The sequence below is a fragment of the Armigeres subalbatus genome, chromosome 3, assembly GCF_024139115.2.
Source record: "Armigeres subalbatus isolate Guangzhou_Male chromosome 3, GZ_Asu_2, whole genome shotgun sequence".
NCBI classification, from domain to species: Eukaryota; Metazoa; Arthropoda; class Insecta; order Diptera; family Culicidae; genus Armigeres; species Armigeres subalbatus.
In genome coordinates, this window is record NC_085141.1 from 195,556,283 (window position 1) to 195,622,632 (window position 66,350).

At 39.8% G+C, this 66,350-nt stretch overlaps 2 protein-coding genes and 2 long non-coding RNA genes across 4 annotated transcripts; 1 reads left to right on the plus strand and 3 right to left on the minus strand.

The window, feature by feature from the left end:
- Nucleotides 1-1,206: 1,206 nt before the first annotated feature.
- LOC134224545 (kinase suppressor of Ras 2) lies at nucleotides 1,207-33,278 on the minus strand. The gene is made up of 2 exons (XM_062703925.1): nucleotides 32,713-33,278; nucleotides 1,207-4,099 (listed from the first exon to the last, which is right to left on the minus strand). The coding sequence occupies exons 1-2, from the start codon at nucleotides 33,005-33,007 to the stop codon at nucleotides 1,554-1,556; spliced, it is 2,841 nt and encodes a 946-aa protein (XP_062559909.1). The 5' UTR covers nucleotides 33,008-33,278; the 3' UTR covers nucleotides 1,207-1,553.
- Nucleotides 33,279-33,906: 628 nt separating this feature from the next.
- LOC134223182 (uncharacterized) lies at nucleotides 33,907-39,198 on the minus strand. Its single transcript, XR_009982472.1, has 3 exons — nucleotides 38,861-39,198; nucleotides 38,083-38,522; nucleotides 33,907-34,176 (listed from the first exon to the last, which is right to left on the minus strand). It is a non-coding gene; the product is annotated as an uncharacterized LOC134223182 (long non-coding RNA).
- A 2,531-nt stretch (nucleotides 39,199-41,729) lies between these two features.
- LOC134224479 (uncharacterized) lies at nucleotides 41,730-43,067 on the minus strand. The gene is made up of 3 exons (XR_009982950.1): nucleotides 42,627-43,067; nucleotides 42,061-42,307; nucleotides 41,730-42,002 (listed from the first exon to the last, which is right to left on the minus strand). It is a non-coding gene; the product is annotated as an uncharacterized LOC134224479 (long non-coding RNA).
- A 1,491-nt stretch (nucleotides 43,068-44,558) lies between these two features.
- Nucleotides 44,559-59,258, plus strand: LOC134224551 (protein RCC2 homolog). The gene is made up of 7 exons (XM_062703939.1): nucleotides 44,559-44,724; nucleotides 55,381-55,711; nucleotides 56,798-56,873; nucleotides 57,205-57,707; nucleotides 57,770-57,864; nucleotides 57,926-58,190; nucleotides 58,905-59,258. The coding sequence occupies exons 2-7, from the start codon at nucleotides 55,391-55,393 to the stop codon at nucleotides 59,076-59,078; spliced, it is 1,434 nt and encodes a 477-aa protein (XP_062559923.1). The 5' UTR covers nucleotides 44,559-44,724; nucleotides 55,381-55,390; the 3' UTR covers nucleotides 59,079-59,258.
- The last annotated feature ends 7,092 nt before the right edge of the window (nucleotides 59,259-66,350 follow it).

Consider the following 66,350-nt stretch of genomic DNA (forward strand, 5'->3'; position numbering starts at 1 on the left):
CACTATTTGTGGTTTCGGTTATTCCTGCCGGATGGCACTCGGTAGGTATGAATCATTTGTTGGTTCGCTGTTGGGTTGAGTAACATTCATTTTGCAATCGTGTGTTCGGTTCGCTGATGGGTTAGGATTTCAAATCGGTGTGGTTCGTGTGAGTAAGTTTTCCCATAGCTACCTCTATGGAAGGCTCCTACATGCGAAAAGCACCCTTCTTCGGTGAAGACACTTGCCCCCGCCGTTCCTTAGGGTCAGCCGTTTTCCTGACCTTCGCCCGACTTTTGGCCGTATCCTTCTTCTTTGGTTGTACTGGCTTGGTACTAGTTCTTTTCTGATCGGCTTCCAACCCGACCTTACTGAGCTTAGGAGTTGCACCGGCGACGGCCATGCGTCTTCGGAGTTCTGCAGTTTGGCGTTCCGCCAGCTGTTTTTCCTTAGTTCCTGGCCTCCATAGCCTGTCTAACTGCCAACACCTTCTCCTCAGTAAGTAGGCGGATATTTCGTTCCTTACTGGGCTCCACTGGGGACCTCCTTTTCTGCTTTGCCTTTACAACGATGTTGCAGAGAGTCATCACAGTCATCTTCCGATCCCTGCTGTATTTCCCGTAGTTAACCAGAAAGGACATGATCACGTTCGAGATATTGGTGTTCAGCTCCATTTTCTGGCCTCCGCCCTCCTGGTGGCTGTTCATAGCCACGTTAATGACCTTGGTCAGAGTGGCGCCATGCATTTTGATCTCGACTGGCGTTTCCTTTACCTCACCCTGCTCATCTCTGTCGTCTAACCCTTGCCACCGTTAGGGCGCCCGATTAAGGCAACTGGCAAAATGATTCTCCTTGATGTCGGACGATCCACCTGCTTCACTTGATTTATTGTAGTGTCCAAGCGATTGGGTCCCGCCGCTTTCAGCTGTCGTCGAATCCCACTAAATTAGTCACCTTTGTGATCCCATGGTTATCTATGCTTGTCGAGGTAGAAGAATGGCCATGCGAGGGTCGACACTTGCGTGTTCTGAGCCAGATCAGCGCTAGTCAGGAATTATCATATGAGTCTACTCCCACCCAGTTGCCATTAAGTCATGCTTCGAGTTACCAACGGCAGGATATACTGTAAGAATCTGAAGGGGATCACAGCATCAAAAATGGCAAGCGAACAATACTGAAGAGATTTCCAAATGGAGCATCGGATATTTCGAATAAATATGTACAATATTTCTTAAATAATTTACGTAATTTATTTATTGTATAACCATATTACAATACTTTAATGTTACATTTTCGCAATAATTTACGATATACTATATGAGAAACAAATTATTTACAATTTATGGTTTCATTCGTATGCCTTTTAATAATGTGTTTTAAGAACTAGGATTTGGTTTGACTTCAAGATTTTTAAAGAAATTGTAGAAAGCTGTTTATTAGATTTTACACATGTTGCACTAATAAATACGAGTTTGCCCTTACGATAATAAAGTCTGCAGTGACTATAAAAACATTTAGACCTTATTTTAATATTTTTAAATGCGTCAACTTGCTGTTATCTAATACAATTTAATTTAAAAAACTGATTCAGCTGAGCGCGACAATTGTACTGGATGAGATGGCGATCGCGCGAGGCGTTTCTTAGGCAGCCGCTCAAGCTTGTCTAATAACTTGGCAAAGTCTGGCCTATCATCCGCTTGAAATGCCCAACAAATCATCAAAATATCTTTGACGTCACGCGAAGCTTGCAAATTGGCTAATGTTTGTTTCATACCCCGTCCAACCTGCCATATGATAGCCTCTGGAGGCTGTGACTTGAAAGGGAAATCACCACACAATAGTTCATACCAGACAGTACCGAAAGCGAAAACATCCGACGATTTCGAGAACGGCAAATCTTCGTCTACCGGACGATAGGAAGTGAGCTTGCACATTAATTCCGGGGCCAGGTAGCACAACCAACCGCTTGGAATGCCTAATCCTAGATCACAATACAACAATTTAGTAGCGCTAAAGAGGCCAAAATCAGTTATTATCACTTTTCCATTTTCTAGAAAGATGTTTTTAGTTTTAAGATCTTTATGAACGATGCCCCTGGCATGCAGATAACCCATTCCTTGTGATATTTGTTGGGCAACGATAGTAGTACGATTCAAATTGAACTTATCTTTGCGTATATGAATATGTGTGTACAGCGTGTTACCTTTACACAAAGAAGTGACAATAGCCAGCCTCGGAGGATTCATGCATGCTCCCATGAATAGAACTACATTTTCATGACGAGTCTTTTTGAACGTGGCAACTTCAAGTTTGAATGCCTCCAGAGTTTTATCATCTCCAACATAGCCTTCCTTCAGTAGCTTGACGGCAACATCTCCGTGCCATAGAGCGCGATGCACGGTGCCGAAACGACCGTTACCAATTTTTTCCAACAGTTTAAGATCGTCATAAGGAATGTCCCATTCTTTGAGAGAAAGACTATTTTGACGAGGCCAATTGTCGTTTTCCCTTTCTTCCGTTGAATCCAGTCTGACCGGAGTACGCTCCGAGGATGAATCGGTGCTTGCCGCACTTGTCGAGCCGGTTTTGTCACTATCATTGCTTTCATGTGACTCTGGCAATTTAGAAAGATGTACCCTAGGAATCTCCATACCAGGATGTCGGCTATTATTATTATTGATTGGGTGTGTTTCTAATGTTATTTCGTCCGGATCTACGGCAATGTTGAATGAATTATTTATCGATACTTCCGGAAAGTTGAATTGGGAATGTTTAGAAGCGGCAGGTGTTTGAGGTGGTAACGACAATAAAGCCGGACTCGAAGGGGATGAACTGTTGCAGCTTGAGCCACTGCTGTCTGGACCGCCATGGATCCCATGCAGCTGGGCACGGTTCCGATCTTTTGCGTACATAACGCGGCTACATAGGTTTGGCGAAACATTCGGAACCAGTGTGTCGGATTGCAAACTTTTCTTGAACTCATCCACGAGCTCTTGAGGTAATCCACAAGAAGGAGGTACATGTGATTTACAATCTTTATGGCAGCGATATTTACATTCCGTACATTTAAATCCGAAAAACATTTGCTTGTTACATAGGTCGCAGGTGCTTTTTGTAACTTTGAATTTTTTTGTGAAGCGATGTTGAATCATATGGCCCATGACACGTGTTATAATAGGCGTGCAGGGAGACTTAGGTGGTATGGACAAATTATGTAGATTAGATATAATGCTATCAGTTCCTTCAATAGCGTGATGGTGCTCGGGGGTAGGATCAGTGTGCAAACGGGTGCGAGCTCCCGACGTTGGAATGCTGCCGTTGCCAGTCGATACAGTCTGAGCGCACGTGGTTATGTCATTAGAATTCATCATGTTTTGATTAACGCTTTCTAATGTCTGCGCTGGATGGTTCGCCACAAATTGTAATTCGTGTGATCGGGATTTTGTCAGTGATATCATTTGATCGGTATTGGCATTAATCGAGCCTTGGACATGATTGATAAGATTGTTGTTTTGGGATAACTGATGTGTCTGCACTGTGGATGATTGATTTATAGCCGCTTGACGAATGTGAGTCTGATGTTTTTTCTTAGGCGGGGGTGTTGTCGGAAAGCTCTTCTTGGTCTGTCTTGGAAGAGTTGAGTTCGAAGGAGACGTAGGTGGTGACGGTGAAGGAGTGAGCGTACAAGTGGAGGCTTCTTCCGGAGAAATAGTTTTGTTTGGATGCAAAAGCCTATCTGATCCACTGTCAGATGGTGTAACGGTTTTGTTTATATCTACCGGACTGTGGACAACGCCATTAATGTGTCGATCGGTTTGTGATGATTTCTTGGCAGCTCGCGGTAGAGAGCGGCTTATCCTAGGAGAGCCACGGTAATGTGTTGAATGGCGATCCCACGAGTCCCAAAATAAATCTGTAGGTTCTTTTGAATCACCCGACTGTAGATATTCCCGACAGCGTCGAAGATTGCTCATGGCATGTATTAATCGGCGTAGTTCTTCGTCACGGGCGTTGATGTTGTTGAGTAGTATTTCACGCAGCTCGACGTCGTTCTTGTCGAGTAAAATTTCCAGTGAATTTACTTTTTGTATCACAGCGTTCAACGATGCAGAACTTAATCCTGAAAAGGGAAAAAATGAGAGGCAAATTAATAATTGAAGTGAATTGTTGATTCTCTGAAATAAATTCGAAATATGTAAATAAATCTCATCCTTGACCTTATACAAAGTGTTCAATCTTCTTCTTTATTGGCATTACATCCCCCACTGGGACATTGCCGTCTCGCTGCTTGGTGTTCAAACAGCACTTCCACAATTATAAACTGGTTTTAAAGCCAAGTTACCATTTTTACATTCGTACGAGGCTAACACAATGATGCTTTTATGAACAGGGAAGTCAAGAAAATTTCCTAGACCAGACAGGGAATCGAACTTAGCATGGTCTTGCTTTGTAGCCGCGCATTTTGCCGCTAGGCTAAGGAGGGCCCCAATAAAATGTCAAATAAAATAAACAAATTTCACAAAACTGGTTGTGGCTGAAAAACCAAAAAGTTCTACTGCAAACATTATTGAGTCGATATTTTTCACTGAGCAATTATTTAGGAGGCAATTTTAATAATTTTTTTTTTAAATATCGGTTATAGTATCGATAATATGAACCCGATATTTATCGATATTATCGAATATAACGTATTCTCGTAGGGGAACAGGACGATAATTTGCTAGTTTACCACTCAGTCCATATACTCATATTCTTACTGCACTACAATTTTTTCGCTAATAAACATTGTTATATAGGAGAACGGGAGCACGGGCAGCATGGACTATGTCCAAGGGCTTGACGATCCCTCCCCAGGCCATCTGCGAGTTGTGGGGCTTGCCTAGGATGTGGTGGGGTTTGACAGTGGGCCCTGTTAAACCTCTATAAAAAGCTGCATGTATCCGCAAGTAGGACCAACCAAAGCGACCGTGTGCCGCTCAAAGTCGCTAGGTTTCGCAGGTTGCGACAGGATGATCTACGATGAATTACATCCCCGCAACTTCGACGTCGTGGCGCTGCAGGAGATTTGCTGGACAGGACAGAAAGTGTGGAAAAGCGGGCATCGAGCGGCTACCTTCTACCAAAGCTGTGGCACCACCAACGAGCTGGGAACCGGCTTCATAGTGCTGGGTAAGATGCGCCAACGCGTGATTGGGTGGCAGCCAATCAACGCAAGGATGTGCAAGCTGAGGATTAAAGGCCGATTCTTCAACTATAGCATCATCAACGTGCACTGCCCACACGAAGGGAGACCCGACGACGAGAAAGAAGCGTTCTACGCACAGCTGGAGCAGACATACGATGGATGCCCACTGCGGGACGTTAAAATCGTCATCGGTGACATGAACGCACAGGTAGGAAGGGAGGAAATGTATAGACCGGTCATCGGACCGGATAGTCTGCACACCGTATCGAATGACAACGGCCAACGATGCATAAACTTCGCAGCCTCCCGCGGAATGGTAGTCCGAAGCACCTTCTTTCCCCGCAAAAATATCCACAAGGCCACATGGAGATCACCTAACCAAGAAACGGAAAACCAAATCGACCACGTTCTAATCGACGGTAAATTCTTCTCCGACATCACGAACGTCCGCACTTACCACAGTGCGAATATTGAATCCGACCACTACCTCGTTGCAGTATGTCTGCGCTCAAAACTCTCGACGGTGTACAACACGCGTCGAAGTCGGACGCCGCGGCTTAACATTGGGCGGCTGCAAGATGGTAGACTAGCCCAAGAATACGCGCAGCAGCTGGAAGTGGCACTTCCAACGGAAGAGCAGCTAGGCGCAGCGTCTCTTGAAGATGGCTGGAGAGATATTCGATCCGCCATTGGTAGCACCGCAACCGCTGCACTTGGCACGGTGCCCCCGGATCAGAGAAACGACTGGTATGACGGCGAATGTGAGCAGTTAGTGGAAGAGAAGAATGCAGCATGGGCGAGATTGCTGCAACACCGCACGAGGGCGAACGAGGCACGATATAAACAGGCGCGGAACAGACAAAACTCGATTTTCCGGAGGAAAAAGCGCCAGCAGGAAGATCGAGACCGTGAAGAAACGGAGCAACTGTACCGCGCTAATAACACACGAAAGTTCTATGAGAAGTTAAACCGTTCACGTAAGGGCCACGTGCCACAGCCTGATATGTGTAAGGACATAAACGGGAACCTTCTTACGAACGAGCGTGAGGTGATCCAAAGGTGGCGGCAGCACTACGAAGAACACCTGAATGGCGATGTGGCAGACGAAGATGGCGGTATGGTGATGGACCTGAGAGAACGCGCGCAGGACATAATTCTACTGGCTCCGGATCTCCAGGAAATCCAGGAGGAGATTGGCCGGCTGAAGAACAACAAAGCCCCTGGGGTTGACCAACTACCAGGAGAGCTATTTAAACACGGTGGTGAGGCACTGGCTAGAGCGCTGCACTGGGTCATTACCAAGATTTGGGAGGAGGAAGTTTTGCCGCAGGAGTGGATGGAAGGTGTCGTGTGTCCCATCTACAAAAAGGGCGATAAGCTGGATTGTAGCAACTACCGCGCAATCACATTGCTGAACGCCGCCTACAAGGTACTCTCCCAAATTTTATGCCGTCGACTAGCACCAACTGCAAGGGAGTTCGTGGGGCAGTACCAGGCGGGTTTTATGGGCGAACGCTCCACCACGGACCAGGTGTTCGCCATTCGCCAAGTACTGCAGAAATGCCGCGAAAACAACGTGCCCACACATCATCTATTCATCGACTTCAAAGCCGCATATGATACAATCGATCGGGACCAGCTATGGCAGCTAATGCACGAACAAGGTTTTCCGGATAAACTGACACGGTTGATCAAAGCGACGATGGATCGGGTGATGTGCGTAGTTCGAGTTTCAGGGGCATTCTCGAGTCCCTTCGAAACCCGCAGAGGGTTACGGCAAGGTGATGGTCTTTCGTGTTTGCTATTCAACATCGCTTTGGAAGGTGTAATACGAAGAGCAGGGATTAACACGAGTGGTACAATTTTCAATAAGTCCGTCCAGCTATTTGGTTTCGCCGACGACATAGAAATTATGGCACGTAACTTTGAGAAGATGGAGGAAGCCTACATCAGACTGAAGAGGGAAGCTAAGCGGATCGGACTAGTCATCAACACGTCGAAGACGAAGTACATGATAGGAAGAGGTTCAAGAGAAGACAATGTGAGCCACCCACCGCGAGTTTGCATCGGTGGTGACGAAATCGAGGTGGTAGAAGAATTTGTGTACTTGGGCTCACTGGTGACTGCCGAAAATGACACCAGCAGAGAAATTCGGAGACGCATAGTGGCTGGAAATCGTACGTACTTTGGACTCCGCAAGACGCTCCGATCAAATAGAGTTCGCCGCCGTACCAAACTGACAATCTACAAAACGCTAATTAGACCGGTAGTCCTCTACGGACACGAGACCTGGACGATGCTCGTGGAGGACCAACGCGCACTTGGAGTTTTCGAAAGGAAAGTGCTGCGTACCATCTATGGTGGGGTGCAGATGGCGGACGGTACGTGGAGGAGGCGAATGAACCACGAATTGCATCAGCTGTTGGGAGAACCATCCATCGTTCACACCGCGAAAATCGGACGACTGCGATGGGCCGGGCACGTAGCCAGAATGTCGGACAGTAACCCGGTGAAAATGGTTCTCGACAACGATCCGACGGGCACAAGAAGGCGAGGTGCGCAGCGGGCAAGGTGGATCGATCAGGTGGAAGATGACTTGCGGACCCTCCGTAGACTGCGTGGTTGGCGACGTGTAGCCATGGACCGAGCCGAATGGAGAAGACTCTTATATACCGCACAGGCCACTTCGGCCTTAGTCTGATTAAATAATAATAATAATGTGCAAGCTGAGGATAAAAGGCCGTTTCTTCAACTATAGCATCATCAACGTGCACTGCCCACACGAAGGGAGACCCGACGACGAGAAAGAAGCGTTCTACGCACAGCTGGAGCAGACATACGATGGATGCCCACTAAGGGACGTCAAAATCGTCATCGGTGACATGAACGCACAGGTAGGAAGGGAGGAAATGTATAGACCGGTCATCGGATAGTCTGCACACCGTATCGAATGACAACGGCCAACGATGCATAAACTTCGCAGCCTCCCGCGGAATGGTAGTCCGAAGCACCTTCTTTCCCCGCAAAAATATCCACAAAGCCACATGGAGATCACCTAACCAAGAAACGGAAAACCAAATCGACCACGTTCTAATCGACGGTAAATTCTTCTCCGACATCACGAACGTCCGCACATACCGCAGTGCGAATATTGAATCCGACCACTACCTCGTTGCAGTATGCCTACGCTCAAAACTCTCGACGGTGTACAACACGCGTCGAAGTCGGACGCCGCGGCTTAACATTGGGCGGCTACAAGACAGCAGTAGACTATCCCAAGAATACGCGCAGCAGCTGGAAGTGGCACTCCCAACGTTCGCCATTCGCCAAGTACTTCAGAAATGCCGCAAATACAAATACAAATGCCACACATCATCTATTCATCGACTTCAAAGCCGCATATGATACAATCGATCGGGAGCAGCTATGGCAGCTAATGCACGATCACGGTTTTCCGGATAAACTGACACGGTTGATCAAAGCGACGATAGATCGGGTGATGTTCGTAGTTCGAGTTTCAGGGGTATTCTCGAGTCTCGAGAGGGTTACGGCAAGGTGATGGTCTTTCGTGTCTGCTATTCAACATCGCTTTGGAAGGGGTAATACGAAGAGCAGGGATTAACACGAGTGGTAGGTAGAGGGTTACGGCAAGGTGATGGTCTTTCGTGTCTGCTATTCAACATCGCTTTGGAAGGGGTAATACGAAGAGCAGGGATTAACACGAGTGGTACAATTTTCAATATGTCCGTCCAGCTTTTCGGCTTCACCGACGACATAGATATTATGGCACGTAACTTTGAGAAGATGGAGGAAGCCTACATCAGACTGAAGAGGGAAGCTAAGCGGATCGGACTAGTCATTAACACGTCGAAGACAAAGTACATGATAGAAAGAGGTTCAAGAGAAGACAATGTGAACCACCCACCGCGAGTTTGCATCGGGGTGACGAAATCGAGGTGGTAGAAGAATTTGTGTACTTGGGCTCACTGGTGACTGCCGAAAATGATTCCAGCAGAGGAATTCGGAGACGCATAGTGGCTGGAAATCGTACGTACTTTGGACTCCGCAAGACGCTCCGATCAAATAGAGTTCGCCGCCGTACCAAACTGACAATCTACAAAACGCTCATTAGACCGGTAGTCCTCTAAGGATACGAGACCTGGACGATGCTCGTGGAGGACCAACGCGCACTGGGAGTTTTCGAAAGGAAGGTGCTGCGTACCATGTATGGTGGGGTGCAGATAGCGGACGGTACGTGGAGGTGGCGAATGAAAAACGAGTTGCATCAGCTGTTGGAAGAACCATCCATCGTTCACACCGCGAAAATCGGACGACTGCGGTGGGCCGGGCACGTAGCCAGAATGTCGGACAGTAACCCGGTGAAATGGTTCTCGACAACGATCCGACGGGCACAAGAAGGCGAGGTGCGCAGCGGGCAAGGTGGATCGATCAGGTGGAAGATGACTTGCGGACCCTCCGTAGACTGCGTGGTTGGCGACGTGTAGCCATGGACCGAGCCGAATGGAGAAGACTCTTATATACCGCACATGCTACTTCGGCCTTAGTCTGATTAAATAAATAAATAACTTTGAGAAGATGGAGGAAGCCTACATCAGACTGAAGAGGGAAGCTAAGCGGATCGGACTAGTCATTAACACGTCGAAGACAAAGTACATGATAGAAAGAGGTTCAAGAGAAGACAATGTGAACCACCCACCGCGAGTTTGCATCGGTGGTGACGAAATCGAGGTGGTAGAAGAATTTGTGTACTTGGGCTCACTGGTGACTGCCGAAAATGATACCAGCAGAGAAACTCGGAGACGCATAGTGGCTGGAAATCGTACGTACTTTGGACTCCGCAAGACGCTCCGATCGAATAGAGTTCGCCAACAGTAAAGCACATGTGGAGATTGGACAAATCAAGCATCCGAAAGATATTCAAACGCGACCTTTAAGTGGTCTTGGTGTGTAGGGGTTATAACGCCTATCTAGAGAGTAGGAGGTTGAGGGTTCGAGTCCCTCCACGACACGTGGATTCTTTTTCGCAAATTTCTTATCAATTTGTCCATTTCGAAACATGTGCTGTGCATATGCACAGCCAAGATATTAAACAAAAAAATGGTTTTCGTACGGCCGAGTTGCCGAATAATATGCAATTAACTTCATTTTCATTTTTTAACTCCAGCACCGTAAATATAACCAATTAATATTACGAGATTCTTTTGAAAAATCTGTTATATATTTTGAAAAGCTTCTAATTATCAAAAAAAAAAAGAAGAAAAACGTTTTGGAGTATCAGTTATTTTGAAATTAAATTTAGGTATTCAAAGTTTTATCTAGGTCATTTGATATGATTTGTTTCTTGAACTTCCGCTTCACAATTGCACAACTTTTAACATAAATTTGTGTAAGTTTGATACAAGTGTTCATTTTACCTGCATACATGCCATGTGACAAATAATCCATCCTATAACGATGCAAAGCAAAAAATTTACTATTTACGCCTGCAACATCTTTGTGAAGGTTGTCCTATTTGCCGCTATAGTTTGAACCAATGTAATGATATCATTATGAAGAGTTTATGACGGTGTTTTATAAAAGCAAAATTTTCCTGATCAAATTCCATGATGGCCATATTGAAAATGGAAAAGCATTTCGCAGTCAGTGAAATATATCACTGATATGCATGATTTAACGAAATTTTCACCGCTTATCATACTTTTTCCGATAAGTAATTTTATTAATTAATAGTTTGGGCAAAAATACTAATCGATTTAGTGGACGTCCTAGATGTTGTGGTAATCAATATTTTCGATTTATTTCCCTGAACTACGTTATAGGACCGGCGCGTGGTGTTCAACCTTATTTTTTCACAACATTTGACCATAAAATCGGAAGCGCACTTCTTTTCAATGGTACTGAATCGAAAAAACAACCTGAAATAAAATATTATTTTGTTGTCATCATCATAATTTTCATCAACAATTCATTTTGTTATTATTTTTCTGCAAAGATTTGTTTCTCGACGAAAGTAACTTAGACAAAACATATGCGAACGATTTTATTGTTGATCGAGTAACTCGGTACCAGTCGTACAGTTAGGACCCAGGTAAGAAAAGATATTTTAGTTACTAGATAAAGATTGTCGCTGTCGTCGCTGTCCGGAACATCTTTTGCTGGCGAGGATAGGGGAGCTAAATGTCAAAGAAGGAAAATCCATACGATTTGACAGGTATGTACCACACATGTTTCGGACAGCAGAACAAAGGGAACCGAAGCGACAATCTTTATCTAGTAACTAAAATATCTTTTCAGGTAAGCATTGGTGGTTGAAGCAAAGGTAATAGGTTGTAATAGTAAGATCCTCATGATGCTTATTAATTTTTGTGTCCATTCTCTCTAATTTATACTCTGTTGTCCAACATTTAAACAGATCTATCGCAGAAACAAAATACAACACAAAGAGAGAAGGTGTGATAGCAGAGGAAAATGAATAGACACGATATGCGGAGGTTTCACCGAACTGTCAATAGCGCGTGGCATTAGACTGCGCCGTGCCCGCCATTTATAATGATCGAGAGGGGAATTTGCTGATTGTCTGGTGGGAGGATCACTTCAAGGATTTGGTGAACGGTGCAAACGAAGATGTATAATTCTCAGGGTTTGCAGAAATCGCTCTCAATAGATAACGAACAACGATGAAAGAGAGGCAAAAACTGTTTCGAATCATAACAAGCCATGATAACAAATTTATTAAATTTGTATACAAGTGCGAAAAAAACAAAATCGGATAGGCAGCCCCCACAGAAAAATGGTTATTCTCGCGTGGTTTTCGCTCATTTCGTGTTGGTTACTACTGCACAGCTATTTAGAACAAATTGAAATGCATCATCAGAGCCAGTGCTCCCCGCATTTGGAGCTTTCTAAAAGAAATTTATCAAGAGGTATAGCCTCCCGAATCAGTTCTCTTTCATGACAGCTTGCGAAAAAAGTCTCTCGCGGTATGCTACATATTCTATATGTATACAGAGATGATAAGTGAGAGACTTGTTCATTATCTTTAGGATTCAATCCCTGATAATTCTATATAGATAAGCTATTAGACAACAGTGTCATTGGGCATTAAACAAATTTTGTACATTAAGGACAACAAGAAAACTAAACGAGTAAGGAAAAAAAAATACAAAACAATCTTAGGAATTATTAGGAGGAAAATAGAGAGGAAAAAACTTAATACTATATCACAGTGTTCACGCGGTCAATTCTTGCAGTAGAGGGTTTGCAAATGAGGAGCAGCTCGTGCGAAATTTCAACATCAGTCCCAGAAACCAATCTTCTATCATTTCGATTTCTGCAAGTTGGTGGACTTCCTCTGTTGGGTGAAAAGGTTCCAGGTTCAGCATCATCTTGAGCAGCCAGTTTTGCTTCACTTGGATTTTTTTCCGATGGGTACGAGCACAATCATGCCACGCAGAAAATCCATACGTGATGGATCGGGTGATGTGCGTAGTTCGAGTTTCAGGGGCATTCTCGAGTCCCTTCGAAACCCGCAGAGGGTTACGGCAAGGTGATGGTCTTTCGTGTTTGCTATTCAACATCGCTTTGGAAGGGGTAATACGAAGAGCAGGGATTAACACGAGTGGTACAATTTTCAATAAGTCCGTCCAGCTATTTGGTTTCGCCGACGACATAGAAATTATGGCACGTAACTTTGAGAAGATGGAGGAAGCCTACATCAGACTGAAGAGGGAAGCTAAGCGGATCGGACTAGTCATCAACACGTCGAAGACGAAGTACATGATAGGAAGAGGTTCAAGAGAAGACAATGTGAGCCACCCACCGCGAGTTTGCATCGGTGGTGACGAAATCGAGGTGGTAGAAGAATTTGTGTACTTGGGCTCACTGGTGACTGCCGAAAATGACACCAGCAGAGAAATTCGGAGACGCATAGTGGCTGGAAATCGTACGTACTTTGGACTCCGCAAGACGCTCCGATCAAATAGAGTTCGCCGCCGTACCAAACTGACAATCTACAAAACGCTAATTAGACCGGTAGTCCTCTACGGACACGAGACCTGGACGATGCTCGTGGAGGACCAACGCGCACTTGGAGTTTTCGAAAGGAAAGTGCTGCGTACCATCTATGGTGGGGTGCAGATGGCGGACGGTACGTGGAGGAGGCGAATGAACCACGAATTGCATCAGCTGTTGGGAGAACCATCCATCGTTCACACCGCGAAAATCGGACGACTGCGATGGGCCGGGCACGTAGCCAGAATGTCGGACAGTAACCCGGTGAAAATGGTTCTCGACAACGATCCGACGGGCACAAGAAGGCGAGGTGCGCAGCGGGCAAGGTGGATCGATCAGGTGGAAGATGACTTGCGGACCCTCCGTAGACTGCGTGGTTGGCGACGTGTAGCCATGGACCGAGCCGAATGGAGAAGACTCTTATATACCGCACAGGCCACTTCGGCCTTAGTCTGATTAAATAATAATAATAATGTGCAAGCTGAGGATAAAAGGCCGTTTCTTCAACTATAGCATCATCAACGTGCACTGCCTACACGAAGGAGACCCGACGACGAGAAAGAAGCCTTCTACGCACAGCTGGAGCAGACATACGATGGATGCCCACTAAGGGACGTCAAAATCGTCATCGGTGACATGAACGCACAGGTAGGAAGGGAGGAAATGTATAGACCGGTCATCGGATAGTCTGCACACCGTATCGAATGACAACGGCCAACGATGCATAAACTTCGCAGCCTCCCGCGGAATGGTAGTCCGAAGCACCTTCTTTCCCCGCAAAAATATCCACAAAGCCACATGGAGATCACCTAACCAAGAAACGGAAAACCAAATCGACCACGTTCTAATCGACGGTAAATTCTTCTCCGACATCACGAACGTCCGCACATACCGCAGTGCGAATATTGAATCCGACCACTACCTCGTTGCAGTATGCCTACGCTCAAAACTCTCGACGGTGTACAACACGCGTCGAAGTCGGACGCCGCGGCTTTACATTGGACGGCTACAAGACAGTAGACTAGTCCAAGAATACGCGCAGCAGCTGGAAGTGGCACTCCCAACGTTCGCCATTCGCCAAGTACTTCAGAAATGCCGCAAATACAAATACAAATGCCACACATCATCTATTCATCGACTTCAAAGCCGCATATGATACAATCGATCGGGACGAACTATGGCAGCTAATGCACGAAAACGGATTTCCGGATAAACTGATACGGTTGATCAAGGCGACGATAGATCGGGTGATGTTCGTAGTTCGAGTTTCAGGGGTATTCTCGAGTCTCGAGAGGGTTACGGCAAGGTGATGGTCTTTCGTGTCTGCTATTCAACATCGCTTTGGAAGGGGTAATACGAAGAGCAGGGATTAACACGAGTGGTAGGTAGAGGGTTACGGCAAGGTGATGGTCTTTCGTGTCTGCTATTCAACATCGCTTTGGAAGGGGTAATACGAAGAGCAGGGATTAACACGAGTGGTACAATTTTCAATATGTCCGTCCAGCTTTTTGGCTTCACCGACGACATAGATATTATGGCACGTAACTTTGAGAAGATGGAGGAAGCCTACATCAGACTGAAGAGGGAAGCTAAGTCGAAGACGAAGTACATGATAGGAAGAGGTTCAAGAGAAAACAATGTGAGCCACCCACCGCGAGTTTGCATTGATGGTGGCTAAATCGAGGTGGTAGAAGAATTTGTGTACTTTCGCTCATTGGTGACTGCCGAAAATGATTCCAGCAGAGGAATTCGAAAACGCATTGTGGCTGGAAACCGTACATACTTTGTACTCCGTTATACGCTCCGACCAAATAGAGTTCGCCACCGTACTAAATTGACGATCTACAAAATGCTGATTAGACCGATAGTCCTCTAAAGACACGAGACCTGGACGATGCTCGTCGGAGGACCACTTGGAGTTTTCGAAAGGAAAGTGCTGCGTACCATGTATGGTGGGGTGCAGATAGCGGACGGTACGTGGAGGAGGCGAATGAACCACGAGTTGCATGAGCTGCTGGGAGAACCATCCATAGTTCACAACGCGATAATCGGAAAACTGCGGTGGGCTGGGCAAGTAGCCAGAATGTCGGATAGTAACCCGGTGACCCGGTGAATATGGTTCTCGACAACGATCCGACGGGCACAAGAAGGCGAGGTGCGCAGCGGGCAAGGTGGATCGATCAGGTGGAAGATGACTTGCGGACCCTCCGTAGACTGCGTGGTTGGCGACGTGTAGCCATGGACTGTGCCGAATGGAGAAGACTCTTGTATACCGCACATGCTACTTCGGCCTTAGTCTGAATAAATAAATAAATAACTTTGAGAAAATGGAGGAAGCCTACATCAGACTGAAGAGGGAAGCTAAGCGGATCGGACTAGTCATTAACACGTCGAAGACAAAGTACATGATAGAAAGAGGTTCAAGAGAAGACAATGTGAACCACCCACCGCGAGTTTGCATCGGTGGTGACGAAATCGAGGTGGTAGAAGAATTTGTGTACTTGGGCTCACTGGTGACTGCCGAAAATGATACCAGCAGAGAAACTCGGAGACGCATAGTGGCTGGAAATCGTACGTACTTTGGACTCCGCAAGACGCTCCGATCGAATAGAGTTCGCCAACAGTAAAGCACATGTGGAGATTGGACAAATCAAGCATCCGAAAGATATTCAAACGCGACCTTTAAGTGGTCTTGGTGTGTAGGGGTTATAACGCCTATCTAGAGAGTAGGAGGTTGAGGGTTCGAGTCCCTCCACGACACGTGGATTCTTTTTCGCAAATTTCTTATCAATTTGTCCATTTCGAAACATGTGCTGTGCATATGCACAGCCAAGATATTAAACAAAAAAATGGTTTTCGTACGGCCGAGTTGCCGAATAATATGCAATTAACTTAATTTTCATTTTTTAACTCCAGCACCGTAAATATAACCAATTAATATTACGAGATTCTTTTGAAAAATCTGTTATATATTTTGAAAAGCTTCTAATTATCAAAAAAAGAAGAAAAACGTTTTGGAGTATCAATTATTTTGAAATTAAATTTAATTATTCAAAGTTTTATCTAGGGTAATACATATGGTTTGTTTATTGAACTACCGCTTCACAATTGCACAACTTTTATCGTAAATTTGTGTAAGTTTGATACAAGTGTTCATTTTACCTGCATACCTGCCATGTGATAAATAATCCATCCTATAACGATGCAAAGCAAAAATTTACTATTTACGCCTGCAACATCTTTGTGAAGGTTGTCCTATTTGCCGCTATAGTTTGAACCAATGTAATGATATCATTATGAAGAGTTTATGACGGTGTTTTATAAAAGCAAAATTTTCCTGATCAAATTCCATGATGGCCATATTGAAAATGGAAAAGCATTTCGCAGTCAGTGAAATATATCACTGATATGCATGATTTAACGAAATTTTCACCGCTTATCATACTTTTTCCGATAAGTAATTTTATTAATTAATAGTTTGGGCAAAAATACTAATCGATTTAGTGGACGTCCTAGATGTTGTGGTAATCAATATTTTCGATTTATTTCCCTGAACTACGTTATAGGACCGGCGCGTGGTGTTCAACCTTATTTTTTCACAACATTTGACCATAAAATCGGAAGCGCACTTCTTTTCAATGGTACTGAATCGAAAAACAACCTGAAATAAAATATTATTTTGTTGTCATCATCATAATTTTCATCAACAATTCATTTTGTTATTATTTTTCTGCAAAGATTTGTTTCTCGACGAAAGTAACTTAGACAAAACATATGCGAACGATTTTATTGTTGATCGAGTAACTCGGTACCAGTCGTACAGTTAGGACCCAGGTAAGAAAAGATATTTTAGTTACTAGATAAAGATTGTCGCTGTCGTCGCTGTCCGGAACATCTTTTGCTGGCGAGGATAGGGGAGCTAAATGTCAAAGAAGGAAAATCCATACGATTTGACAGGTATGTACCACACATGTTTCGGACAGCAGAACAAAGGGAACCGAAGCGACAATCTTTATCTAGTAACTAAAATATCTTTTCAGGTAAGCATTGGTGGTTGAAGCAAAGGTAATAGGTTGTAATAGTAAGATCCTCATGATGCTTATTAATTTTGTGTCCATTCTCTCTAATTTATACTCTGTTGTCCAACATTTAAACAGATCTATCGCAGAAACAAAATACAACATAAAGAGAGAAGGTGTGATAGCAGAGGAAAATGAATAGACACGATATGCGGAGGTTTCACCGAACTGTCAATAGCGCGTGGCATTAGACTGCGCCGTGCCCGCCATTTATAATGATCGAGAGGGAATTTGCTGATTGTCTGGTGGGAGGATCACTTCAAGGATTTGGTGAACGGTGCAAACGAAGATGTATAATTCTCAGGGTTTGCAGAAATCGCTCTCAATAGATAACGAACAACGATGAAAGAGAGGCAAAACTGTTTCGAATCATAACAAGCCATGATAACAAATTTATTAAATTTGTATACAAGTGCGAAAAAAACAAAATCGGATAGGCAGCCCCCACAGAAAAATGGTTATTCTCGCGTGGTTTTCGCTCATTTCGTGTTGGTTACTACTGCACAGCTATTTAGAACAAATTGAAATGCATCATCAGAGCCAGTGCTCCCCGCATTTGGAGCTTTCTAAAAGAAATTTATCAAGAGGTATAGCCTCCCGAATCAGTTCTCTTTCATGACAGCTTGCGAAAAAAGTCTCTCGCGGTATGCTACATATTCTATATGTATACAGAGATGATAAGTGAGAGACTTGTTCATTATCTTTAGGATTCAATCCCTGATAATTCTATATAGATAAGCTATTAGACAACAGTGTCATTGGGCATTAAACAAATTTTGTACATTAAGGACAACAAGAAAACTAAACGAGTAACGAAAAAAAAAATACAAAACAATCTTAGGAATTATTAGGAGGAAAATAGAGAGGAAAAAACTTAATACTATATCACAGTGTTCACGTGGTCAATTCTTGCAGTAGAGGGTTTGCAGATGAGGAGCAGCTCGTGCGAAATTTCGACATCAGTCCCAGAAACCAATCTTCTATCATTTCGATTTCTGCAAGTTGGTGGACTTCCTCTGTTGGGTGAAAAGGTTCCAGGTTCAGCATCATCTTGAGCAGCCAGTTTTGCTTCACTTGGATTTTTTTCCGATGGGTACGAGCACAATCATGCCACGCAGGTAATCCATACGTGATGGTAGGCCGAAAAACGGTTTTGTACAGCAATATTTTAGCCACTGGATCCAATCGTGAACGGCGACTTACGACCGGGTATAATGTTCTGGTTAGCTTATCGCACTTTTTGATGCATACCGAAACATGTTTTCCGAAGTTTAGCTTCTGATCCAGTGGTACTCCAAGATATGCCACATTCGATGACCAGGGAATATCAAGGCCCATACAGCTGGCCTGTTTATGTGGCAAGTTGGTTTCTTCTGCGGGCGAAGAAGATTGCCTGTGTCTTAAGCGGATTTACTTTTATTTTCCATTTCTGATGGTACTGTTGAATTCTTTCTTGCGCTTGTTGGATGCTTGTTCTTAGCATCATGATGGGTGGAAAGAAACCCGGTGTCATCAGCGAAAGAGTAGTACTGGACACCGTTAATTCTGGTGAAATCGGCAGTGAAGATATTGTACAACGTTGGGCTCAATATCGATCTTTGGGGTACCCCATAGGGAACACCTAAGGAGACAGAGAAGCAACCGTTCACTCTGACTTCAAATGTTCGATTTCTCAAGAAACTACGCACTAGTTTTGTAGTTTGGAAAGTCACCAAGGAGCATTTTGTGCAAAATTTCGTCTTGCCAAACCGAATCGTACGCTTTCTCGACGTCTCACCTCTTTCACCAAACGGACGATTTGATGACTTGTGACCTTGGCGGAACCTAAATTGATCACGCGGGATAATGTGAGTTGTTTTCAGGCGCTTTTCGATGCGCAACAGAATGATGCGCTCAAAGATTTTACTGATCGTCGGCAAAAGACAGATTGGCCTGTAGTTTGAAGGTGAGGTGGCATCTTTGTTTGGTTTAGGTAATGCGACAACTATTGCATGTTTCCACTTGGATGGCGAATAGTATAGCTTTAAACGCGCTGGAAGAATTTTGGCGACAAACACACAAGACCTTTCTTGGGGAGGTGCTTCAGTAAATAATTCCTTATGCTGTCGTGCCCTGGAGCTTTCTTTGTTTTCAGATTGCGGATGATTTTGCTAATGTCTTTTGGTCGCACCAACCAAGAGTAGTCGAGTTCAAGCAGAGGCTGGTCTATTTGATCGATGGATCTCATAACAGCTTCATACGTAATCCTATAATCGGCAATTTGGTTATTTTGAGCTAACGCAAAGCTCTCGGCAAGTAATTTTGCTTTTTCAGTTGGTGTAGCAAAACGAGTGTCTCCGCTACGTAAAGATGGACTCCCCATACATTTTTTAAACTAAATCTCTCAAAAGTACTCTTGAAAAATTGCCGAAAATGTCCCCAAAAACGTCAGAGGGTCGTTTTGCCCCGGGGGTGCATATTACCCCAGTTTCCCCTACCCGAAATATAGGCAATTAACTTTTGATTACTCCTTTCCTTCGTCGTCACCGAGTTGAACTGGCTGCTGAAGGAAGACTTGCGGTGGTTTGGCTTGGTCGCACTTGATGATGTGCGATTCAATTTGAGCGGATGTCCAGTCGTATAGTCTCTCGAATCGTACATACTTTACTTCTTGCTCGTCGAGTGGGAACTTTAGAAACGATGGCGATAATTTGACGATGGGAGCTAGAAAATTCAGCATATGCAGCTTTCAACGTTTTGGCTTCTGCATTTAGCTGAGGTTGGCCAAGTTTGGCATTCTTCACGGCATTGTAGATTCGGTTGACCTTCAACATTGTTGACGGAATTGTTTTATGCCGTTTGTTGAACAGCTGCATCACCCCATAACTACAACCATTGTATATTTTATTAACTGTGAGCCATCCAATCGAAATGTCGAACAATTAGGCTGTCCATCCGTCCAGCACGGCACCATACTAGATGTAAACAACTTCTCGTCTATCTTCAATTCTGGTAGCTTATTCATATGGCGAGAGACCATTTGTTATCTACGAAAACTATGGAGAGACGCCCACCTAAAATTGCAGTGGTGGATATGGTGGCGAGATAAGGAGACGCTGATAAGAGCGTGTTTACAAAGGCACCAGCGTTGTTAAATCGCCTGGAAATATATTCGCTCATCTCTTAATATAGGATCCCTAGTCTTACCGATGTATTGTCAAACTTTCCACCGCTCCTTCGTTGGCCTTACTATTATTCGTTTTTCGATTGCTGATCGTCTCTCCATTTTCGTTGCAGAGCTGAAATAATCTGTGTCATTGCTCTGTGAACGGAATTCCACACATTTTTATCAGCGCACATTCTCTCGACAATGTTGGCTGGATTTGTGACTGGACCACTAGAGACGAACGTTTCATTTCGAATTATAAAATTATGAAAGAACACATGTTCGGGTGTTTCCTCTCTGCCTATACACTCTGGGCATAAGGGCGACATTGTATGGCCGAACATATGGTGATACTTCCTTTAGCACCCATGCCAAGACAGGAACTGAGTCATGTGAAAGTTGACTGCACCATGAGTTCTCAATGCTGTTGCCAACTATACTTATCGTTTCGGTTCTTTTTCTGTTTCGAACACCTCTGACGCCTCCATCTACAAAGCATTCGCTATCCTCCTCTAGTAACAGGATAATTGCAATCATCTATGCTATCACGCATACAGCTTCCTGTGGAACACCTGATATAACTGATTTCTACTTTTGGCCGTCACTGGTATTGTACATAAGTGTCCGGTTTTCTTGATAACTTTGAGGCATTTTCACAGATAACTTCGAGTCAGCTCCCTTCAATTCGTGTAACGATTCAGCAATTGCTTACACTTTTGACGCTGACGATCATCGACTTGCTTTTTCTGAATCCAAATTGCATATTCGATAGTCCTTGTTCGCTCTCCATGAAAGTCGTCAGCCTGTTGAGGATGGATGTTCCATCATCCAAGCAATAAGCATTTCTATAACGACATCCTGAACATGTCGGGGTTCACCGCAATTGCTGCTTTCAGCGCTACATTGGGAATCCCATCTGGACCAAACAATTTCTTCGCCACCAAAAGCTTATCGTTAGTAATCGATCCTAACTTCATCTTCTTGGTAGTCTGGCGTTAGGGGGCCAAACAGTTGGGTTGCATTGCGGGAGTGACCCCTCGATTATAGCTTTCAGTTCTTTCGGACACATTTCGGAAGTGCTGGACCTCTAACTCTTGCCATACCGACTTTATATGCACCTCCCCATGGATCTGCATTTGCTTCTTGGCAAAGCTCCGTGAAACACTCTTTTTTTGCGCAAGTATATTTTTTTGTTCAAAGCCCCTTCCCTCGGATATTTGACCTTGATGCGATGGGTGTGCTTACGCTATTAGGATTGAGATCGTAGCCAGTCCTGTCGTTGTGGTATCAGATGTTGACTATTGTTAGCCTCACTCGCACAAATCATGCATTTTGCTGCCTTCTTACAGTCTCGCGAAATGTGGTCCGTTACAATTCCATGACAGATGACCGTATTCGAAGCATCCAAAGCACTGATGAATACTCAGCGGGCAAATCGACCAGCCTACTTTGATTTTGCCGATGGCCAGTGCTTTATTCGCTGCTTCTACTGGAAGCTTCGTCGTCGCTTTTTGCGTTCCCATAGGATCCCACCTCAACCGAACCGTCAAATCAATATCTCCCAGATCGCATTGCTCTCTTAAGGGTCGAACACAATGTTGCGTCATCGCAGACTTCAACTTCATCGCATATGGATCCGGCCATATGCGATGAAGTTGAAGTTTGCGTTGATGCAGCATTGTGTTCGCCCCATTAAGGCTGTAAGAAGATTGCCCTTTGTTGTGACTTCGTCCAAGTCTTTACATTGAACGAGTACTTCCGTACTCAATGCTCTCACCTTCACTTCGCTACCTAAGACTTCTTCAGTGAGCTCTTTGTAGCGAGAGTTCTTGATTTTCGAGCCTTCTTTGAGAACTCTCGTGTGCGCAGGACCTCCTGTACTCCCGAGCATAGCTTCTTAAGTTTCGGATCTGTTCACGTCGTTCTCGTCGCTTGTTTTCACAACAAGAACTTCGCCTCTCTTCTTCTCTAGGTCCTCTTCTCGGCCTAGTGTGCTGACTACTGATATCTGTACATTCGACTTTTTTTTTGTATTTTCTTGTTGCGCACCACTCGCCATGGGGTGTTTTTTCCTCCAGCTTATGTGCTTGTCAATGCTGCGCTAGTGTCAACAGGGATTTTATGTCCTTGAAAAAGGCACAATACACGTGTCCACATGTCGCACATGAGGCATATTTAGGGAGACCATATTAAATTTTTCCAAAGGAGGACAATTCACCCAAATTGAAGCGAAAAAGGAGGACATTTCGTTAAAAAGGAGGACACAAAAAATATCGATCGATTTTTTAATTTAAAAACAAGAGATCGTATATCAATGCGAATAAGTGCATAAAGTGGAGGCCATATACGTACACTTTGCGTGAACTCAAATAGAGGAATGTGCCTATATCGCCTCCACCTCGTACACTTATTCGCTAGCATATGCAAATTTGTTTTAGCTACATTTTCTTCTACTTTATTAGCATTACATCTCTATATGGAATATTTCCAACTGTCGTTTTATTCTGTATTAATCCCTTTCCAGTTATAAACTGCAAGCACCTTTTTTGTAATGGTAAGATTTTGGCTTCAACTATTTTTTAAATCAACAGTGTACAAATGTTGAATAGTATTATGCTTGCATTTTCAACGATATTTCACGGAATTTTAACAAGAAAAGCTCATCGCATATAATTCTGAACATTTGGCAATAGATATCTGACAGGACATTAGGTTCTATAAGAACTGAACACAAGATGCTTAGTAGATTAGCGGTGATTTTTTTTCTTGAGTGTCTTTGAGAAACCCAATTTAAGGCATGTAAATGAGAATGATATTGTTAACTGTATCACCAAGTTATTGACTGAAGAAATTCAAAACTGTTCTAATTTAGACTAATGAAACTCAACTTTCAGTTTAGTTCAGATTTCTATTCCATCCTAGGCATGGCATAGAAACTGCTCCTTGCCTCACATATTCAAGAAATGTACCGTGCTATGTGTTCCAAAGGCAACTCAATGTGTGTTTACTCGGAGAAAATTTTCAAAATGGGTGTCGACTCAAATTTGAGAATGAAATTCCCTGACTTTCCCTGACTTTCCAGTCCATTGCACGAAAAAATCCAGGTATGAAGGATGTGTGTTTTTTTTCAATTCCTAGAAGCATATAAAAATCTCTGCATCAGGGCTGGTAGCGATCATTGCTGCTCAAAATAGTGACTTTAGTGACCAACACTGGCGAAAAAAGGGACCAAATATTGACTTTCAGCTGCAGAAAAAGTGACCCAATAGTGACTTTTAATTTCATTTGCAGTGACAAAATGGACTTTATTTGAAGTTAATAAGGCCGATAATAATTATTTTCAAAAATTATGTCTCCCCCTAATATCTTTTGGTCGAAAATTTCAATTTGAAGGGATAATAAATTCCAAAAAAAGGATTGCCAAAACATTATTCAACAAATCCGATGAAAAGAAAATTGTGTGCTTATTTAATGGAATGTCTTCACTTTTCATGCACCATTTAATTCCATTACTTTGCGATCTTCACTAGTATACGTATTTCGACCTCAACAGTAAAGACGTCTTTAGTCTCTCAAGCCGAATCAAGTATGAGACACTGATCCAAGTTTACAAAGTGATGGAAATAAATGGAATAGTTCGTCTTATGACATGTGAAATCTAATAAGTTTGTTTTATTTGATTCTGTTTTATTTTTTTTTACTTTCCACCCCCTTCACCACTGGAAAAGCACAACTTTGAGGTAAGTCATACAGAATAATGTGCAATTATGGGTTCGAACTTATTCGGAAAATCTTCGCTTGTGTGTAAAAATAGCTCTTTTTTATAACAGAAATTTATATAATTAATTTTTAGACATAGATTTAATTCGACTCACATAGTTTATTAATCTGAAACCCAAGAATAATTTCAAAACCTAATGAATTTTCTCAGGACTTCAAGAAGCATAAACAAAAAGTTCGAGCTACCAACCAACAAATCCACGATTTTTCTCGATGGAATATCCAAATTTTATGCAGTTTCAAATGTTTAAATTGTCATTGTTGAGTCCTGACCTCCATTCAGCAACACATGCCTACTACGATCTTCTACACATTCATACGATATTAGACTTAAGACTATACAATATACTTAAGTATACGTGTTCAAATATATGAAATTCCATCTATCATATATTGTCTCAACTCTACATCCCTTCTCTGTTCTACCAAAAATCAACTTTTTTCAGAATATATCTGTTTATATTGATCGACTGCTGCCATGTCGCATCGAAGCATCCTTTGAAATGCTTAAAATGTTTGATGTTGTTTGATTCCACACTCAATTAGGAAACAAAACAATAAATTACCAACTTCTCCCATTTTATATCATTCTTTTAATCATAATGGATTTCCATCAAAAAATTTCTGCACCACACAATAGCTCTCCATTTCGTTTTAATTTAAACCACACATCAATAATTGTGGCCTAATAGTCAAAGTATTATTCGTAGACGTTCAGGGTAAGTTACTATTTTTATATTGTTCAGCGTACAACAAATGGTGTAGGAGAATGTTAACTCAATGCGTAGTACATGGTCCCTTGCATGAGTCTCAGATTAGCGGCTTTAATTTGCCTTTGGTTCAATAAGTATCAATCCTCTCATAACTCAGTCAAACTTTGGGTCTTGCCGGCTTCTGCACCACACCGTACTTGCATATTTCACTATGTCAAGGAAAATGTTCTGGTCATGTTGTTATATTTGTAGTGGCGCTTCGGTGATAACCGGACTCGCATCTTATTCTGCGCTGCGGAAAATATTCCGGACCCGCATCTGATCATGCATGCGCTGCGGAAAATAATTCGGACTCGCTGTTACATTTTGCTGTTGTGGCGCTTCGGTGATTACCGGACTCGCATCTTTTATTGCGCTACGGAAAATATTCCGGACTCGCTATGTGTTTTCGCTTGGCGCTTCGGTTACTACCGGACTCGCATCTTTACTTGCGCTTCGGAAATTATTCCGGACTCGCGTCTCATTCCATGCCAAACCATCCGGATTTTCTACTATTACTATTATTTTCTTGCTTTTAAAATATGTTACAATATTACCCATCCTTCGCTTTGCAAATAACTGCTTCCGAAGAAAATAATATAACCCACTCTAAATTTGTATTATGAAAACTTTTTTTTGTTGCACTTCCCTTACCATTTTGTTTCGAATTCCATTTCAGAGCCATCCAAATCATGTATCGCCAAATCACATTAATCGACATTATAGAACCGTACCTCCATTCAACTTAGTGGTGTTTTTTCAAGAAAAAAAATCCTACTCACTCAAACATCCTACCGGCTGTGCCAAATTGTTGAGTCCTGTCCTCTTAGTCGTCTTTCACGCGACCATTCGATTACTTCCCAACAAACATTGAAGACGAATAAAACGCTTATACAGCCAAAAATAGGATTCTTCAGTTAACAAACTAGCTTATTCAGCTTAAATTGTTTGTTGGGTTGTACAATTCCTAACTGCTGTCATTCCATTCAGCAACACATGCCTACTACGATCTTCTACACTTCTTCTTCTTCTTCTTATTGGCATTACATCCCCACACTGGGATAGAGCCGCCTCGCAGCTTAGTGTTCATTAAGCACTTCCACAGTTATTAACTGCGAGGTTTCTAAGCCAGGTTACCATTTTTGCATTCGTATATCATGAGGCTAACAACGATGATACTTTTATGCCCAGGGAAGTCGAGACAATTTCCAATCCGAAAATTACCTAGACCGGCACCGGGAATCGAACCCAGCCACCCTCAGCATGGTCTTGCTTTGTAGCCGCGCGTCTTACCGCACGGCTAAGGAGGGCCCCCTTCTACATCTTCTACACATTCATACGATATTAGACTGAAGACTATACAATATACTTAAGTATACGTGTTCAAATATATGAAATTCCATCTATCATATATTGTCTCAACTCTACAGTCATCAAAATATATATTGGAAAATTTTTAAGAATTTATCTGAGCAGATGTCGAGAGACCATTCATTTTACTCCTTACGGAAACATTACGAAAAATAATATTTCTAAGGAGATAACAGGAGGATCTCTTACACACTTAGTTTTTATTTCTGCAGCTCGGCATAAATCCGCGCTGCCGAGTGCCCAGCTAAATCAGCTAAATAAATACTGATATCCCGGCAAAAATGATGTGATTTTCAGCAACTTTGACAAAAATCTTAGCAAGTCCATTGCAGTATCAATCAGAGATGCGAATTTCTCCATTTTAATTCAAAAATATTTTTTTTTGTTTTATTTTTCTAACTATACTGTGTTATAAAAAAGCTGAAAGATTGTTTGTTTTGGGTATGCACTAATGAGCATTAGAGCAAGCCCTTGCTCACTAATAATTTCCCCGAAACAACAGGAAATGTAACTGAAATTAAAAAGATCAATCTGAATATTCAACAGTTTAAAACCTCTTTTAAAAACTGTTAAACTCTACACTTTAACAATTGATAGAGTTTAACAGTTTTCAAAAGAGGTTTGAAACTCAGCTTTGTGAATAATTTAGATTCACAATCCGCTGTACCTATCCTGCTCGCATTACTTTATACCCAATCATAAACTGTGACACGAAAACCCTTTAATCAATGGCTGTTGAAAATCTTATGACACCGAGATTCACAGCGAATCTGGAGTCTCGAATAAGCTCCGAAATGCGTTCGGGCCAAAAAGTACTAAGTAGTCATTTTTCCAAAATTTGTCATGAATAAAGCATCTTTCGACGGATGAAGTTTCAAATTTTTAAACATTTTTTCTCATTCCACGACGATGCTCACGAAACATAGTCAAAATAGTTAAAAATAGTGACTTTTTTCGAGAAAAAGTGACTTTAGTGACTTGAGGTCGAAAAAAGATACTTTTTAGTGACTGACCCGAAAAAAGTGACCAAGTCACTAAAAAGTGACCCACTACCTGGCCTGCTGCATGTTTGAATCCTATCCATATGAGTTCCTGAGTTACTGGAAGCCTAATCAATTCTAGAAGCAGAACATTAAGGATATGTAGGATTTAGTAGGTAATTCTGGTCGTTCACAAAGAATCCTGAGAATTCCTGAAAGGTTTACATAATTCACATCTTTTTTTCAAAATTTGCTCCAATCAATGTTATAAACTTTCCGGTGCCTTCATCCACCATTGGGAATTCTCACGGACTCTCTGGAGTCGCAATAGACCTCCAAGACTACTGACACGACTTTTGAACTCTTTCCAAACAATCGTGGGAGCTTCTAGAAATCCTTCTAATTCCGTTAAAAAAATCTTACGGGTTAGGTATTTTCGTGAACATCGAGAAACCTCCATTGGCTCTCAAGAATACTTACGAAATAAGAATTCTTATTCATTCTCTGTGGAGTTAATGGATTTCTAAAAATAGTCACGGACGTTGTTATCTTCCAGATAATCGAGAATTCAATCCCTACAAGCTCACATAAATCCATAAAGCATTTACAGCCCAGAGAAAACATTTTACCCATGCAATACTTTAAATGTTTTGGTCTGAATACACTCAGGTCGTAAAATATTTGTCGATTGTGGCCTTTGGCAATGGTCCCATAGAATAAATAAGAAAAAAGTCGTGTTTGTAAAGAAGTGGCATAACTAGTCTCATATGCTAAGGGGAGCTACACATACACCCAGGTTTTTTTTACACAGTTTGGCTTTAGTCTGTGGCTGTGGCTTTCCAACATAGTCAAAGAAAATTCAGGGGGTATTTAAAAAGTTCAGGTTAACCGAGAAATTAATGAATAATTTGAAACCTGGGTTACCTATTTATTTTATCGATTCTCAGTTGTTTGCCAAAAGTGAATCGATGGTCTTGGAATTTCAGCATTGTTTCATTTGTAAAAAGTTCAACCACTATCAACTAGATCTCCGACAAGTACAACAAGCAATGAAACTTTATAAGGAACATCTAATAGAGTTTTTTTGAAGAACTCGTGGAAACATGTTTGAAGATTCCTTGGCATATTTTTTGTATGAATCCTTCCACAAAGATAATTTAATTCAAATTTGAGTAAACACCTTACAATCTACCAAGTTTTTGGAGTTGAGCTTTGGAAAAAATCTACTAAACATCCGTCAAGGAGCTCCAGGATTAAACTATCGAGCTAGCTCTTGGAAATCCTTTGGGATTTTTATTATGTTTCAGTGAGGATTCTGAAGTAGTTTAGAATTTTTTTTGAAGGGAACAAATATCTTCACAAAATATCCTAAAGCTCAACCAGAATATTTCCTGATAAAATTGTTTTATAAACATCAAAAGCAGCGAATGTAAAACTGAAACATTACCATTGACAACAACATTATACTCCTCTTGTGTTCGAGTACGGTTATGGACTCAATGGAGTATCGAGAAAACGATTTATTGCGACCATCGCCACCTACGTATATGAGGTAGACCATATGACGCTTTAATCCACTATCATTCTCTCTACATGACTAATAATTTAACCACCTAAGGACGTGAGGATCGACCAATGACTTTATAAGCCCGTCATCAAATGGAAGTTCAGGCAATGTTTTTAAAACATCACCTACAGAACCTTGTTTAAAGATGATGCCGATGCTGTGGAGTGTTGTCATAGATCCACAAAGATAATAATCGGCGTTTCCTTTCAACAAGCACTTAAATATATAGTTGTTGGTTCTTCTTTTGTTTAGGTAATGGGAACATGACTTGAACGCTACTGATGCGGAAACTGCAAAAAAAATCATAACGACTCCGACACAAAACCACTGAAACTAAATAATCTAAAATATAAATATATAAATAATAAAAAAATATTAAACATTAATAGAAATAACCTCGATTACCATGGGGTACATGGAATGGACTTGGAGTAGACTTTTAGTCTAGTCTTCCAACAGTCATACAAAAAAAAAACAAACTTTATAGCTTGATAGTGAAAGTGGTTGTCGACTGTAACTGCCTCGGAGTATTGTTTTGTTTATCGGCTATGCAGTCTGATGACCAGTTAAAACGCTATATTAATTCTGATCCGAAGTTCGGTACCTGTATTGGTCCTATTTCAATGGATTAAAATGGTTCAGCATTTCATTGTCATAATGTCCTTAGTTTAGCATATTGCATGAAATTAAAAAAATCACTACAAATATTCCATATTGGTTTTTGTGATTTTTTCCCTGGCTTTAATCAAAATTCCCTGACTTTCCCTGACATTCCAGGTCCAAATTGAAATTCCCTGACTTTCCAGGTTTTTCCAGGCAGTCGACACCCTATTTTGAACAGCATTTGCATTTTTTCTAATCCATTTTTCCCAATTCCGATTCTTCTGCTATCTTCGACAATTGTCTTACTGTAACTCAAGCATTCAATTTTCGATATTTACATTGATTTTATCGTGGAACGGTACCTAACTCAAATTAACGGGGTTCATTTTTAATTTGAACTTCTGATTACTCCTTTTGGATCAGAAAAACTGGTTTCTATTCTGGTATTCGGAAACTTAAAAAGCAAAAAAAACGCAAATGAGTGCAACACGATTAATTTGCGAATGGATCTGTTGCAGTATTGTTCATTAAACTGGATTTTTTTTGAAGAAAAAGTTATTCATTCGACTGTTTTTTGAAAATATTCAAAAAGGAGGACATTTTAGTGCAAAAGGAGGACATCTGATTTTTAATTAAAAAGGAGGACATGTCCTCCTTTAGGATACCATATGGTCACCCTAGGCATATTAAAAAAAATACCACATCAATATTTCAGCCATCTATGATGCAATTTGAACTCTTCTGGGCTGAAACGAAGGTATCGGACATTAGATTTCGGAGATTTCGCAGCCGGACATTGGGTTCCGAAAATACCTCTGAAATACAAGCATGGGCTTCGTGACCGTGCGATTAGCAACGTCAATAACATAGACGCATGTGCTGTGGAGTGTGGGTTTGATTCCCGCCCCGGCAAGAAAAGAAAACTTTTCGTACGAATAACTCTCCATTGGTCCATTGGATGTTGAAAAAATGTTCTGTCCGCTGTCTCATGCTAAGTGTTAAATGTCCACGCTGAGGTGTCAATGTATAATCACACGCTGATGGTTATATACTCAAACCCCACATGTACGACCTCGGGTTGAAGACAATGATTCTGTCTTTATTTATTACACACTAGCAGACCCGACGCACTTCGTTTCGCCTAAAATTGATTTACCCTCTGATTGATTCTCGAGGTATGAAGAAATTGATGTTTCATTTGTATGGGAGCCCCCCTGTGCAAAGGAGGGAGGGGTCTCGAACCATCTTAAAAACCTTCCCCGGCCTCAAAAACCTATGCATACAAACTTTCATGCCGATCGGTTCAGTAGTAACGGAGTCTATAAGGTTCAGACAGACAGAAATTCATTTTTATGTATATAAGATTCCAGCACACATATCTAAGTTATTTATATCTGATCAAAGGCTTTGATTCAAAGCTCCCTTGGTTGCAAATCAAATCAACAGCCTTTGTGTATTTTTATTGAAAATTATCAATTTTCCAAAAATATCCCTTTTTACCCTTCTTACAGCTTAAGAAGGGTATCAGGATCACTTGAAAAATTGACTTTTTATCCGAGGCTCGGACCCAAGTCATACCAATCAACTCAGTTCGAAAAACTGAATATGTGTGTGCGTTACAAAATATCTCACAAAAAGTCTCAACTGTCTTTGAACGAATTTGAACGATTTTATCCCCAAACAAAAGCTATGGTTTTGCCATTGAACGCAATGAATTTTTATTTGCAATCGGATATTTGGTTTCAGAGATATCTGTAAAACACGAACATGATGTATAATTTTATAATTTGTCACATCAATATCTCAGCCGTCTGTTAATTGATTTTAACGCTCTTGGGATTACACGAAAGCTGCAATATTGTAGTCGAACGCATTTGATTTCGAAGATGTCTTTAAAATACTTAAAGAACGCATTTTTCCAACAGCTCTAACTTTCACTTATTTGTTAGTTTTAAAATTTAAGGTTCGCTAATATGCATAGAAGAACTGAATCATTTGTTTGAGAAACTGCACAAGTCTTTTTTACACAATTTCGAGAAAACAACAAAAAACTGTTTTTGAACAAATTGGCCTTTCGATTTCTTCGATACAGATCAATAGTTTTTGGCAAAACTGAACAAACTGGTGCACTTCCAGTGCAAAACTGTAAGTACTCCATAATTGCTCTTTAAAGTCCGTGGACATATGTAGTTTCTCAAACAAACGAAAAAAATTCATACATTCCTGAACAACAACAAAATTTTTTTTCGTGTTTTTTGCCAGAATACGAATTTTAGCGCGCCGGTGCAAAAATGTCGGTTACGTGGAATAGGCGCAGCGAGCAAGCTAGATCAATCAGGTGGAAGGTGCCCACCCTTCCTAGACTGTGAGCTTTGTGACGTGCGGTCATTAACCGAGCTCAATTAGCCGACTTTTATGTACTGCAACGGCCACTACGGCCTTAGTATAATAATACATATATGGAAATGCTAATATCAGCTTCGAAATTTAGACACACATTTCTATGTGAGAATTAGAAAGGAAAGTACAGATTTGGCAGTTCCGTATCATATAGAATAACGGAACTATCGTCTATCAAATCTATCTTATCGCCTCTAATTCTATCATAAAGTGAAGTTGGTCTAAATTTCGACTATGATATTAGCATTTTCATATCATTGTAGGGGGAAATACGGCTTTGGCAGGTTTTGTTCTATTATTGGCAGGGGGGTTTTTGTCGACCAAATTTTATGAAATTTGGCCACAATATTCTTTGATATGCAAAGAATACTTAGGCCAAATTTGAGCCTAGTCAGTCATTAAAAAACCCCTGCCAATAATAGAACAAAACCTGCCAAAGCCGTCATTTCCCCTAATATAAATTGATTTATGTTTTATTTTTTATAGTATTTCTTAAGAATTTCATTCCAGCGAATACAAATTGAAATAAAGATTGAACTGATTTTTTTAAAAATGTTATGTGCTTTTGATCCATTCGGGTTGCATTTGAATTCGAATTACAACTGAATCTAATTAAAAATCAATAAAATAAAATTGATAGTGATTTGAATTTCTTTGAAATAGTTTATATTCGGGTTTGATTGGAACTAGTAAGAGCATATTCTTTTTCCTAATTAGTTCAATAGAAAAGTGACCAGCTGACTTAGAGAGTGGTCAGCCACCAGCCCTGCAATTATGTTTTTGGAGTGGAAAAGAAAGGACAAAAATGTATAAAACTATGAAAATTCCAAAACTACTCACCAACAACGCGAAGCCATTGCCGGAGCTCATTACCAGTGGCTGGCAATCCGCGGCTCGGTAACCGTTCCGACAGTTTTGCCTTCGTCAGTAAAAGTTCCGAGAACATTTTCACGAGCTTGGCTTCAAGGGTTCGAATCTCTTGCTGTGTGAGTTCGGCGCTGGTGGCACATTGGGTTCTGAGGCCCTCCAGGCGATCCGCCGAAATATCTATCATACTTTGAATTACATCAAGCCCTCTGCGTATGTTCACTTCCGAATCACTGGCTAATACTTGATCACTGCTCATTGCGGCCATTGTTATTTATTTACGGGAATCCCGGAGCGTCTACAAAATCAATAATTCACTGCCAGCTCGTGATTTATGTTTCATAGCATAATGCCTGCTTTTGAGAGTAGTAACTTATTTATTTAAATCTTTTTCATTATCACTTATGTTTAGCTGATATTTATTTCTCTGCACATTCAGTAGTAAAAATCAATATTTTTATCAATAATTGCACTACTTAGCGACTACCAGCCAAATGCCTGCTATTATGATTGCGCTGCTAGCCATGTCATGACACTGACAGAAGTGACAGATTGACGGACGACAGAAAATTTGAAGGAAACTTGAAAAGCCTTTTACACGAATCTGAAAAAATATCTATATTTGTAGAAATAAAAAACCACTCAAAGTTTTGCATTAAATTTACACAAAGAAACTCGTTTAATCGCATTACAGTATCCCCCCGTTTATCCGGACCTCGCCAATTCGGAATTTTCCGGATTAAAAACTATCAACACCCATTTAAACACATTATGCTGTCAGTTTTCAAATTTGTGGAACTTCCAATTTCCGAAGTTTGTTCCATCGAACAACCAAAGCTTATCTTCCGTCATCTTGATAAGTTTAGACACTTGCTAATAATGTTCCGATTACAACTTCCTTTTCAAATTGACCTGGGCCCATAACCTATTGAGATAGGCAGAGTTGGTAGTAAAACAGGTCTGGTTTGTGTAACGGTAACAATGGAAGTGACATAATTTTATTCTTTCAAGTTCTAGCCTACTACAGTAATTGTTATTTAATGTTGCTAGCTCATAGCGCTCGGTTGCTATTCAACACCTGAATGATTATATAAACTTAATAATAATAATAAAAATCACCTTTACGTTTTTTTTAGAATTTCGACTGGATTTTCTAATTTGCTTGGTATCCTGATTAATTTCATGCCTATCTATTTGATCTCCGATCGGAGAATCTTCTCTAAAAATAAACGATTCCGCCGGGAATCCATAAAAATCAGGCTCTTGATCGGATATGCATCCGTCATCTTCAGTATCGACTTCTCTCCTTCGCTTTCTTGAATTAATATGCTCATTTTCTTCGCTTAACACGAAGCGTGGAACGGATTTGCGGCTATGATCGTCGGAAATCTTAATCTGTCGTTTGTGTGCCGCAATCAACCTTCCTCCGAGCGATATCTGAAAAACAGTTGGAGAAATTCGTTTAATATACTTTGCTGGTAACCATCGTCTGATGTCACTTTTATTAGCGTTTTTGTAATAGATCAGGTCACCGCTTTTGAGATTAACGAACTTGTCAGTAATTGTAGAGATGACGGGTGAAGAGTCATCATGCCTTGCTTTTAAATTGTGTTTGTTATTAGTTTTGGGATTGATCAAATCCAATAGTGTCTTGGGTTTGTATGAAAGGAGTTTTTCGGATGGGAAATGGCCCCCATCCTCTTGACAAGTGTTTCTATAATTTAAAAGGAAATAGGAAACTTGTAAATCTGTGTCGAGCTTCTTCATCTCCGGGTCTAATAAAAATTTCTTAAAAACATCCTTCACCAATCGAACCATGCGTTCTGCCTGCCCGTTGCTTTCCGGGTGATAAGGCGGACTTTTCATCACATACACCCCTTGCTTTTCGAAAAATTCAACGAACTCCTTGGAATTAAATGGTGGTCCACCGTCTGTGACCAACACATCAGGCAATCCGTACCTGGCAAATACATTGAGGAAAACCTTAATCACATTTTTACTATCCGTACTAGTCCTCATGTATTCCAGCTCAATCCACTTTGTGTAACTGTCTACAATCACCAGAAATGTTTTGTGGTCCAGATGAAAAAAATCTGCATGCACTCTGCTAAACGGTTTTGTTGGTCGGGATCCATTGAGAATATGCTGCTGGTCTCGTAACTGGGGTCATTTGATTGCATATCCTGCAGCATCCAACGTACTCCTCCACATCCCTATTCATCCCGAACCAATACATCGTTCTGCGGGCCAGTTGCTTCATTTTGTTTATGCCGCTATGGTTCCTATGCAGCAGTTCCAACGCATTTGACTTTAAATTGACTGGAATGATGACACGGTCCTGAAATAACACGCATCCCTCTACTTCCTCTAATTCCTGGTGGTGAGAGTAAACATCCCTGAACCTTCTATCCATGCGATCTGGCCAGCCTTGCCTAATATATGCCGTAATTTTCACCAAAAACTCATCTCGTACGGTCTCTTTAGCAATTTGTTTATAGTCAAGGGGAAAGTTTTCTGTAAAATTTAAACTTTTTACATATTCACGATCCAAGACTTTCGGAACAGGCTGTGCAAGGGGAAAACGTGAGCAAAAATCTGCATTTGCCATTCTGGAAGAAGGTCGGTATATGATTTCATAATCATAAATAGAAAGTTCGATAACATAACGTTGCAGCCGCGTTACTGAAATTTGATTTTTGCCTCCTTGCCAAAAATTCCGATTAATGGTTTGTGATCAGTGTAAATTACAAACTTCATCCCAAAAAGAAATTTATGAAATTTCTTAACTGCACAAACAACCGCTAAAGCTTCCAAATGTAAGATGGGGTACTTTTGTTGGGCATCATTTAGGCTGAAAGATGTAAAGCAAATAGGGCGTTCCTCTTCACCTACGATATGTGATATCACCCCTCCTAGTCCATAACTCGAGGCATCTGTGGTGACAACTATTGGCTTCTTGGGATCAAAATACTCCAACAAGCAAGGCCGAAGAAGAAATTTCTTGCAATCCTCAAAAGTTTGTTCACACTCGTCCGTCCAAGTATATCTCACATGTTTCTTTAAAAGACCATAAAGGCACTTGATGCGGGAAGAAAGATTGGGGATAAATTTGCCATAATAATTCAATAAACCCAAGAATGCCTTGAGCTCTGATACATTTCGCGGCGCTTTTGCTTCCCGAATAGTTTCAATTTTCTGCGGGCACGGGGATAATCCTTTATCCGTCAAAATGTGCCCCAAAAATGGCAATTCTGTCACAAAAACTGGCACTTTTTCAAATTAACCTTTATATTAGCTCTTTCCAATCTCTCCAGTACTAGGTAAAGTTTTCTTTTACAATCCTCCCAATCAGTTCCCGCAATCAAAACATCGTCCAGATAACAAGACACGTTTTCCAGGCCTTGAAGGACTTGGTCCATAACTTTTTGAAAAATGGATGCACTTGATGATGCTCCTTGTGGCAGACGGTTGTAAACATATAAACCCTTAATTGTGTTTATTACCATAAACTTTTTAGAGGCTGGCGATAATAAAAGCTGCGTATAAGCACCAGCTAAATCAAGTGAGCAAAAAACTTTAGATCCTGATAAAGAAGCAAAATGTCCTGTGCAACAGGTAATGGGTAGGCATTTGGAATTATGACCTTGTTTATTGAAACCTTGCAATCGATCACTAAACGGATGTTTTGATCCTTCTTCATCACAATTACCACCGGTGAGGCCCATTCGCTGGTTTCTACCTGTGTAATTACCCGTCTCTCTCTAAGGAATCTAAATGCTCATTGACTTTGTCTCGCAGTCTTAGCGGTACCCCATATGCTTTTCTAAAAATAGGCTTATCTTCTTTCAAAACAAGATCTCCTTCATACCCAACTATTGGAGTTGAAAATCCCCATCAAATACAGTTGAAAACTTACTTTTCAACTCTTCGATCACGCTTTCTTCTTCGAGCTTATAAATGCCTTCGTCTTTAATCCTCGGATTCGAAAAAATGTCCCGCCATCCAGCATAAAAACAATCCAACCAGGTGCGGCCCATCAATGGTATAAGATCGTTGTCACATCGAAGCACAATCATGAAAAGCTGCTGCTTTTTGCCTTTCAGCTGAACCGAGACGCTAATTTTCCCAAGAACTTTTAATCTCTTGCCGTCAATCACTGCCAATTTCTTGTTACAAGATGAGAGCTTACTATGCTCAAAATTCCTCAAAATAGTTCTTCAGAAATAACGGTCTCTGCCGAGCCACAGTCAATCTCCATCATTAAAACGCTCTTCTCAACAAAAACCTTTACATGGCAAGCTTCATTTATGCGATTGATAGAGGAAATCATCATACAGGGCAAGTCCTCTTCGTCTTCCTCGTCTGTATATACCGGTCTCTTAAAATTTCCGCTTCCTTTTGTGCTAGTACCAACGATCTTTTTTGGAGATCCTAAGAATTTGACATCCGCCTGAAACTGCTCTCTACCATGCAACTTATAACAAAACTTCCGTGTGTGGCCTTTCCTTTTACCAAAAGAGCACAAATACGTCGGTTTTTCTGAATCATACCTCCGGTCCCCATATCTTCCAAATTTATGCCTGGGCGAAAACGAAACGCTGCGATTACCGCTTTTACTTCTACCGCGATACCTTTGTTTAGAGCAAGAACGAACTTCCTTTCTACCTAAACGAGCGACTATGGAAGTATGATCATCGTCATCCTTCAAAACACTTGTTCGTATGTTAGAAATTTCATGATTTAAAATAAGTTTCTCCGCCCTAGCAGCAGTTAAATCGTCTTCGTCACACAAACGCTTTTGAATCTCGCGGTTATAAACATCTATTACCAAAAGATCCCGTATAGCCCTATCTTTAAAGGTACCGAACCCACATTGTTCAGCCAAAACCTTTACCGCTATCACGAAATCTTCCGATTTTTCGTTCCTACTCTGCCTTCTGCTCCAGAACTTGTAACTATTAATCACTTCCGAATCACATTTGTCAAATCGCTTTTAAGTTGTTCCGTAATCTGCTGGTAAGATAGGGTTTTACGTCCTGACCGGGAAAAAGTTTTTTGATTTCAGAAAATACCGTAACGCCACACACGGTTAAAAATGATGTTTTGTAGCGTTCTTCCGGGACATTGTTATTCAGAAATACATATTCGAGCTGTTCAACGTATTGCGCGAATGGAATTGAATTTGGCAGGTATGGCTCGATGGTTGTAGACACCGACATTCTTTATTAAAAATAAAAACAAATCGAAAACACGAAATAAATTCAACTAATAAAATATCACACTTCTTCAAAATTTGGTCACAATACAAGAAATACCAAAACTAGCAAAAATAAAGTCACGTACCTTGAACACTGTAGTACTTCACCTTCAAAGAATTCTGCGGCGGCAACCAAAATAACGTTCAAGAGAACACCCGTGGCAAAAGTCAACCTCTCACAATATAAAAGCACCAACTCAGCTTGGTCGTCGTCGTCGCAAACAGCTGATCTATTGAGGCAAGTCGGTCCAGCCCGAACGAACAATGGATGCACTTTTCTACACAGCACAATCCAAGCAACTATACTGCACTGCACAGGCTGCCGCTTTGTAGTAGTAGTGATAAACAGTGGTCTGTCACTGTCTGGTGTAAACACTGTAGGTTACTCAATTGCTGTATGCCGCACACCACTTCGCGCCACCGGCACCGCGGGAGACGTGAGATTACTTCGGCTGTCGTGTGTGTGCGATCGATGAAATCGATGAACGGTGAACTCACTCTCGCAATGGCCTCTCAGAAGGAGTAACTGCACGGAGATAAAAGAGAAACAAAATGGTGTAAGATATAGAAATGAAACAAACTACACCAGCATAAAAAGGCTAAAATGCTTCAAACCAAAAAAAAATCTCTAGAAATTTTTAAAAATTCGTTCGATTAGATAATTGCTAACTGCAAAAACAATCAATCAATGCATAACACACTTTCACTCGTTTTTTTATTTTGTTTGCAGTCACTAAACGCTTTTTAGTCTAACAATGAAAACGAGGAACAAAAGATCACACAATAAAACGAACGTTCGCACTACAAAATGACGCTATTTTCCAGCGCAAATCTCCTAGCTCTTCCCAGGGAAAATTCACTTACGCTGAACTCTGGGAATGTAGGGCGAAATATTTTCCAATTATTGAACTTGAGTGAATAACTGTCTCGAAATTGCACTTTTTCGTACTTTTCTCGTCGCCAATTGTAATAACTACAAAGAGGATTATACGAGGTGGATACCAAAGGAATAAATAGACACCGTATAAAACTATAATTGGGTTTCAATCTTTAAGAAGAAGTAAACACGTCAGGCTAGTAAGGTGTACAAAAGTTAACTCATCTTTATTTCAGATCTGTTCATAGGCACAGCATTTATATTCCCTTTTCCTCTCTTCAGCGATAGGCTCTCTCCGAACCTCGCTCAGAACGTGCCCTAACACAACACTGTCATGATAGAGAACTGATTCGGGATGTTATACCCCATGATAAATTTCTTTTAGAAAGCTTCAAATGTGGGGTGCACTGGCTCTGATGATGCATTTCAACCTGTTCTACACAGATGTGCAGTAACCAACACGAAATGAGTGAAAACGAAGCGAGAATCACAATTTTTCTGTGGGGGCTGCCTATTCGATTCTGTTTTCTCGCACTTGTATACAAGTGTGATAAATTTGTTATCATGGCTTATTATGATTCGGAACAGTTTTGCCTCTCTTTTATCGTTGTTCGTTATCTATTGAGAGCGATTTTTGCAAACCCTGCATTTATGCCATACACTCGCCAACAAATAATGTTCCGGACATTGACGACAGCGAGATTCTTTATCTTGTAACCACAACATCTTTTGATTCGCACGTCGGAATTCGAGATTTGCCAATTCATGTCAAATACATTTTCAACAACTTCCCGTATAAATCCAAACAATAGTCGAACCTTTATTAAAACGGTTCACGTTCCACGTTGATCCATAATGATAATGGTACTGAAAATAGAGGTAGTAAACTATTTGCGAAGTCGAAGCAAAATTCTTCACACAACCAATGACAGTTCTCTATGGGTTTTTACAGTAGAGCAACAGAGAGGAGGAGATGGCGGCCATGTTTCAGATAGCAATGGGGTTTCCCATAGGAGGGAAGAGAAGAATTTGCTTCGACTTCGCGAATAGAAGACGGTTCCCTTCATTCTCGTTCCCAAACATGTTGGATACACATCTGTCAAAACATATTAATTTTTTGTTGACATTTAGCGCCCTATCCTCGCTAGCAAAAGATGTTTCGTCAATGACGACAGTGACATTCTTCTTCTATACTTAATTAGCTCTATTGTACTGAATCATAATCGAACTGTAGTCTGATATACACGCTTACTTCAGTTCACCCAAATATGGGTGAAGAATACCCATAATCGCCAAAAAGTGCACATACGTATTTATGGGTGAAATGGCATTTACCCATATTTGAGTAGAAGCCAATTTCAGAAAAATTAGTAATGTTTACCTATTTATGGGTATTCTATTATAGGTGAAATTAACTCACATATGGGTGAACTTTTTTGTTTTGGAAATAAACATCGCATTGGATAAAATTTTCGTTTTTCGCGTAATAAATGAGCATATCGTTCGAATGTCGCTTTTCTCTCGGCTTTTCTTTATTAACAAGTGGCAGTACTTCTATTGCCTTTTTAAACGAATTTAATCATAATACATAATAACCTACTCGATGTCGGATAAACGTGCCAAATCACGCGGTACCGGAACTGGCGACAGCTTCGGATCGGTAAGCATTAATCGCTGCAGTCATCGGGTCACCTGCTAGGTAGCTCCAACAGCTTGAATGATCAGCAGCAGGCGTCGGGTCACCTGCTAGGAAGCTCCGCAGTAGCCGTGTGGAAATTTGACGGTATCCCGATGATGAATAGCTGTAGGATGATGGAAGGAGTACGATGAAACAAATGGTCTGCCGCCACAGGTTCAAAGATCTAAAAATATATTTTAAATCAAAATAAAAACTAAAATATGCTATACGGCTGAAGAACCTACCTTTAAATCAAGATCTACTGTGCGTAAGTTATGGCATCGCTTAGCCCCCAACAAAATCAGCGCTCGTTACAAAAGTAGCATTTGCGTTCCCTCCCGTGAATTCTCGTTGACTCCTTGTGAATTTTTCTTCCGTTGCCCATGTTTGCGGTTACTTCTGGGGAAGGTCATCAGCTTCCTCCGGACCCGTCGAATCAAGAATTGGCGAAGAATTAAGAACTTCAAGGTCTTCGTGCATAGCATCCGACAGCTACTGATCAGCGAAACAACCGGTTATCCGCAGCATGCTGAAAGTTCTAAAAAATAAAGTTTATTATAAATTTTATAAAATTCCATTAAACTAAATAACTTACTCGATGCATAAAAATCATTGGTCCGGATACCACAGAAGCCGGGTCGGATAACAGCGAATAGATAGGTTTCGATACGTGCATGCAGGAATAGTAGCACCGGAACAGGCAGCGAATGGGGTGATAATTGTAGCACGGGAAGAACAAGAAATTTAACAACACCATAGCATCGGAGGCAAATGGTGGATCTGGACTTTGAAAAGTTATTAGTGCTGTCCAATGAGAGCTCGAAGTAGCTCGAAGTTTCTCCCTGTCCTGCTCATGCCCATTTGTTGACAAAAAAGAACGAGCAGGACGGGAACAACTTCGAGCTACTTCGAGCTGCTCATTGGACGGCACTATTATTTATGAAGAACTGGATTCGATTTTTTAAATTACTTTACCGCGATCTTACACGGTAACCAGAAAATACTCTTTTAGAACTATAAAGTACGCATAATCCTAGAAAAGTGGAACTACGCCTAAAAGGAGTATATTTCGTTTACTCATTTATGAGTATATTGCCCATACGTCAAAATAGGCATACTTTTTACTCCTTTTCGCAAAGTAAAAAGTGCGTATATTTTACTCCCACAAAAATAAAAAATGTATACTTTTTACCCCTAACTTAATATTAGTTAAGTGTATGAATTTTACTCACTGAAGAAGTAAACGATTTCGATGTATTTTTTTTTATTTTTGCCAATTTTAAATAATTACATCGCAAAGATTGTTTTTATCCTATCAATTTGAAACTAAAATAGTACACTTACAAAATTGGATAATTCAATAATAGTTTACATTAAAAATAAATTATCATTAAGTGGAATCCGAGGTAGAATCCATGCTGTTATCCGAAATCATCCTACGCTTTGACGATCTAGAACATAAAAAAACAAGTTCTGAATATGTGATTCTGTTAATAACAAATATTTTACCATTATTTTACGATCTTCTGCAGTCTTTTCTATCTCCAGTGCTCTTGTTTTCGATCTGATTGATCCGACAAGTTGATCCGTACTCATGGTTCTTTAACGTTCAACTCCGTTTCATCTTCCGGATAATCTCCTCCCGAGGAAGTCTCTAACTGATATCGACATCAGCTCGCTGTCGCTGATGCCATGAATAGGGTACGGCGACAAGGGGGTCTGCAGGCTGAAATTGCCGTTCATAACAATCAAATACCTATTAGGTAAATATTATTTAGCAAAAAATGGATAAAAAAATGTTTGTTTTTATGAGTACACTGCCAAAAATATCTGTATAAGATATATGTGTCGCCGTTATAAATTTTTGCAATAGCGCCACCCTAATATAATCGATGTAGAACCACACATAAATTAAATAATTGCTAATTCGAAACCACACATAAAGTTTATTTGGATATATATTTTATTAGTAGTTCGCATGGAGAATGGTTATGTGTGCGCTGATATACATCATAAGTTAAATCTATGGATTTTTGCCAATAAATATGTGTGGATTTTTAGTAGTGTATACTTACCAGTTTAGCTAAATGTCCTCACCCGAACTTCATTAACTTCAGATTAAATAACATTCCCTTAAAAATTCAATTTTAAATTTAATCTCGAACAATTTCCGTACTCGCTAACTTTAACAATGTCAGAAGATTTTCTTTTCTCGCAATAAGCTACTTTTTACGCATTTTCCCATTCATCCACATACTAGAAAAAGTGTAAAAAGTACTCCCAAAAATTACGCATAATGTGACGTATAGGCAATATTCTCATGAGTGATTAAAAAGTACTCCTAAAATGAGTATTCCAATATTACCGTGTACACTTCGAAACGAGATTATAGGCTCCGTCAGACGTTGCAAGCAAATCACTCGTGCGAGCGAATGATTTCTGAGAGCACTCGCAATTGCAGTCACACGTAGCAGTTTTTTACTTTAAGCAAATGTCTGATTTACTCTCATGCAAATATAAACAAAAACGAAAAACTTGATTTTCGACCACAAAATCTAATTTCATTCCTATTTTTGTAATGCAACACTGCCACCTGAAAACGTTTTCACTTTTGCGAGCGAAAAATTTGCTAGTGCTGCACTAGCAAGCGCAATTTCGTTTCTGCGAGTTGAAAATTTTTAACGCTTAGCAGTCACACATTGCAAGCAAGCGTTTGCTTACGAGTTGTCATTTGTTTGCATGCAATCACTTTCAGTGTAGTCAGACAGGCAAATTTTTGACAGTTGTCACTTTCTGCGAGCAAAATGCTCGTCGCGAGTGATTTGCTTGCAACGTCTGACGGCACCTTATGTTTTGTTGTCAATAGGCCTTTTCATGTGACACTGCCGAGACTGCACTTGTTTACAACCGCTGAACAGGCCTGCAAGTCCGAAGCTGTCACTTTCATAGAAGAACTGTCAATTGACGATAAAATCCAGGCTACTGACATCCTTTTGTTTAGCCCATCGCCAGATCGTAGCCAGGATGTCCTGGGCTATAATTTTTTTCATGCTGCGTTTCAATGATGACAGCGGGCTATGTCTATTGATGATGATGACACCGCCCTTGTCACCGGCTCGATAAAATCAGCTGTTTTTAAACGTCTCGTGAAAAGGCCCATTTATTGATTCTAACAAACACGGTAAAGTTTTGTTTTTCATCCAAATATGGGTGAATTGCATTCACCCAAATTTGCGTAAACTCAGTTTACTAATAATATAAGTAAATATTACCAATATTATCAGTACAATTCACCTATAACATAGGTAATGTATACAATACCTATATATGGGTGAATCAAGTACCCATAAATAGGTAAACTGATCTAAGCGTGAGTAGAAGCATAAGTATTGTAGGTTGCTGTCAATACGATACACCGCGCGGCTTTTGTAATGTTTCCAAAAGCTCATTTGCAAAAGATTCCACGCGGCGTTTCCCATTCTAAAGGAACAACCGCACCCTAGGAAACGCCGCAATGTTATCTCCCCATAGCAAAAAGCGCGGTGCGTCGTTTCCTTTGGGCAAATGCGTTAATAGTAGAACGCTAGTGACGCTGTAGTCATTTAAATTATTTTACCAGATTATGCTTCAACAAGCTTCAATTGACTATTTATGCATCATGTTGTAGTGCATATTTGGTTTCATCATCAACATTGGTTTGATACTTCTCCGTATGGTTTCCCGTGGAGATTTTTTCGATTATCATCTTTCTGCTTCTTCTTCTTCATGCAACATCAAAGCGCCAATAGAAGTTCCGGACAGCGACGATGCGACAATCTTTATCTTGTAACTGTATAATTTTCATTTAATTAAACTTAATTTTGAGCTGTTTGAATGTCATTTTGCGTAGATTGATTTAAACGTGCAGGTTTTCGTGTGTATTTTAATCATCAACAAAATGAGTGATTATTATTCATCAATGAAGTGCGTGGTAATTCAGGTAAAAATAACCTGAAATTAATAACTTTTTTCTTATCGTGTAGCTGCCAGCGCTTGTCCATCAAAGTCGGGTAGCGTCTGGGAATTAGTGCTTGTTCGTTTTCAGTTTGTTTAACTAATAATATTTAAATAGTTTTAAAGTAATAAAGTTGAATCAAGTGACACTTTTAGTGGAATATTGCGTTTATAAAACAGGTATGTCATTTTAACACAACTATAAGCTGGTGTTAATTTTGTACAAAAACAATCAGAATTCAAGAATGGCTGCCTTGATTCACCCGGCATCTTTACAGCAGCCATATATCCTGTTTCTCAGAAGATAGCCAGGTGAAAACAAATTTTGTATTTATCATCGTTCATAATAGGTTGATTCAGATAATTGATTCTTTGATTGATAACTTTATTCAAGTTTCTTGAAACAATAGTTACAACACTACAAGCATACTAACATCTTGTTTACTATATATTTTGTTGTGGGGCTGCTTGTAGTGTAGGAGAATGAGGGGTAAAAATGGGCAATTTTATTGACCTTTGATTTGTAATACAAATTTTGTATTTATTTTATTAAACTTTAGCCTTTAGTCATATACTTTTTGGGAAGGTTTACAAACAATTCTTCATATTATATTTTTATTCGTCCCATCGATTCTTACAGTTTTTTTAAAGTCAACTTTTACTAAAAACCCTGATTAACCCACCTAGTGGTGTTGGTGCCTTTCTCGAACAAAAAAAATACTAAAAAATATGAGTGAGTGTTTTTTAGCATGTCTTTTGCATAAAAAATAGTATTTTGGCCATAACTTCTGATCCCATAGTCCAATGTGGCCAATTTTCAATAGAAAACAATGGGACAGGATTCCCCGTCAAATGGAAACTGTCGCGAGTAATTCCGTCAATGCTAAGTTCCAAAAAGTGTGTATACTTAGTATACGCGAAAGGCAAAAACAGAGCTGCATTGTCTAATTCTTCAATCTTGTGTCTTGTGATCAATAATTACAACAAAGTTGCATAATTTATTACTTCAGAAAATAATGCGATACTGGCAGAATTTTTATTCAGATTCGTCAAATCGACGTTCGAATCTTCGTTTACAAAAGCAGATAAATCGTTTTGAAAATTTTGTCTTGAAGTGGAAAACCAGAGGACATAACCAGAAACGATGCATTGAATGCACCGCTGTGTCGGGACAAAAACGGTAAGCAATAATAGAGTAAATTGTTTCATAAGAAGGTTACTATTTTCCTCTATACAATGTAACCTTAAAGTTTATACGCCGCCGTAGGACAAATCTCCCACTGCCGCAGGATCGTGGATATACTATTTACATTAAAATGTAAAATTGCATTTTTGATTTGATATCTATAATAATAAATATGACGACGACGAGAATATTCCATTATTAGGCTATCCATGAGGACATTCAGCGATGGGATTGACAATCGAAATCAAAACAAAGTGTGTATGCAGTTGAAGGCAACTCACTTCTGGTGTAGATCGTGCTAAACAATTTCCTTTGGATTGTTCTGTCAGACCGGTCAGAATCTGTCAAAAAATCAAGGTAAACAAAAATCGTCAGCTGATCGCAGCTGTCTTATGGATTGCCTTATTTTTATTTTATAGAAAAGTACCATTATTTACATTATAATTAATTTGCAGATAACTGCTTAAACGAACGCCGTTAACTTCTATGTGCTTTGCTAATATTTTTCCTATATTTCGATCAAGCGTTTTTATCATATAAAGTGCACATGGTAAAAATGTGATGTACACAATATATAATGTTATATGCTCTGCATATAACTTTTAACCAACTGTTTCTTTCGGCTATAAATGTTATAGGTATAAACTTCCAATAGTGGAAAATTATATGATTATTATACTTCGCATAAGAGTCCCATGTCGACTTTTGACGATTTTGATTTTTTTCAGAAATTAGCTTAAAATTACCTGGTCTTTAAGAAAAAATGATAAAATAATAAGCTTTGTTCTAGAAATTTGAAAATCAAACCACACTTGTTTTGTCTCTGTTGCTATTTATTCGCATAACAGTTACATTCCAGATTTTAATATACTTTTGCATAAACAATAAATATAATTATGGAGGACTATATAGTTCCATAGCTCTAGAACCACGTGGTTTTTTTTACACGAAAAGGTTTTGGTGAATGACAATAGCTGTGGGAAATATACAAATCAATAAATCAACGAACGCAATGCGCATCTTAGGGTAGATGCACACGCAACTCAACGTTAAAAAGACGCAGGTGTGAATCGAGAAAAAGCGGTAACGCAGCGTTACATACCTGCGTTATTTGACCGCTGCGTGCACGATGGGTTAAAAATACGCTACGTGGGCATCGGACCTTAGATCCTATATCCCAGAGTCTATTATATCTAGATCAACATTTGAAAAGGGCGTAACAGCCAAAATTTATTCCTTCTGATTCCTCGTCTACATATATTGCTATATATGTAGACAAAGATTCAGAAGGAATAAATTTTGGCTGTTACGCCCTTTTCAAATGTTGGTCTAGATATAGAGTTGCGCAAAGAGGATCTTCTTACACTTATTCTGAATTATGTTCTTGTTATTATGTTGACAACTTTCATTTTTGTTCAACCCTTCAAGTGACTTCACGGGAGTGTTCACTTCTGAAGCTTTTTAATTCAATAACCAAGTCACCCACAGAGTGCAAAGACGTGAGTTTCTTGTTGCTACTTTATAGGGGGGTGTACTGAAGTTTTTTGAAGCTGTTTCTAGAACCAATCTAATACATTTCAATTCATGCATTTTAATTCGCCATAATAATCATTAGGCGATAACAATACTTCCGCCTTACCAACAAGCATTTGTTTACTTTGCTCGATAGGTAGACGGTTTGACAGTTCAATAGGTAGATTTGGCTTCACTCTTTGTGCAACTCTATATAATAGACTCTGCTATATCCATAGAAAAAATTAAAAAACCGGTTGCGATTTCCATGGGATTCAATTAAATAAGAAAACGTACTTGTTACATATGGAAATCCATGTATTGTGTGCGTGCCTTTTGTGTATGGTGAAAAAGCTTTCACTACTACATTCGAACGAGCTCCCATAAGAAGCCGTGCAAATATGTACGTCACCATTTGCTGTTTACATTTTTCATCATCCACTAATACAATTGCATTTGGTCTTCTTCCTCACCTTCTACCCGCATAGTAAAAAACTGTTTGTTGTTCTGTTATAACCTTTGATAAAATTCATATGGAACGGTCAATGTTTCTGTAATTGTTATTTGATTATTGAACTATTCATGCCTTCCCATCATGCACTCTATATAACAACTATCTAAGTTCATCTTATACATTGAATGTACCACATAAAGTTATTAAACTTTTCTATATGTTTTCAATCAAATTGAATTTTGGTGTTAGATCGTATCAAAATATTTAATGAACATTTCTCATGATGTTAAAGTTATGTTATACGTTCCATTCATGATTGCGTACTGTTGACAGCGAAAATGAGATCAAAACAATATCACACAAACATTCAAATAAATTTAAAGTTTAAATTTAAAGACACATTATCTATTAAAGTTCTGCCGTAATGGTGCTTTTGTAGATGTGTAAACATGTTCTGCAGAAGGATTTGTCATACTGATGAAAAGAAACAGCTTCAAGTGCGATTAACAGTTTATCTTTCCGTCGATTTAGAGGTAATTGGCACTGATTATATCCATTTTAAAGTATTTACTTACTAATTAAATAATGATTTTATCATTTTAGATCTACATCGAAATAATAAAGCAAACATAATGCGCAAATATTATGAATCACAGTAAATATTATGGTATAGCTAATATGTATTGATACGTTTTGCCTACAGATTCGAGTTCTCACATGATGTATATCTAGGTGCACATGATGTACATCCGAACAGGAAATCTACTGGTGGAGGCATTACCGTCCGTGCTCTTCTGTAATCTGATACGGGCTATAACCATTGAAAACTTTGCCGTTCTTAACCACAGACGTGATGGCCAGACGATGTGATATTTTTTTTATTTGATGTGATTTATTTGGCTAATACAATATTTTGTCAGAGCATTAATGTTGTTGTCTACTTGAATTGAGATGTTTTTCTCTTTTTTTTGTTTTAATTTTCTTTAGTCATTACCGGGGTGCATTCGATCGTACGCGATATATCCTCCAACTATCACTTACCATTAAGTCATAAGGTTCTACCGCGCCAAACGTGGAACGTATTTTAACCTTTTGATATAAAATGGGACGAAAAATTTGTTCGAGAAAATTGCCGGTTTTTTATGGTAACCTAACTTAACAACCCTTTACCCATATTGTTAATTGCCGAATAACATTATCTCATAATGTTAAAACTATTCAAGGTAATGTCCATTTATGGTTTCGACACACGTTTTGTGTAGATGTACATAAACAGTTACAAATCAAGCATAATTTTTCATAACGACGTATGTAACAATTATGAGGATTCGAGAAATCCTTTGCAGAAAGTTGACAAAACTTTTTCTAAAACTGTTTTAAAACTAAATCTTTTTTTAAAACTTTTTTCCGCTGGCATGCGTCATTACATGACACGTCATAAGCGTGCTTCACATCAAATCTCAGTTCATTTAAATTCACTGTGAAAAACGATAAAATTATACATACACCGGTATGCTGCACGCACGTCGGTGTACATTGGTCGGTTTTCCATATAGTGTACGATTGACGCAACTGCAGTTTTGTTTTGTTTTGCTTTTTTTGTTACATAGGTCGCTCTTAGTTCCCATATGTTAAAGCGACGTATGTAACAGTGAGACTTCAAAAATAGATTTTTGACATACGTCGATTCGTAAAAAGATTGAATTAAAGAATTTTAAGATCTGAAATCAGTAAAATCGATGCGTATTATATAAAGCCGCGTGTGATTGTCACGTTGTATTAAAAACCTCGTTTTGTTTACTTTTGTTACATACGTCGTTATGAAAAATTATGCTTGAAATGGTTGTAAACCATATAAGTGAAGTTCCAAATATGGTCCAGATCTATGCGGGTATTTATTCTCATTGATACCAACGCATAATATAAATAGTGTAAATTGCGATCATTTTCTTCACGTCAAGTCAAGTACGAGACACTGAAGACGGCCTTATACTATCGACAGACATATGATTTCCGCACAATGATTTTTGTATCACGCTGTACGCGTACAGTGACGAGATGACACACGTCTTTTCTTTCCACCGTTGTATCTATTTGTCAGCTTGTTTTGAAACTGACTTTACCGTTTTCCAAAACTTTTTTTTTATATCTTTATTTTAGAGGTTTGCAGCCCTAGGCTGGCTCACCTCTAAATCCAAAACTATATTTTTCATCAAAATGTATAGAAATCATAAACTGTTACTATAGTTTACATAAAAAAAACCATCAGGGCACCCGATTGAAGCGATTTGGATAAGAAGAGTGGAATCGCCAACTTCCTATTGTTAACATCTCGTGGATAAAGGGCGGGCTCTTCTTCCCATCTCTTGGGTCAATCTGGGAATTGAGGGCTAGATTATATTATTGTATGTACGAACTTTTTTCTGGAAGGAGATTCTCTATTCATCCCGTGGATTCGCATAAGTGTCTTTGCTTATGGCACCACCCCACCCATTTTTGACCCTCCATACTGGAGTTTGATAAAATACAAACAATAATATAATCATGTCAAAAATATTTTGTCAGATATGGCCAGTGCTTTCGGCAGGTGTTTTGCTACAATAGATGGTAGTATCATCATCATAATTACACAATATTTACCCATATTTTTTAAAATAAATTGTGAATTCTCGTCAGCAGTTCATTTATCGATATGAAAAAGTCATAGTTTTTCAATTCTTCGTATAGGTATTTTAGCAGCAATATGCGAGTTCTTGTAAATATTCCGCAGGGCAATTTTTTCTGCGGACGTTAATCACTCTATTCTATGGTTTTGGGTGACTTCAGTGCAAAAGGCACTGATCGTTTAATTCATTTGGACATTTTGAAGGATAAATTCAGAACCGTTCAATTGGGTCATAGATCCAATTTTGAATTTGTCCAAAACAACGGTACAAAACATTCTTCCCATCTAAAAAAGTAGATGCTGACTAATGGCAAATCAAAGATCCCGCATCCTTCCCAATCCCCAGACCTCATTCCAATTAAAACCCATGGGATCCTTGAACAAAATGTTCGAAATCACACGATACAGAACTCTGGCAAACCATTGAATATCATGCAAAAAAGACGGTAGATCTTCCCAGAAACAACCCAAGAACTGGCAAAATCAATAAGAAGACATCTTCAGAGCGTAATTGTAGCAAACAATGGGCTTACGAATAATTATTTTGCCAATGTTGTGAAAAATATCATCCGGAATTGCAGAAAAACGAATTTTACTCAGTCAGCTTGCAAATGTTTGTTTTTATTTCATATGTCAAACGGCGTATTTGACATTTCAAAACAACAAATTATGTTCTGTTTCGTACAATACAACGGTCGAAGGGCAGGGTACAGAAATCATCGTGCTATCGTGATACCAGCGTGATTCTGGGTGACAGACATATGATTTTATGCTGTACAGTGATATTGGTATCATATATGTGTCACAAGTATTACTGTTGAGGTCGAAATACGTATCTGTCAAGATACAATTAAGTGGTGGAATTCAATGGGATTGTACAAACTCGTCTTATGACAAGTGAAGACATTCCACTAAAAAGCTCAAAATAATTTTCTTATCATTTGTGATTAGTTGATTGCTCTTAATGGGGTATAAGGTAATTATAGTGGATAAAATATAAAAATAATCATACTATAGATAATCTTATAAACATTAAAACACAATCTTAACTAACTGCCCTGAAACTGCTATCACCACACCGCCGTTCAGTGTACAGCCGCCACACACTGGGACAGCCCTTGTCCAAACATGGAAAAAACCTTTGTTGTCATAAAATGTAGAGCAAAACTACTCAACAAGAGTAGTAAAGTGTGGGCACCCAACGTTAAGTAATCTCATGTCTACAAAAGTTAAGTGAAATTTACCTAAATTTACCTAATAATAAGTTAAGAAAAAATTACCTAATTTTGGGCTCCCACACTAAACCCTCCATTTAAGCGAAAAGAACCTAATATTAGAAGTGTAGAAAAAGAAAATAGCGATAGATAGAAGGAGAAAGTAGAGATTGATAGATAAGAGAAGAACCTAGCGGTTGTAAGGCACAAAACTCAGCATTTCTATTGTATTTCCATACTGATTACTATCTAATAATGACTCATATAAAAATAATAAGATAAATTGACAACCGACAATAACAAATTTAAAATATAAAAGACAAGATGTATTATATTCATCATACAACTCACGATTAGAGTAATGATTCGACAAACAAGCAACGCCTAATTAACTAAAACATACATCGTACTTACACAACACTGAGATATTTAAATTACAGTTAACTAAAACTTAATCCTAATTGACTGACTTGACTGACCAAAACATGTTCCTGGAACGTTTCAAGCGGATTATGTGAGCTGATTCCCTCAGTCCGGTTTTTATTTGGTAAACATGGACTAATTCTTCAGGCAGAATATTGTATTGAATTTTCCGAAACCTACCCAGGGGGGAAATGCTTATCTAATCTTCCGGTCAATGTCATCATATAGTGCATATACTCCTGTATATATACGATTGTGATGCATCACCAGTGCTACGATGTGCACGTATTACCTGGCAATCTAACTGCATTGATTGTCTGCCTTTTCAGAATTCCCAATAATATTCCGTTTAAATATCACAAATGATGGTTAATTGTTTGTGCTAAGGGAAAGAAAAGTACAGTGGGTATCGGCCAAGTTCCCCCTGGCGGTGCTAAAATGATAAGCGGGAACAATACCTAATTCCATTTAAATCTTTTAGTATCATTAGTGATTAGCACGCGTTATTATTTTATGTGGGGGCACGCATGGAACATATTTTTCAACGCGAGTGTCAGGCGGCTGACCCATGCTCGACCAAAATAGTCAAATTTAGCTAGAATATTTTAATTTTGTTTGATTATTTTTATTTTATTTTTATTTTTGCCATCAAATGATTAGGAGCTTATTTTCAACATCACATAACGCAAGAGAGGGTAAAACTCTGCGTTGCATAGAAAAGTTTAGGAGGTCCCCGAGTCGGTGCAATGTTGCACTGTCGTGTGGGGCATGGTTGTCTCGTGTCGTTTATGGCGATGTCGTTCCCGCATCTATGACGCCTTTGCTTGAACAAATCATTTTATGTAATGGCGGGACATGTTAATAATTCATTCTAGCTCTCAAATATTTTGGTAGATACTTCTGGAGGCTGTCAAGGCGGTGGGAGGGACATTGCCTATGAGTGGCAGGGGCGGCTGTGCTCTGGGCGGCAGCATGGTGAAAGCAGTTGCGGGATAGTTAGGATTCAGTTTTCATACTTAAGAGAATATCTAGAATAATATTATATTTTGATGAGCCAACCTCCATTTTTTAATCACGAGCTTTATTTAGTAGTACTGATAACCTAGTACTCGTAATATACTTAATTCGGTGGGCACGCTTGGAACACATTTTTAACTCAAGTTCGACCAAAATTGTAAAATTTAATTGATTTATTTTAATTCAGTTTAATTATTTTAATCTTTCTGCGTCAAATGGTTAGGTATTTGTTCCCCACCCATTCTGCTCCCTCCTTTTCTATTTTATGTTTCCAAACTTAAACCAACGTGATCACACTAATCCCAAACTGCACGTACCTATATCATATCAATCTACATACGAATCTACAAACAAGAAGCGACAACCACCAGAAAACGGATTTCAATCATTTCCCTTTTACCATAAGTATAAATCATCTAAGCTATAATAAACTCTATCGTAGCGATCCCGAACTGTCTAAACATGAACATAAACCAACCGTTTCTATCTCTACAAACATTTCTCGAATAAAAAGGTTCCATAGCAGTTGCTAGAGCCGGAAGCGGTCAACAAGCCGCTCCATACTCTCCTCCTCTATCTTCTATTATCTCACCATTTTACTACCCTGAAACTGAACTGTTTCGGACCCCTTATGGGTCTGAAGCATAGGACGGGACACTCGAGCCTACCAGTCAGTGGATGGAAAGGTCCGTTGTGATAAAGGGTCTATCACAAGCCTCGGATAACCTGGAATAAGTTTTCCACGAGTCGAGTTCACATTGATTTCATGAGTTCTATAAATTAATCGTCACGTTGAAAATTTAAGCCAGCAGTGTAAACGTATTGCCTAATGTCATACAACGTAGATTGGCCACGGCCCGGGGATACGTTGAGTATAACAAGAATAACAAGAATATAACAAGAATTTTCCGAAACCTACCCACTACGATCATAGCAATCCAATGGGGCAAAAAAACTCACCGGTTCATCAAGATGCTCTTTGACCCATCATCTCCTCTTCACTTTGATGATAGGAACGTTTGCAGTTCAGGTTTCCCAATTTTGTATTTATTTGGTATCTCTTTCACAAAGCAAATCTCGCTTAACTTTTCAAAAGGACCTAAGTAACATTTTTTTCATGAATTAATTTGAATACTGCAATCAATTGCTTTCATGTTGTTCTATTGATTGCGCCATTCAAATTAATTCATGAAAAAAATGTTACTTAGGTCCTTTTGAAAAGTTAAGCGAGAAATGATTCTCAGCAAGGACACCGGTGCGTGTAACTTTGGGTTGGATTTCTGGAACGGGTTATTTTTCCAGGGGGAGAAGGCGGAGCACTGAATCCCTACCACCTCCACCGCGGTTAGCTCTCTTTTTTGCAAATTGAATATCTTTCGGATGCTTGATTTGTCCAATCTCCACATGTGCTTTACTGTTGTATACCCACAGTCAAGCGAGTAAAGTGTAAACAACAGTGGTAATTCTCTACCATCTTTTTGTTATGGCTAGGTAATTTTTATGCACACTTTTGTTTTCGATATGTTATCAAAATTTAACACCCAATCACGCATCAATATATATAACGATGTGGTATGCTTGAGATACCAGCCCTCCTTAGCCGTGCGGTAAGACGCGCGGCTACACAGCAAGACCATGCTGAGGGTGGCTGGGTTCGATTCCCGGTGCCGGTCTAGGCAATTTTCGGATTGGAAATTGCCTCGACTTCCCAGGGCATAAAAGTATCATCGTGTTAGCCTCATGATATACGAATGCAAAAATGGTAACTTGGCTTAGAAACCTCGCAGTTAATAACTGTGGAAGTGCTTAATGAACACTAAGCTGCGAGGCGGTTCTGTCCCAGTGTGGGGATGTAATGCCAATAAGAAGAATAAGAAGAAGAAGAAGAAAAATGCTTGAGATACCTACTTGATTATAGGGACTCGAAAAAGAATTTATTTGCAGTAACTAACCGAATAAAAAAATGTTCGCATGAACGATTGCGCCCTAACACTGGTTCTAAGCTTCGTTGCAGACTACACGAGCTTTGTTCGCCAGTGACTGGCGTATGGGGCCCTTGGTTTTTTATGTTGTTTATTTATAAAAAATCACATAAGTATAAAAAGATATAAAAATCCACTTATGGATACGCTCCCTTCTGCTCCAGAATGACTTTTGCTTGACAATATCTTTCTGCTTAACGAATCCCTCCTGAGATTTAACATATAGCGAATGGATTCCTCTCTACTATAATTCTTCTGATCGAAGTCCAATGAAAAGCTAACTAAGTCAACGCTAGCTAAACAGGAATACATAGCGCTGCTGTGGTAGATCTTTCCTATATGTTTTTGGTTCGCGAGGTTTGATTGCTGTTTTTCTTCCGCAGACTCACGACCATGGCCTCAAAACGTAAATCTGAACCGGTCAAAACGCTCCCGAAGCGCAACAAGAAAAAAGTAGACGATGACTTTGATTCGGACTTGAGTGACGATTATAAGAACGACGATCTCCCAGTATCGGAAGTAATCATTCCGTCGGAAGATCCCATCAACCAGGAAAAATTGCCGGAGGAGCTGTTGAAGACTTACGACAAGGAACCTGGAAAGTTATTGATGGCCGGAATGGTTACCTGGGAAATGACCGGCCGCAAAGCCCCTCCTAAGGGCGTGAAAGTTCGCCCATCGCTCAACTCGTTCCATCGTTTTACGTCTGATACGGTAAGTAAATAAATTTATGTTTTTCATCTCAGTTTTTGCCTTTCTCGTACAACTAAGTTGTACCGAAAGGCTATCATTTCACTCCAAATTCGAACTTTTGATAGAAGTCCCGGAGACCCATAGTGTTATATACCTGAACAAATGTCTGTCTGTCCGTGTGTGCGTGTGTGTGTGTGTGTATGTGTGTGCGTGTGTGTGTGCACAAAATGCCATAAAAAACATTAGCCAAATTTTCACATAGAAACTCTTAACCGATTTTCTTGCAACAAATTGCATCCGACAGAGACTAAAACGCTGTTGATCACTATTGAATTTCATAATAATGGCAAATTGCAAAAAATGAATAATATTAAAATAGTGATGAGACATAGTCACATAGAACAATACTGTGTTATGAAAAATGATTGCATCTATGAATATTTTTAAAGTTAATCCGTGGCTTGTCCCCATTAAGAGTTTCATCGTACTATAAAGATGCTCGTGTTGCACGCATTTAGGCGTAAGTATGCTCTTCGTTCAGTTTCATAGTACTATGAAATTGTCCGAAAGTCAAAATTCGAACATAGGATATTCGAGAAACTTTTGGCAGCGCCATCTGTCGTCTACTAGTGTAAATTTTCTATCATAACATTAGACGGTGTAACTATTTTGCCTTTCTTGTATGTACATCATCGAGGTGTAAGCGTAAAGGCTACATTTATTACCTTTTTGCGCGAGAAAGGCGCCATCACCGCTAGGTGGATTAATTTGGTTTTTTTTATCTACAATCCCAATTTTTGCTCAAATAATAAGGATGATATAGTTATGCATGGAAGATTTTTTTTATTGCTATTGTAGAATCTGTAGTTTTTTATTCCCAAGTGTAGAAGTCCTATGTCAATTTCACGCGGTTCCTTCCTTGCTGGATTGCTGGCGCTGGCAATTCTAACAGTCATTCGATGGAGAAATAACTTTGTTCGGCAAATACGCCACAGCTATCACAGTGAGAATGGCATCGTAAAAATGAACGACATGGAACATCTATGCTTGGCATGGTAGAACATCTATCATAAAATAATATCTGTAATAAATTGTCTATAATTTCAGTACCGCTTAGCAGTAAGTGGATGTAGTTCGGCACATTCTATACTTATTACCATGGACAGGAGAGCTCTAGCATTTGGTAAGTGAAGCGCATCGAGATTTCAGTTTTATTTTAACAAATACCGACTTTTCGGTAGAAAGCTTCTATCATAAAGGAAGGCTGATCTCCTTCTTCTTCTTCTTCTTCTTCTTCTTCTTCGTCTTCAATGGATCTACATTCCTTTTCAACTCAGTATTCAGTATTTTTTTAGTAGGCTGGAACAAATATGAATTCCTTCTTTTGTCATGTTGGCATCTAGAAAAAACTAGACAATGATAAAATCTAACCACGTAAAAAGCTAAATCCCTCCCTCTCTGCAAAACGGGCTATGAGAACATTCGAAAAACAATAATTTTATCCACTTTTTCAGGACGCAACCAGTTTGGTCAACTGGGCCAATCAGAGTTGAAGACATTCGAGAAGCCAACACCTGTTACTGGGTTGGAAGATGTAAATGTCATTCAAGTAGCATGTGGAAGGAATCATACCTTATTTTTGAGTGACACCGGTGTCGTTTATGCATGCGGCGACAATAAAAGCGGCCAATGTGGCGTCGGCAATACCCAGCCAACTATACTGAAAGCTACTCGACTCAACTATTCCGGGCCACCGATCATCAAGGTTGCTTGCGGCGCTGAGTTTTCGATGATACTGGACATCAAAGGTAACGTGTACTCTTTCGGACTGCCAGAATACGGCCAGCTGGGACACAATACGGAAGGAAAGTACTTTGTTACATCCACTAAAATGTCATTTCACTTCGAGACGTCCCCGAAGAAGATTGTGTTGTATGTTGAAAAGAGTAAGGAGGGCCATGTCAGTCCGATAGATGACGTCAAAATTGTAGACTTTAGCTGCGGCAATAATCATACGGTATTATAGCTAGTGGATGCACATGAAGAATTGTATGTTAAGGCGTTTGGATTTTCTTCTAGGTCGCAATTGATTCTAAGAATAGAGCTTTCAGCTGGGGCTTTGGAGGAATTGGTCGCCTCGGACATGCTGAACAAAAAGACGAAATGGTTCCAAGGTAGTTTGTTACAAAATGGAAACACGTTGCAATCCGTTGCTCACATTTATTTCATTTTCAGGCTGATCAAATTCTTCGATATACAAAACAGGAAAGTCTTGCGTGTATTTTGCGGATCATCATTCAGTCTTGCTATCTCTGATATTGGAGCCTTGTATTTGTTTGGACAAAATAAGAAAACCGGAGAAGCAAATATGTATCCTAAACCGGTACAGGACTTGGCAGGATGGAATATAACTAGTATTGGTGTTGCAAATACATCGATTGTTATTGCAGCTGACGATTCTCTTATCTCATGGGGAGGATCTCCAACTTATGGTGAATTGGTAAGTATTGTAAATGAAGCTCTTTTTAAAAAAGCGGAAACCAAAGATGGATTTAATAATTTAGTCAAAGTTCAACTCATTTGCTAATATCTTTAGCCAGAAGTTTATTTTTAATACTTCAATACCAAATTTTCAAAACGACTTATCTGCTTTTGTAAACAAAGATTCAAACGTCAATTTGACGGATCTGATAGCACTTCCACGCAAACCAACACCATCAATAGCTAGCAGAAACCTTCACCAACTCATTGATGGTGTTCGCAAGCCAAGTCAAATCGAAGTTTTTTACGTTTACAAAAGGATATAAGTCGTTTTGAAAAATTGTTATTGACTTGTTGTATGGCGGACTATACATGCGATGTTTATTTTATAACTTCGTCTAATTGTTCGAAGTTTAGGATTCACAGGGTGAGATCGCTATCACTTACATATTATACTAAATAATGATAAATTTAATTTCATTTAATTTAGTATTTGCAAGAATTTAGTATGAGTTAGCGTAACTGGCTCCGTATCTGAAGGAATTTCAACGAAGTACTTTTCAAGAAAGTTGTAGTCAAATTCGTCCACCATAGAAGCCATTTCAAAATAAATTTTCTAGGAGTTGTTGGTAACCTTTCCCTGCTGAAAACGATTGCTACAATTATCTTGCCAACACGTTTAGAAACTAGAAGATATTCGTTAAATGTGTGTCTCCCTACTCGTTATTTTCAGGGCCTTGGTGATTTGATTAAATCATCATCGACGCCGAAACAAGTGTCCCGTTGCGAGGGTATGAAAATACCGCAAGTGTCAATGGGATACTCGCACACCATGCTGCTGGTAAACGTGGATCACGAGTTCACCAAACAAAAATATGATACATTCCAAGAGTTCACCATAGAATAATAAGTTTAATTTTATTTTATGTATTCATCATCATATTTTAACAAAAAAAAATCATTTTCAACCATAGTATTTCGAGAACAAAGAGGACGTGTACTTTTTCTCATCTCTGATATGTCATGATTTACGTATATTATGTTCTAAAATGCAGACTGGCTTATATTAGTCCCTAAAAAGATACAATTTATTATTCCGAAAAGTCCTTTATATTTGTTAAGAAGAAAGCGATTAGGACCACAATGTCACTGTACGACGAAATTTTGGCCCGGCAATCATACACACTATGACTTCGTTGATTACGATGAGGAACAGCAGCAATAATATAATATATCCTTGCCTCCCAATTCTAACTGGATAAGACAAAGCTCCGTTATGCCGAGCTCCTGCGAGTAAAAATTTGTATGGGGAGAACAGTCAAAATTGCACCCTTTTTTCGATGTTTTCACCAATATAAACACGAGTATCGAACCATTTAGACGTGTAGAGAAAATTTACAAAACTAGCTACATTTCACAATCATCTCCTATTTAAAACAACTAGATTTTTTTTGAGTTTCTAACGCATTTAAAATAAGTTTTAAAATGGACCTGGGACAAAACGCCCGAATTGTGGTGTAAAATGACTCAATTGCATGTAAAATAATGGTGAACGCATGGTTGTTTGTTTTGTCTCAATGGATTGAACGACAATCTTACGGGTGAGGTGAATAATTCGCAAATCGTTGAATTGAAGTAAAAATGGAAGGATTGCGCTCGTTTTTTTCCAGTACAGCTTGATAATGAATAACTAATAATTGTAATGGTCTTATTCGTTCATGAATGTCCTATAAAAGGTTTATGAGTGAGGCCATTTTGCCCCGTGGCTTATACGAGTACGCAGTGTAAAATTTTGTCATCTGTAAATACATTCAATGAATAACGAAGTGTATTTTTTTTTGTGTTTATGCTCTTTGTATTCATCTAGTAGTGAATTATGAACATTGGCGGCGTCAGTTATTGTTATTTGATGAAGCACCACTTAGCGCAAGAACGATGCCTTTGGGAACTACAGCGTGCTTACGACGAGTGGTGTCCACATCTGGCTCCACCAGTGAGTATGATCTTTCTTATGTTGATCTTCATTCTTTGGTTATTACTTACTAAATTCCGAAAAGATGTACACTGATCCCACACTTTGTAACAATAACGCACGTGCATTTCTTATGGGAGTTCAACAATAGGCGACAAAATTAGCCGTTCAACATTTGGCGTTTTTCCCTATTTTTATTTATTTATTTATTTCTCCATTTCACTCCATTTTGCATGTTGATCAAATGGAAATGACCCATACACCCAGGGTTTTTTTTTACACGGTTGGGTGTTGTGATGGTTCAACCATACATGCATAGATGTTCACTGGTTCTCACAGCAGATCTGAACCTTTATTTATTGATCGGCTTGAGCTGAAACAAAGTTTATACAGTCAATATATAGAACTAACTCGACTTACAATTATCAGTGATTCTATTCGTCTATTTGCCTGGTTTCTAACCTTCTTATTTATAAATGTTATAAATATAATTCAATGTTACATTCAAACTATTTGACTACTTGCTCAAAGGCTTTCACTTCAATCCTTCTCCTTTATTTCTTCTCTAACGTCATTTGCCTGTTTCTAGGGTAACTAGAACTTGCTGCGCGCCAACAGTTGGGTTTTAGTCGTTTAAGACCTTCAGCGTCAATGAAACAATGAGTAACCCCACGCAAAAATTCACAAAAAATCAAAGAAAATTCAGGGGTTATTTAAGAAGCTGTGAAAGTTCAAGTTGACCGAGAAATTAATTAATTCCAACAGCGTTAAACAACTTGGGTGTATTAGCGTGTGACCCATGATTGTGGGGTCAGTGTACTTTGTTTGTTTACTTCGACTATATAAATTTGCCATCGGATAACATTAAAAACCCTGGATAATGTTTCGTAACATCAAATGGTCTACTACCCAATACATATTAAATGCAAATTAACCGCTTTATTGCTTAATAACTTTTTACATCCGCTTTTTATGGACCGTTCATCAAAATCTCACTCTTGTTCGGAAGCGAAACGTAATTCATGTGAGTTTTGTCGCTCAAAACCATCATTCTTCAATTTTTGACGTAAACTACGTCTAAGGGGAAGACTCGGATACAGGGTGTAAAATGAGAATTTCAAAATTGGGGACCATCACGAAATCATGTAAGATTTGTAACATTAATAGGTCCTTATCTTTCAAAGGATTTTAAAGATTTATATATCAATCGTTTTGCAAACTCTCCACCAATTTGCCAGTAGTATTGAAACTTTTGAGTTTAAACGCTAAACTATTGAAAATTTTAGTTCTTTCATGCGTCATGCATCTCCTATGCAGCGCGTTCCAATCCTTGGTAATTGCCTACTTTTAGGGTATTATCAATTGTTGAACTGGGGTGTGAACTGCAGCTCGAAGTTGTTCCCGTCCTGCTTGTTCTTTTTTGTCAACAAATAGGCATGAGCAGGACAGGGAGAAACTTCGAGCTACTTCAAGCTCTCAATGGACAGCACTATTGCTTACAAATAATCCATATTATTTACTACCACGACCGTAGCCAATATCAATATTGCTGTCCAATGAGCAGCTCGAAGTAGCTTGAAGTTGTTCCCGTCCTGCTCGTTCTTTTTTTGTCAACAAATGAACATGAGCAGGACAGGGAGAAACTTCGAGCTACTTCAAGCTCTCATTGGACAGCACTAATACTAGGGCAACATAATTGATATCAATGTCATCTATTGTACACAGTTCCGGTTGGGTGTACCTTTTGTTCGTATTCGTAGCTCAAAAAGTGTAAACATTTTTAATCAGCTGATTGCTGAGGTCAAATTCACACGAAATTTCATTCATGAGGTGTTAGTTTGATATCACCGTCCTTTTGTTCCCGGCATCCAGCCACCGCCGTCATCATGCAACGCAAACACTGATACTGATTCCGACATTTCACGAAGACGTTTGTGCTCTCTCATCCGAACCTATATAAAATCCATAAAAGGCGATTCAAATATGACGTCCACTACTTTTTTAGATTTGTAGCCCCCCCTCTCCCCTCCGTCACGCTTTTTTGTATACCGAGTGTACGCACTGTCACAAAATCGGACCTCCCCTTAAACTGTGGACGTCATTTTTGAACGGCCCCTAACATTGCATTGATAGCACACATGTACCTTACACTCGGATTGTGGTTATGTTGGTAGCTCAAACGACTGCACGCAGACATCCTCACCCTGAAGTTGCCAGGCAACTTCCAAAAAACAGCAAATAATGTATTGGACGGAATCTACTGATCAATCATAATCCTCCTAACACTACAATGGTTGAAAGTTCATTTTGGCTACCAGCTGTATTGTTCTGGTTGATTCTCTCAGTTTTACCACTCGAGTGACTCCATCCGCACCAGAGTGCTGCTACTGAATGCGACAAAATCACCCAGTTAGACAGCATCTGAAGAGAACCGATGTTGAAACTTCATCATTTCAACCACTTTTTAGGAAAGTGATTAATTGAAATATTTCTTGCTTCTCGATCTGCTAGAACCAGAGCCGCCTGCTTAAAAACCTGCCCTTTTGTAGTTATCGTTCTGAACAGTTAAAACGGTTGGAAACTTAAGTATGAGACACCAGTAGCCGCTCCAAGGACCGCTCGCATCCGGTAACGCCAAGTCTCCATTCGTCATCTCAACTCGATCGAAGCTTCCAAATATGTCATCTTTGGTCGTGCTGGGTATCGACGACCCAAATTGTCTTTAACAGCTGTAGTCAAGAGTACTTGTGAAGCAATCGCTGCCCTGGACTTTGCGCTTGTGTTACCCGTATTTTTTACAAGTGTAGTTAAAACAGTGCGTTACCCCCCTCCCCTTCCTAGAAGAAGCTAGACGGAACATTGGGGAAATATCGTTCAGGTAATTTGGCGAGGAGCATTTCAAAATCTGTCCAATAGGACCTCTTATGTCGTTTTACGTCTTATTCGGACTGCCAATTCGTCCAGCACACGGTTCGGCCCGCGAAGTTATTTGACTTCCGTGCCTAATCCGTCAAGGATACTGACGTCCTCTACAGGACGATTTCTCGGGCCGTAGGCCCTAACCGTAAAGGAGTAATTCCCCTTTCGGCCGCCCAAGGTGGATAAGCCACGGACGGCCGCTCGCGTCAAATGCAACGTACACACCAGTCAAGCAATTTGACAAACATTGACTCCGTCCCCCAAGAAAACGCTTCGGTTGCTGCTTTGTTTGAAGGTGTGAAGTTGTTCGAACAACCATTTGACAGTTGGCGGCTCGGTTGGAAAAAATTAAAACGGTTTGATTTTGGTTTGAGTTGTCGGGGGTGGAGTCAAGGTTCGCCGAACATGTTAGAGCATTTATTTTTTGATGGTTGGTGCTGAAGTTGGCGCTTCGGTCGTTCGTGTGTGATATTGTTGGTCGAATAAATTGATTGTTCGTGCCGCTGTTGGTGAAACTTGATCGATGTTTGAATAAACGAGAGGTGGAGTCATTGTTGGTCAAACTGCTTGACCGTGTGTACGTTCCAAAAGAGAGAAGACGCCTGCAACGTACCGACCAGCAACGCCCGCTGGTCTCGTCGGACGACGATCGTCCGCATAGCCGCTCGCTTTGCTATTCCGTCGAGATTTCTGGCCGCACAGCTGGACAGGAGTCGCTGTGTCGGCTATTCTGCTCCCGACACCATCAGCAGCAGCGGTATGTACCGGTACCATCGTTAAAACTATGTTACACTTAACAAATTAACACACCATTTTATTACACAGGTCACGCACACGCCACAAATAGGAACAAATAAAATTACACCCGATTCTGTTTTACACGGATTTTTTTACACGGCCGTGTAAAAAAAAATCTCATACAAAATTTTTGCAAAGTTGCTCAATTTTGCATGATTCGTCGAGAAATCACAAAACTTTTTTTACACGGATTTTAAAATTTTGAACTGAAAACTTTTTTTACACGGAACGCATCCCCCGTGTAAAAAAAGAATCGGGTGTATACAAGTAAAGTGAAAGATCCCGGTGTTAGTCTTTGATTACCGCGAAAAAACCCTTGGTTACCCAGTACATAGTTAGCCAACCCTGGGATTGCCGGAGAGTTTCTTGTATCTTGGTTGGGCTCGCTACTGCGTATTGGCGAGGTAGTTTCAATGTAGTATTCAATATTATCCGATTATACAGACTGGGGCCTGCAACAAACAGAAACATATTTTTATGATTTTATAATGATTTAAACTGTATTTTGTACTGTACTTTTATATTTTCAGGTGATGAAACTTTGGAGATGGAAATGGTCGTCATTCTGGGAATCATTTTAAAAATCATTGAAGGGACAAATAGAGCAAATAGAGCAAAGGGCAAACCCACAGAAATATTTTTTACTACAGTTCAATGTCTTCGCTTCTGCTCAATTCCCAAGCTGTCGCTTAAACTGTGTTTAACGCCCAAGCTTTGTTTATCTATATGCTCAACGAGCATAGTATCTATACTCGTTGCTATATGAATAAACGTTTATGGACAAAGTGGAGGGGAGGAAATTGGGCCTTAGTGGTTTGAAATACACTGGTTCGGTATAGCGCATCAGTTTAGATGTTTTCATATAAGTTAAATAAATACTTGAAAATACTCTCGTAGAACCTAAAATTGCTTTCTAAATGATGATGATTTTGATATTAAAGTCGTGAAGGTTCGGAATTAGAGCTCTATTATTCAATATATGTTTCGTTTCGAGTGCGATTGATTCTATATTATTTTTAAACAGATTCTTCATGAATAAATATGCATCCTAAAAGTAGAACGACATTTAGAAGAAAGTAAACATGAGGCCAGTCGTTAAGAATTGATAGCCTGTAGATACTTTATCTGAGCATAACAATCAGCAAATATTCTGTTGATAGGTGTGTCATCGAACAAACGTAAAAGTGCTGCAAACCCAATGATAAAAATCCATTCCAAAATCACACCGTTTCCTTCTTGAAAGCATAAGCCTAAAAATAAAGAAATAGATCAAATAAAAAAACAATTTGTATATTAATAAAGCAAAAACCCAGAATAATCCACCTAGCGGTGATGCTGCCTTTCTCGTGTATTATAAAACAAGAAAAACACATAAGAAAGGTCACAATTGCACTTTAGGGAGATAAATTTAGTCATTTCCATCAATTCACATTTATTTGCGTTTATTTAAATGCATTGCAGCAGTTTTTGAAATTTTTTTTCCCTTGGGAAAAATGTGGAAGAAATCAACATTTTTCTAATAACTCCGGAACGCAATGGCCGATTGGTCCAATTTTTAATAGCGAAAAATTAGGAAGGATTCCGCGTCGAATGCAACTTGTTGCAAGCAAATCGGATAAAGCTAAGTACAAAAAAGTGTCACATTTTTTTTACACACACACATACATACATACATACATACACACATACAGACATCACCTCAATTCGTCGAGCTGAGTCGATTGGTATATAACACTATGGGTCTCCGAGGCTTCTATCAAAATTTCGGTTTTGGAGTGATCCTATAGCCTTTACGTATACTTAGTATACGCGAAAGGCAAAAAGAGTAATTTCATTCGTCGCAGGTTTTAATTATTTGACAGGTTTCAGGTTGACAGATATCTATTTTGGAAATTTTTCAATTTAGTTTTGGCTAACTAGATGAGATCCAATGTTTTCTACCTCTTGAATGTCAAATCAAGGGGATCTCACACCGTCATTACCCAGCGCAAAATACTGGATAGCCTTTACGTATACTTTGTATACGAGAAAGGCAAAAAAGGTTCAAATTTGGTCCAACATCTCTAATCAGCGGTTAGTTTGGCATGAAATCGCACCAGTTTATTAAATCCAGTGCAACAAGATCAAGAACAATCAATATAGTTTCGAAAAATTAATGTCCAAGTCGAGTGGTTTAATCCCCGGAATATAGGCAATTAACTTTGATTGAACTGAATATAGTTTCATAAATTTGTCTACTTCGGCAGGACATATACTTACTCACACCTGGAGAACTGACGATGGCACTGAAAGAATTAGTTTAAATCCATGAAATAAAAAAACGTTCGAAGTTGTTCAATGTACATCCAATTCTCAGGGTGCAAGTCACAGTGGGCGCCTAAAACCGCGCTTAATAGTTAATTTTTCAAGAGTTGTGTCTTGTAATCTAAAAGTTAAATATTTCTAAGCCGTGGTTTTGTATTCGTCGCATAGGTCTTTGCTGATTGTATC

What these genes read in the sequence shown, in the direction of transcription:
- LOC134224545 (XM_062703925.1), bottom strand. Translation starts at nt 33,007, where the DNA reads ATGGCCGCAATGAGCAGTGATCAAGTATTAGCCAGTGATTCGGAAGTG. An exon ending in GCAATGGCTTCGCGTTGTTG is followed by an intron (nt 4,100 to 32,712) that starts GTGAGTAGTTTT and finishes TTCCCTTTTCAG; the next exon opens with GATTAAGTTCTGCATCGTTG.
- LOC134224551 (XM_062703939.1), top strand. Translation starts at nt 55,391, where the DNA reads ATGGCCTCAAAACGTAAATCTGAACCGGTCAAAACGCTCCCGAAGCGC. An exon ending in ATCGTTTTACGTCTGATACG is followed by an intron (nt 55,712 to 56,797) that starts GTAAGTAAATAA and finishes CTATAATTTCAG; the next exon opens with TACCGCTTAGCAGTAAGTGG. An exon ending in CTCCAACTTATGGTGAATTG is followed by an intron (nt 58,191 to 58,904) that starts GTAAGTATTGTA and finishes CGTTATTTTCAG; the next exon opens with GGCCTTGGTGATTTGATTAA.